The sequence below is a fragment of the Erigeron canadensis genome, chromosome 3 (assembly GCF_010389155.1).
Source record: "Erigeron canadensis isolate Cc75 chromosome 3, C_canadensis_v1, whole genome shotgun sequence".
Lineage (NCBI taxonomy): Eukaryota > Viridiplantae > Streptophyta > Magnoliopsida > Asterales > Asteraceae > Erigeron > Erigeron canadensis.
The window spans coordinates 37991556-38061665 of record NC_057763.1 but is presented as its reverse complement, the minus strand read 5'-3'; the positions used below and the strand labels follow the sequence as shown (position 1 = coordinate 38061665).

Here is a 70110-nt window from a genome sequence, read left to right as displayed (position 1 = left end):
CATTCATTATTATTGGGTTGCAATGATATGCAACATCCACAACGTCAAAATGTTCAAAATTTTTGTATTTTGGGTTTCGTATGAAATATTTGGTTGTTAGTCCTTTTTTAGTAAGAAAGATTCGCATGTATTAAGTATGCGGGATCATCCATAAGATTTTTTTTTTAGCCATACATCACTACTTTTTTTTTTGATTAATCACGAAAAGACCAACGTACTTTTCCATTTGTACACGGTTGTCCATCATACTTTTAATTGATGAGGTTTACCCACATATTTTTTTTTTGTACACGGTTGACCCAAAGTTGACCGATTTACCTGTGATAGTCGGTAATATTGGTCAACCGTGTACAAAAAAAAAGTATGTGGGTAAACCTCATCAATAAAAAAGTATAATGGGCAACCGTGTACAAATGGAAAAGTACGTTGGTCTTCCCGTGATTAATCCCTTTATAAAAATACAAGGCCAACATCTGAGCATTCCAGTAAGTGAACTTGAATTACCCGTATATACAGGGCTAGGCCGATAGGTCCAACTGAAAACCGTCCAGCAAGTCCGTATTGATAACACAAAAAAAAAAAAAGATTTAAACTTGTGACCTCTTACTATCTCAACCTTACATGGCGGCTACATATACATATAGAACTATTACATTACAATTTTTATTAGAATAAAAACTCTATCGGGTGCCTGTTTTACAAGAAAACCTAAACGGGTTACAAGGGCAGTCCGATGGATGGTTTGATCATGAAAACATGGTTAGTTTACCTCTCGGATGGTTGGGGAATATTCCATCAGAAAGGAATATTCCATCAGAAAAAAAAAAGTAAGTTCTCTAGTCCGTTACATACGCTAGCAGTTATCGTCTATAGTTTCCCTATCCTAACACCAATGCCCTGGTAACCGAAACAGAGAAATTATACATTCTTAAACATATCCCTAAAACATATATATGTGTGTGTATATATATATAACTGATTTTTTTAACAGCAATCAAATATACATACAATAAATACATATACATATAGTGAGATACATATAGTGAGAGAAAGAAAGAGAATTGGTAATGTGGGAGGAGGAGGAGTTACAGTGCGGCCTTCAATAGTGTGTCTGTCTTGAAGAACAGAATCAAGAACAGAAGGATCTGAGAAAACGACGAAACCGAAGCCACGTGGACGGCCGGTGGTTTTATCACGCATAATAACAGTTTGAGAAACGACGCCGTATTTGGAAAAGTAATCACTCAGGGTTTCTTCAGTCGTGTCCCATGCTATCCCTCCTATGAACAGCTTCCCTTCGTCTGATGAATCCATCCCCCCTTTTTACTTTATTCACCACAAAACCCTAATTATTATATTTAATATTTTTCTTATTATGTTTCAGCGATTATTATTATTATTATTTATGAAGAAGAAGAAGAAGAAAAAAGCAAAGAGGGGATTAGGGTTAGGGTTTTTGAGTGCCACTCCAAAAATCCCCCGGAGATTTGATTCGGTGCTAAAGCTTTGGAAAGTTTTATCTTTTATTATTAATCACCTCTTTCGAATCTCGGATACGATGTCGTTTTTGTAAACATTATCTTCTTTACCTCCCTTACAAATTACAATTTGGTAAATATACCCTTTCTTTAATTTTATTTAACGATATGGTAAACACATATACTTTCTTAATTTTTATTTTATTTTGTAAAATATATGAACTAGTTTTCATCCCACAAGTGATTTCAAAAGATATGTTTATCAATTTCGTTACAATATGTTATGTGTTTGCATGATAAAGTAACATTTATATAATTGTGTCCAGCTAATAAATTGATAACTTTGATAAATGGAATATAAAAAAAAAAAAAAAAAAACACATTTAATAACATATATTTTATCAAACACAATATATGCATAATTGTCAACTCGTAACTTTTGACACGACTCGAAAAGATGATTTTTTGACCCGTGACTCGAAACGTTATCCGACTTGTAGAAGTCTGGACATTTTTATATACTACATAATATTGTATAATTATATAAATATGACGTGTTTATACAAAACATATAAGTTGATTATCTTAATATGTTATCAAAATATTACATATTCGATGCTTTTGTGTCATAAACTTATGGTTTATCTTCAAATTCATACTAAATGGATCAAAATACATATATAACATACAAAATAATGTAACCATAAATATAATAGATAATCATATTATCGAACTACAACAATCATAAGTTTGCGACTCGTTCTAAATTCACACCGCGACTTATAAAAGTCAGGAGAAAAAATAATCATCCAGCAAGTCGTCTCGTTTTTATTGTAAATCGTGACTCGTAATAGTCTAACAACTATGCATATATGTATAAAAAAATTATTATAATAAAAAGTTTGATTCAAATACAATGGTGTCCGGTGGTTAGGGAGTTTTTCACTTTGTGATTTTTTTTCTAAGAGGTCATGGGTTTAAATTCTTTCACATGCAAATACGGAGACTTGATAGGGGTCTTAGCAATGTTATACCCATCTACACATGGGAGAGTAAACCCTTTAAGATGTTGCCAGGATTCGAAGTTGGCGTAGACACACCAAAGTTGAGGGGTGTTAAACTATTAATTATTTATCCGTACTGTCTTTAAAAAACATATATATGATATAAATTATTAAAATATCTATTATTTTATACAACATAAACAAATCAGATATACAAAAATATGTTATAATACAGGCTTCACTTTATACAATGCAAAAGATGCATGATGTTAGCACCACATATATTCCCCTTTCTTGATTTTAACTTCAAATAAACTCTAATCAATCTAACTATTGTATCTATTAAACAAACTTTTATCTCAACTAACAAATTTTTAATATGATTGTAGTTAATGTAACAAATTTTTAATTTTATGCAAGAACCTAAAAAACATCGGGACACTAATCAAACTTTTGTTGAATACTTCAAGTTCAAGTAAGTTTATAATTTAATTGTGTTTTAGCACACATGTACTTAACTGAACTTTACCAAAGCTTTGGTATATACTTTGGGGGCAGGGTTCTAATCAACATTATTATGTTGAACAAATTGTGATGTAAGTTTATTAGGTATTTAAGCTCCCAAACAATGTTTGTAATATACATTTATAATGAAATGAACATTTTCAAGTATCTGCCTTCTGCATTGTTACATAATAAATATAATAGGGTCAAAGTGTAATGTTTGTAAGAGCTTAGGGAGTCAAGTTGTAAGAGATGAAACTAGTTGGTTGAGTCCGTTACTAACCGCTATATAACTCTGTACCAGCTCATTTGAATGATAGATATGAATATTGATAATCTTTCTTCTCCTAAATTCTTTCTTCTCCTAAATTCTTTCTTCTGCAATTCCTCTCGTAACATGCATTAGGTATAAAGCTTAACCGGGTAGAACTTAAATTTAGATAAGAAAACCCGTGAAGTTTTAGATACAAGTTCAATTTTAAGTGCAAGCCTATTTGCTGATGGGATTGCACCTAGTCGTACGCTTTCAGATTGGCAGGTTTTCTCCCATACAGCATAACTGTATTTGGACAAATAAGTCTGCTAGTTTTTTGCTTCATGAAAAAAGATTCATTACAGTGAAAGACTAAACATCATATCATTGCCATAATGCCATGATAGGTGGCTATGTGCATAAAGGAAAACGAGCCAGGAACCCAGGCTTGCCCCCTACCAATAAAGTATCTACTTCCACTCATGACATTGCTGTTAACATAGTGAAAATTGTCTCGGGCATACACATTCTGTAATAGATTAGGAAGAAGAAACAAGTCAGACTCCGTATCTGCTTGGAGTGTTTTTAAAATCGTAGTCAACAAGTCGAGCAGTCAGTTTCACCTGATAATGGATCCTGAATCAGCTCACCATAATTGTTCATATCGAATGAGAACCATACCACACCTTACATACTTCTCAGACCATTAAACTTGGAACCCATTATAAAAAAATGTAAATGTTTATTGAAATACAGATGGAAGCTTACCAAGCGAATATTCCAAGGAATATTAAGAATGGATATTCGATACATGAAAAATGTAGAGGCACCAAATTCTCTCTGCAACTTCACCTACAAAAAGATTTAAAGAAGCAAAATTATAACCCTAGAAATACTTGATTCATTCATTCCAATAATTAGTGTCTAAAAGATTCAGATAGCTATTTAAAATTCCATACTTTAGAGAGTTGACAAATTAGCCAAAGACATTCCTATTTGTAGAGTCAAACTCTACAATTTCACTAAATGATATGAATGCATTGGGATGAAGAACTCACATTCTGTGTGTTCCTTGTTGTCACTACAATTGCAGCATCTGTAAAATAGAAATGATTGTTACTCCAAATCAAGAAAGGCGATTAACAATATAAAGAATATAATCTGACAAGAACAAGAATGAAGCTGAAGGAAACATAGATACCGAATCTTTGTAGTTTTCCCTTTAAATTGACTCAACAAATCACTTGCATATAGTTCAAATAATAGAGACCTGAAAGTATATATCAACATTTTTTAGTTTTCAGCGACAAGCAAAACAGCTTTTGGTGTACATAAAATCGAATTAAACCAGGAAAACCAACTCGAACTGGTTATTGTAAAACAATGCCAATGGAGTCAACTATGACTTGTAAAGGCGGAAAATGGGTAGGTGGTCTGGCCAGGTCAGGTTTTCCCAAACGCTATTTTCAGTAATTTAAATTTTTTTTAGATAACTAGCATCTCAAATAGGATTACCAACAACATATTATTTCAACTATAATCTAGTTTTTAAATAAAAAATTAGGAGGCGTTAAATGACTACTTTGTAAAACATTCGGCCCATTTGACCAATTTTCTTAAGCATAACCTAAAGCAACCCATTCAGTTGTAAATAAGATTGATCATGCCACCTTTACAATTTACTGTATGATGACTTAAAACATCAAAGAAGAAACAGTTTACCAGGGAGGAAGTGATGCTGCTACAAGTGCTGGCGAGAGTTCCCACAACCGATCAATTTGATTTCTTAACTTTACTTCGAGATACTCAACAATTTCTTGTTCCTTGTGAAACATGTTAATAGACATCACCATTTTATACAAAAGAAATAAGAATTCCATGTACCACAAAAATGTAATAAACAATTTAACTTGAATCATGTAGCTGAAAGACTACCTTTGAGTTCCTTGTTTCATGTATATTATTGAGATTTTGAATTCTTTGAAGGATCAACTTGTGCACTCCTTCATATAGAGTGGACATACTAAGAGGTTGTTCATGAGAATTCAACATGATATGTTGAGTCACATAATTCCATCGACTTGAAATACACCCTGCCAGTAAGAGCTCCTGTCATAATTTGATATTAGTAACGCATAAGCTGGAAAGGTAAATAGATTACTCCCTCCAGGACATGAAAATCAGTCTTTCGCTCATGTAAGGGAAGTGTTTGACTACATGTCATGTGTAAAAAAGATTGACTTGTTGATATATTGTACTTGATTTCTACTAAGCTCTTATAAAAAGTACAAATAGAACCACTAAACTTTAGAAGATGGGGAAATTTACTCATAAACTGCTAAATATGATACTTAACCTTAAAATAATATACCAGATAACTCACAATTGTCTCATGGAAGATCGCATTGGCTTCTACTGACATATCTAGCCGTCCAAAAACCTGTAGCCACTGAGCCTTCGGGGCATAAAAAATCATGCCCGCGCCTGAAATCAATCTAATAGTCCGCTTATCAAGTAGATATGAAAGGGCTCTTGTTCGCCACAGATTCCACCTGATTGAAATAATTAATTACTGTTTTATCATAGTTTAAGGAGAAGTTTAACGAGTTGATGACTGATGAATATGAGACGAGACATGAGCTCTCACCAATGATGAATATAAAACCAAATCAATACCCCATCACAAAACACATGTAGCGTTAAGATACACACATACAGTGATGAGAAAATAAAAGAATATTGTTTTGCCAAAAAACAATGTTGGCAAAGAGGTATTTCTGTTGAAATTGTTAACCTAGCATATCTCATGTTAATCTGGTATGATATCTTAGAATACAAATATCACTTACAAAGAAGCTGCTACGTGATTTTGTTGTTCTTGAAGGAAGTCATCGGGAACCTCATTTGAGTTTCCTTGTCCCATGGTCTTGGCAAGAACATTCACACTTGTCTCTATTGATGAAACACATGAGACCGCAAGTTGCCTTTTTGTAATTCCCCCAATAGCAAATGTTGACAGATCAACTTTCATGTCATCTTTAGCCTTCGGATTTAGAACATCATCAGGACAAGGAATAGGCAAAAAGTCCATTCCCTCTTCATTTTGCAGAGTCAACTTGTCAAGATATACATCCAAGTAGTTAGTTTCTGTCCTCTGGAGTTCATCAAGGTCCATTTCAATGGTTGCTTTTAAAACAGCTTTTAGATGTGTATCCCTCATTGGTAGAGTACTAATAAAATGTTCTATTGTAAAGCCTCTGGCTTTACTAAGTGTAGCAGATGACATATGTGTTAGCCCCTGCTTATGAAAGAGGTAGTCAAGTTATTCACAAAGGACTGAAACTCAAACTTTATAAAAGGTTAACAAAAGTTCTCACTTGCGGAAAATGAGGATCTGATGTCAGTTTAGATAAGGCTGTGTCAACATCATCTAAATAATCTTGATTGCCTTCTATGCTCTTGAACACCTAAAAAGAGAGACAATAAAGTACTTAATGTTATGGATAGGCACAAAAATTTACATCTATTTGAGCAATCAATTTTGTTACTGCAATTCCTTACTTGCTAACTTTTCCAAATCGGCACATTTTGACTCTATGTAATCGAAAACATAAATACCGTTCGTTTTCCGTATGTACTTACAAAAAACATCTGCTTTTAAGATTATGACCACTAATAGCTCATAATAATCATATGGGTCTCAAGTTGTTCTTTTCCCAACTACTTGAGAGTTTCGAGCAGTAAGAATCTATCAAAAGGCATAGATTGGCAGAAACATAATTCAAAAACATTTTTTAAAACTGAGACTGCTTACAAGTTTGCTGATCCAGAAAAATAAAAAAGAAAGTGCCTAATTAGTTTTAAATTCTCAACCAAACAGCCACTTAAATACTAATTTGCATCCATAAAAAACAAAATAAAAATAATAAAAACCTGTACATAAAAAGCACAAGCAAAAGTAACAATAAACCCTAAACAATCAATAATGAAATCAAACTTATAGATATGAAACAATAAAAAAAAAAGAGAGAGTAAATTTGGAAAGTGACTGACATTTTCAAAGAAAAGGGCCCATTGGAAGGCCTTTTTAATGTTGATGGGATCCCAAAGAGCAAAATGGCCAGAAGATTGATACCCAGAACCTAAAATTAATATATCCACAAACCCTTTTATATATCTTAACAAATCTTGTACTGAGATTGTAGATATCTCCTCTGCTGTATCCCCCATCTTCTTCCCCTCTGCTCTTTTCCCGCCCTTCTTTTTCTCTAGTTTCCCCCCCTTATTTCGTTTAAAAAAAGGAGATTATTTTGTTTTTTAAAAAAATGAGAATTTGTGGTTGTTAATTTCTTATAACTTAATTTTTTAACCTATATAAAAAATATGGGCTCAATCATTTATGCATTATACAACAAATATTAAAATTTTTGTATGTAAATGGTTCTATCTTTTTTTTTCTTCTGAAAAGCAAGTTAGTAGTTAGCATTTGAGACACCACCGTGACATTGAACCTCGCATTATACAATAGATATTAAAATTTTAGTATGTGGATGGTTTTATACCCAAGCTTCAGTATTTTTTTCTAAATAACGAGTTAGTAGTTAGCATTCGAGACACCAAAGTGACATCTAAATGTGCAGTATGCATAGCTCGAACCTCATATGTCTGTGATGAAACCCAAGACTCTCGAAAATCTCCTTAATAATCCACTCCTACAAATATAAAACAAATATAGAAAGTGAGATTTGAACCCGATGGATTTCCCTAAAGTCTAAGACTTTCCTTTGGAGAAATAGGTCAAAAGTTTCGTCCTTATGCTTTGTAAGAGGTTCTTTACATTTCATATAGAATTTGGAAACAACCATTCTACACCATCGTGGTAGGGATAAAATTGTCCGCATCTTAACTTAACGTCTTTCATACGAGGTATTGGGACCAAAACTCGTGGATAACGGCATTAGGTGTTTACTTATTTTTTGTTATTTTGTTAACAAACTCACAAGCTCGCTCAGCTATAATAAGTTTAAAAAATGTATGTTTATTTGTTAAGTCAAATGAGTAACACACTAACACTCAATCACTCAAATAAACCAATCTAAAGTTAAGTCAAATACTCCTTTACAATTGTTTGTTTGTTAAAAAGTGATTAAGTGAGTATATGTAATTACTTACAATAACACATTTTATATGGGTTTTTATCTAAATCTATACTCCTTATTAAAGATTATATATCCCCCTCAAAATGGAAAGTGTTACCAAAATGTCACATGCGAAATTACCAAAATGTCCTTAATAAACACCCCACCATGGAATGATTTTTATAAATTACCAAATTTGCCCTTAATGAATTAATTTACATTCTAAACTCTTATCTTGCTAATTTACATTCTAAGTCCTTATCTTATAAAATAGTTCTATTATCTTAACGTCAACTTACACCACTCGACACCAATTGTCGATGTCATCACCACGCGTCACCAACCCCACTATACCGTCGTCGCCGTTACCGCCGCCACATTGCGCGGGTACCTCTATAATGTATAAGATGATGTATTATCTAAATTTTATGAGTTATTTTTCTTGTTAAAAACTTTATGATACTAGACGTATGGTAATTTTAACAGCTACATAGTTCACTTGGCCGATATACATATATAATCTTTGTTGTTCATGACAATACTTTAAATTTCATATCATAAAATGTATCCATAAGTCGGGGCTTTAGATCCTGAATTTTTAAGCTATCCCTTTTGAGTCATATGTATAATGTATACAAGTATATAGAATTCCGTTTTTTAGACCAAAAAAAGAGTCACAATGTCGCTTTTCCATTTGAAACAAAACAAATGTAATCTTTAGTATAATCGATTTTTTGTGAACTTTATAATCGATAACAACTCATTTCATAAGTTCGCTTTATTAATCTCCAGTTGTTAGGGGAGCCTAGTAGGGTTTTCCCTTTGGCACCGTTGCCCCTCACGTAGTAATTGAATCCAGTTTAGATAAATTGTTAACTAGTGTATGCTTTAGTACTATTTTTTTATACTTTGAATGATTAAAATCATCAGTTTTATAAAGGCGATGGTTATAATATGATACTTATTTTTTTCACTCAGGTGCAAAAAAAAAGGACACTAAAAGTCTAAAATGTTTTCCTGGATACTAAAGAAAGGAGGCCAATCAAAAAAAAGAGATACGAGTATTAGCTAATCAAAGGTCTCATTGATCCCCACACCTGTATTGTAAATAGACAGTTACAAATAATCCAGCCAAAGTAATAGGAATTAGACCTAGTGACTTGTTTTGAACAATCTTTAGTTCCTTATTTCACAAGAGAACTACAAATAATAATTTTTGTTCAATCAATGGCATGAACATAACTTCTAAGCAGTTAATAGTTATTTCAGGAAAAATCATTCAGTAATACCGTCATTCCAAAACTTTTCATTCCTGCTTCTCATATTGATTACTTATTCTTGGTTATAAAGCAAGAATACGAGAATGATTTCTGAACCCAAATTTTTTTTTATTGAGATGGATATACTTTTTTCGATGAGTTTCCCATTTCTACCTAATAGGCCATACGATCTCATAAAATCTAGATACAGAATGTAAGAACATAGGACCAGCCGACCAGGTCAGAGACCAAGAATAAGCAAAAGGTACTAGATTTTTGGAATTCATAACTCCATGGTGCATAAAATGCTATCACCGGGAGTTTGATTTTGGTAGAATGTTAGTTAAATTATAGACATCAAGAACATAGGACGAGATCAGAGACAGAATAAGCAAAAGGTATAGATTTTGGCCATTATGGCACCTACATACAAAAGTTGCCTAGTAACTTAAAATAATCTGTGCTGTGCAAGAACCAAGTGAACTCATGGTGATTACTGGTTAGAGTCTTTGCAGCAATCCTTCCATGTAAGCTCATATTCTTTTACTAGATCCTGCAACAAAATAAAAGAAAAGGAGACGATAAGAAAAGAAAGAGATTGCCCCTCCATTTTCGAAGTTCCAAGTTACAAATACATATTGGTTTATTTTCATTGTTACAGAGAGATTGATTTTTGACTTGAGCCCAAAAAAGAAAGAGATTGCCCCTCCATTTTGAAAGTTCCAAGTTACAAACACATATTGGTTCATTTTCATTGTTACATAAAGATTGGTTTTTGACTTGAGCCCGAAACAATACTGTAGATTCACCAAAGAGGTATATTGAAGAGGAGTAAAGCCTTTTACCCGAAAAAGAGGTGACAAACCAAAAGTAATATTTTTTGGAATGGAAAGATGAAAATAAACGATAAAGTAAACAATGAAATAAAAATGTTGTCAACATGGTCTTTATCATTTTGATCCACCCCAAAAACAGACCAAACCTGCTTTGACCGGTAACCCAACCAACCAGACCGACACAATTTGCCACCCGTAGGATGCAACATAAGATTTTTCCAAGTTAACTGTAGAAGGAAATGGAAAAGAAGGGGAAACAGAAAAAGTACAAGAAACCCACTTACTACTGAAGCGTTTTATGTTTCTGCAGAACTGGCTACCGCATTCACATTGAAATGCCTTAACGGGATGATCATCATCAAAATCAATACCATAATCCTGCAAGAATGTCAAATATGTTCGCTTAAGAATATTAAATGTTATATTCAACATTTAAAGAGCGCTCATAAATATAGAAGAGTCAATATGTACTAACGAATGGGTTAACTGAAGTTATAAGTTATCTGAGTAAAATACTTGGGTCAAACAGGTCAATAGTCATCCAACGTATACGTCAAATAATTAGATTATTATTAAAGCAACATATCTTATGTAATCACTTTTCACTCTAATTATTAATAATAAACTACCTGGGGCAACCAGAAACACTAAAAAAAGCCTACTTGTATTGACATAATATCCACCCCACCCATTTTGCCATCTATGCTAAAATACCAACAACAAAAAACAAACTGTATGTGATATTCAAAATGGCAACAAACTTACCCAAGTTAGCTCCTCATAGGCTTTCACGTTTCTTGTAGTGAAGAAGGCCAGCTATCAATCAGAACCAAATATAAGATTTAGTTATACCAATCAACTCGTAGATATATTCAAAAACAAAAATATCACAATAAAGTGCATGCATAAATGACATACGTGATAGTAATGACAATCATGATTCTCCACTTCAACTGGGATCTCAACCAAGTTTGCATCAAAACACCTAGCAAAAAGAATGAAGGAAGCCATTTAAACCTCAAAAAACTAACCACATATCAGATATCCACAACATAGTTATGTATGTATCAACATACCTGTGATTGATGAATCTAGCCACATTTCCATAACAGCTGGAGTCAACACATAAAGCCTCGTCATCCAGTATTTCATTCTCTTCGCCCCAATCAGCATCAAGCAATACTGGATGTACATATTTATCTTTATTGGAACTTTGGGAAACTCGATTATAGAATTCTTTCGTGGTTAACACTTCTCCGACATACTCACAGATGAATGAACCTTTTGGCAGGTCCTCGAGGGTGCGTAGACCCCACCCTTTTCCCCCAGATGTCATGAAAACCTGCAAGTTATGTTTAATTCCACGTTGCACAACACGATTTCCGCACTTTTGGCTGCAGCCACATTTTAGCCAGCATTCTTTGATGAAACCTGTGGACAAGTGACCCTTGCAAGGTTCTAACGCGCCCTCATTTTTTGATCTTTCTAATGGGCACTCCTTGCAAAATGATAGACATTGCTTTTGAGGGTCACGCTTAGCTTTCATACACTCGTCCAAAAGGTCTTCCTTAACAAGGCCTTCAGTTGTATAGGCAAATTCACCATCGCCTTTCGGTGCACAGAGGCAAGGTGCGGGTGATGTTAGACAATTACCAAAACAAGCCGGACAACAATTGTCATCCGCAATACGAGCGAGAGAAAAGTTAACATAAGCACTTTGGAAAACGGCATTGTGTGGGATATAGAAGAAGGGTGGAAGACGCTCAGTGTTGACTTCGTTGACAAATGAAATCATCACATTTTCTTGTCCTTTAGTTATGTCATTCACATCATCAGAAGACCTCATATCCTCACGAGCTAAATGACTGTTATTCTCCAACTCATTTTGCTCTGTTTGCTTCTCACAATCCTTCTCAGTACTCTGTATATCAGGTTGAAGAGGATCACCAACTGCATCAGAAGGTGGGGGTAGTTGTGGTAATTGAGGCAGAGATCCATTGACTGAACCATCAGTATTGGATGGCTGATCAGTGGGTGGTATATCATCTTTACATACTGGTGGTTTACTGATGGAACCAGATCCAAGATCCAAAAAGCACTCACACATATCTTTCATTAGTGTCGTCACAGAAAAGTTTGGGTTAAGAAGTTTGTATGATTTCAGACATTTATCTTCGATTTTTTTCAAAATCATATCCAAATGTGTCACAGAAAATTTGGATTTTCCTTGAGCAGAATCACATCTTATGGAGATTTTGATCTCTCCGCCAGATGAGGAAGCAATATCTAATTCAGTAGTTGATTCATCGGCAGTGTTTATAGGCCCACGACCATTTGTATCATCTGATGTTCTTTGAACACAGTTGCTTAACTCCATGCACTTAGTTGATTCAAAGGTCAAGGCCAATGGGAGATCTGGCTCATTGCCCGTATTGTTTTCAGTTGAAGTACCTCCATTGGTCAATGATTCTGCATATCGTAAGAAATCTTTTCGTGAATACTAAAGCTTTTAAAATCCCATACTAATAGGTAACTAAAAAGTCCTGGAAACAAGATATACCTGGCATAATCACTGCATGAGGAACCTCAGACTGAGGCAGGTCATCTGTAAATGGCCCCTGTGGCTCCTCTCTTGGCTTGACCAAAGAATCTGTTGAAATAGGTTGTTTCGCCTTGTTCCTGTCTCGCTTTAGGGGGGAAACAGGTTGTGGGGTGGTCCTTGTGACTGGCACGGTTACTGCTGTTTTCACTGGTGAGCGAAGCTTAGGATGAGATTCAGGAAGTTCTTCAACCTCTAATTTTGGCTTCTTCAGTAAAGTTCCACCTGAACTTGTGCCCGGGCTGATACACGAGGGTGAAGCCTGATCATCTTGATGTCTTGACCGCACTCGTTTTAAAGGTCTTTCAGGCTCCTCTAGCATTTGTGTTTCTTCTTCAAGAGCTTTCAGTCGCTGGTGTCATAACAAGTAGCAGATATTACAAAAGCATGCTAAACGATAAAAGCAATAACGAAAAGAACTTACTTCAGCTTCCTCAAGTTTTTTCTTCTTTTCCGCCTGAAAGATGACCAACCATGAAAAAGAGTAAATAAAGAAACATTAGGTACATTCATGAGTCTTGATAATGCTAGTAGATAATAGGAATTAGAAGAAAAAAATGAATAAGAAACATATGGAATGACTTACTTCAGCTTGCTCAAGTTTCTTCTTCTTTTCCTCCTGAAAGATGGCAAACCATGAAAAAAAAGAAATTTAAAGAACATTAGGTACACTCATAATAAATAAGTATATGCATAAGTTATAGATATTACGTACTTCAGCATTATCAACATTTTTCGTCTGTTCCATTGCCTGGAAAAATAAACCATTTAGAAAATTTGAGACAATAGTAAATTTATAACAGAGCGATGAAGAAAACTTAACGCACGACATATTTAAAAAACAGAAAACCATGCCTCTGCCTCCTCACTATCAAAAATAGCATCAGCAAGAGCTCGATAATTTTCTTCTTCAATAAGCGCCCAGTTCTTATCATAAATTTGAAGAAGCTTTTTTAAGACCGGTTTTGTTTTCTCTTCAGGAATTCCAATGTCTTTCATAGCACGAAAGGCCTTAGCAACTTTCGGATTGGGAGCCATCACTAATTTATCCTAGTTTCCTACAAACTCAGACCATCCAACACACCTGCACATACATATAAACACGAAAAAAACATTAAGAAAAACACGATACAACTGTAACACAATCACATTGTGCATCAAGTGCCTTATAGACTTGCATAATACCAAGTATGCTACATTTAAAAACTTCCCTAACCCAATTGAGCTTAACTAATTAAAGTACCTTCATAACTCATAAGATTCCACTATATATGATTTTGACTTTTGAGAAATATTTCATTATGATAATCTTATCAAACAAAGCCATGGGAAGCAATAAACTTATAGACCCGAATCACCAAACCAACTAAAGCTCATGCTACGGGTGTTTGTTTGGCTCAGCTAATTTTTCACACTTACTGTAATTTTATAAAGCCGATAACAGTCTGCTCGAGCTCATAAAAGTTGTTGAAGACAAGTTTATTGATCTTCTGAAATTCCAATAAGCCCTAAAAACCAAAATCAGGTTGGTGACATATATTATTAACCTAAGGTCTAGGGGCTATAAAAAAATGAGAAAAAATAAAATAAAATTAGAAACCAAAAACCCCACCACATACATACATTGATATAAACAAAAAAGACTGCATGTTAACAAAGAATGTACCATAAAGCAAAGCAGATAATTACACAATAACATCAAAATCAAACAAGACAAATAGCATAAAAAGGGAATCAAAGAAGAAAGAAAGAAAAATAGAGTAAAATGAAGGTAGTTTTGGTTACCAGATATCAGCAACGATCAAACACCAAAACTTTGAAAATAGAAACAGACTGACAAACATTTAGGTGATTTTTTTTATTGGGAGTGAATTTGTGTGAGAGTGTGTGTTTTCCTGGGGGATTGTGGAACAAACGCGCGTGTTTATTACGCGCCTATTTTTTGATTCAGTACTGTCTTTTATGCTTAACTTTTGCGTTTGTGAAACTTGTTGGTTATTCCTAGTAGACTAGTATCGTGCTCTCTTTCGCTTACTTTCCAAAAATATTTGTTTTCGATACCATTTAACCCACCACGTTAAAACTTGATTTATTATTTAGTTTCACGTTAATAACACATTAATTCGTACACTGAAATATTATTATCATTAATTAATTTTTACATTGAAATTTGAGTTTATTGTTATCACATCATCATACTAAACTAACCATTTTAAGTCACAAAAAAATAGTTTAAATATCATTACATCTACGATTTCAAAGTGGTATCGGCTGCCTCGACGCAATGCGGCGATTTCCTTAACGCCTTACGTTCAAAGCTTGAGGTATTGAACTAAATACACCAAAAATATGTCATTGGTTAAAGTGGTAGCATTACTTTCTCATCATTGTTATTTACCTTTTATCTATTATTTTAAATCTTATAAAAGAAGTCTACATTAAAAAATTAATTAAGAGTTAAGACAAATACTGTAAAAAGAAAGGAAAAGAACATAATAGTATGAAAAAGACATAGATAAAAATAGGATAATATTTATGTGTTGCTTATAGTAATAGCTTAAATGATATTTATGTGTTTAAATAAATAGGTTAAATGGTATTTATTTATGTGTATAAAAATGGATAATGTGTGTATGTTTGTTTTAAGATGGTTGTGGTGTATTACATGATATTTTTGTGTTTGATAACTGGTCTAATTATCATGTATTCTAGTGGGGTTATCTTTTGGGAATTACTACTTCAATTACACTAGGGGGTTGAATTTATCAACTCTCCCAAAATCAACCAATAAAATCCTCTCAACCTTTCAACCCTTCCAACCAATCCTCTCAACCATTTTTACTTGCGCCCGATAAATTTTCAACCTTCCCAAATTATTTATTTTTCTTTTTTTTTCTTTTTCTTATTAAACTAAACAATTTTTAAAACTAAAATTACTACTACATTAAAATTAAAAACAAGTCTATCCTCAAACTAAACATGAATTAATTCAATTACATGACACAATTCATCAAACAGGAGCATAAATTCATCACAATTACAATTGACAGAAACAACAATACAATACAATACAATATAATCGAAATAGCAACACAATTACATATCAAAATCCATCACAATTACAAGACAGTCGAATTAGCAACAGAAGCAACAATACAATCGATGATTCGTTGGTTTTTTGTCAGGGGAATGAATGACGTTCGAGTTCCTCATCCTCGTCCCCGTGCACCACCACCAACATTTTTTTGCTTCTCTGGATCCATGGAAGAGAATGGGTGTTTTGTTTGAAGGAGTTTTCTATGAGTTAGGTAAATGAAACGAAAAGTAAGAAGAAAGGTGAATATAAAGAGAGGAAAATGTTTTTTTATATTTTATTTAAGGCTGCAACGTTTAGAATTTAGTAGGGCCCACCACCCAACGATCAAAACACCTCTTCTCTCCCCATTTATCAACAAAGGGTATATAACCCTCCCATCAATCCTCTCAGCCATAAATTCTAAGGTGGCGGTGGTGTAGCCTCTGGTATGGAGGCATAAATTCTACCCTCCCACCACTCCCCCCCCCCTTTAAAACACAAATTTGTAAAAGGACATTCTCAAATTTTTTGCTCCTTTTCATTCGTAAAAGTCTTTATCATTTAGTTGAGACTATCCGAGTCAATAAGTACTTACCAGGGACATGGAATAATATTGTAAAGTGTGTGGAAGCTCTAAAAGTTAAAGGAGTCGGCTTTGAAAATATGTTGAGAGGTGAAGTACGTTGGAAATGGAAGGGACATCAAATTTTGGCTTGATAATTGGGTATGTAGTGATCCTTTAAAGGTTCTGTTCCCGCTACTCTTTAAATCAGAAAAGGATAAGAAAGTATTGGTGGCATAACGATTTAGTATTGAAGAGGGTTAATTTGATGGGTTGTGGCAATGGTTAAGAAGTCTGTCCAGTTTGGAGGAACAATTGGAATTCAAAATTTTAAAAAGAACTATGGTTGGGGTCGCTATTAGCAATAGACAAGATAAATGGGCTTTAATGGGGGGCAAGGACAATGTAATGTCTGTCAGACATGTGAAAGAGTTCATGTTGGGAGGCTGGGACGTGGGTAACAGAATGAAGTTTGAATGGTGTAGTTGGATACCTAAGAAGTGCAATGTTTTTGTGTGGAGGGCTCCATTAGATCGAATCCCGACTATGATTGCTTTACAGGCTCGCAATTGCCATGTTGGTAATCAGACTTGTGTTTTTGTGGGGAGGTAGATGAAACGGTTAAGCATCTATTTTGTGAATGTTGGGTGGCAGCAAAAGTGTGGTATGCAATTAGTAATCCGTGCAGATCATCTCCATTCTTTGTTTCAATGTTAAAGACCTGCTGGAGTATCACAAGTACCGGGGACGAACCAAAGAAGTGGCACAAACTATTAGAGGGGTTATATTGATTAGTTGCTGGAGCATTTGGAAAGCAAGGAATGATATCAAGTTCGAAAAAGCCAAAAGAAACGTTGAAAAATTATTCAAAATATCAAAACGCCTGGATTTTTATGGTATAGTACGAGGTCAAAAAACAAAAGTATATCTTGGGATGATTGGTGTAAATTTACTTGTGTTTAAATTGTTGTAAATATTTACCGCTAATGTTTTAGCGGGATATGGATTAATAGAAACTTTACTTTAAAAAAATAAAAAATAAAATTAGTTGAGACTATCTGGAATGAGACGTTAATTGGAAGCCCCTACTAAGGGTTGCGTCTCGCGACACATGACAATCAATTCATCAAGGGGCGTTCCTTTTGATTTTGTTGGAGTGAGACTTCATCGAAAACATTCATTGGGACCCACTATTTATTTACTTTATACCTTTAATTAAATATATACATTAATATAATAATAAAATTAAAAAACAAAAAATAATAACTTTATACCTTAAACTCAAGCTCTTCAGTCGAAAAGTTGTTGAGGCCCCACAAAAATGAGACACGTTATAAAAGAGACTGAGTGTACAAATTTTCAAACAATAACGCCCCAAGAGCAGTGTAGAGAGCGTTCCACACGTTAAAAGTGCACAATAACGGCTCGTTCCGGATAGTATGAGTAATGGTTTGTGAAATAACATTGACTTTGACATACGAGTAGTGTTGAGTATATATTTAGGAAATTATGAGTTTTTGGTGCCTTAATCGTACCGTTAAGTATGAGGCTCATTATTAGAAGTATTTATTGTTTTTTGATGTCATATGGTTGGTCTTTAGCTCTGTTTTTGGTATATGTATTGATCATATGTTCATTTTAGGTAGTCGGGGACATTTTCAAGCACAATATTAAAAGAAAATTCATTAAATATCAAAATAATTTACTAAGGCTAAGAGGATTAATGATAACTCAATATGAGGACTTGAGGCATGTGACGTTTATTTACAAAAAAAAAAGCTTATTGAAAAAGTAAGGTGAGACTATCATAGGGGATTTTGGACATGTGACACTAGATAATGATTACTTTTATTATTTTACCTTTCCTTCAATATTAAAGAAAAAACATCACATTTCCATAAATACAATTCATTACATAAAAATAAAATCCAAAACATAAAAAATAAAATTCATTGCACACCATACTAAAAATAAAAAAATAATAAGACACACGAAAGTAGTATTCATCCCTAAAGTAGTCATCAACATCAGGCGACACGTATCCTTGCTCATTATTTTGTACTAGAAGAATACCCACGTAATGCGGCGGTGTAGGCAACGGTGGGTCAGTGGTGGCGGTGGCGACTTGTAGTGACAGACGGTGGCGAGTAAGGTAGACAATTAATGTAAAATAATTTATTTGATTTAAGAAGGAAGATAATTTAGTAGATAATAAATGAATGTTATAAATGTTTTACGTGATTAAGAGATTACAAAAATAAAATACATAGTTTGTATTATAAGAAGTATAGATATATAGGAATGGCAGAAGAGAAAAGGAAGAAAAAAAACGAATGGAGGAAATCACTGAGAGCGGTAGAATGACCAAGATGACCTAATAACAACGGTGTACCCGACAAACGACGAATCAGGGATACAATCGCCCCACTAGCTTTAGCGGAATACAAACAAATTAAGTAACTAGAGATACGCTTGTAATCATACATTTCAATAAACGAACACGAACTATTCATGTAAACTTTTAATTTATATATACAACTCTATATACACGAGCATTGTACCCACGCAATGTGACGGCAAGCCGGTGATGACGACGACGGACGGTGACATTAGTGGTGACATAAATTGGTGTAGGTAAAGTTATTTGATTTAAAGGGGATTAGTAGAGATATTTTATAATATAATGAACTAATGGTGCAATTTAATATTAAGGGTGTTTTGGTCAATTCGCATGTCCAAATTTTGTAAACTTTTAACATTAGGGTTATAATTTTTATATAGTAGTATAAAAGCATAGATAGATGGATAAAGATCTTGACCTTTGAATTGAAATCAAAAATCAATATTCAAAAATAATCTTTAAATCTTGACCTTTAATTTTAATTTAAAGATTATGATTAACAAATTTACCAATAAAGTTATACATAATTTAGAGGATCCAAAATCCCAATCCATTATAGCTAGTGTTTATTTATGGAAAAAAAATAGGTTAAAAAGTAAAAAAAAAAACACAGGGACAATAAATGGAAGGCATTGAACCCCTCACCAGTCACCATAAACCCACCACCTTTCCCCAGTAGAACCCCCTGCAAAAATGATTTCATTGGTTTGAATTCTCACACACACTTCTGACACACTCACCTTCCGACCTGCAAAAATGTTGTCACCGGAAAACCACTTCCTCCCCTTTCTCCTCCTTCTCCTCCTCCTCCACAACACCACTGCCACCACCGCCACTTCTTCCCTCACAACATTAATCTATAAAGGCTGTGCCAACCAAAACTTCCAAAACCCATTTTCATCAGAAGACCTCAAAACCCTTTTCGCAGCTCTCATTACCGAATCTTCTTTAGCCCATTTCTACAAAACCACTTATTCAACAGTCACCGGCCTATTTCAGTGCCGCGGCGACCTTTCACTTTCCGACTGCAACTCCTGTGTCAAAACACTCCCCGGAAGTATCCAAAAACTATGTAACCCGGACACCCAAGCTGCCCGGGCCCACCTTGTTGGTTGTTACATGAGGTACGAGGTTGTTGGGTTTCCACAGGTTCCGTCAACCGAGATGTTGTATAAGAAATGTGGGTCGAGTCGGGTCGTGGATGATGGGCCGGGTTTTGATGAGAAGCTTGATGGGGCTTTTGGGTTGATGGTTAAAGGGGTTAGTAACGGGAAAGGTTATTTTGCTGGTGGGTATGAGAATGTTTATATTTTGGGTCAGTGTGAAGGGGATTTAGGTGGTGGTGAGTGTGTGAATTGCGTGAAAAGTGCGACGGATATGGGCCGGAATGCTTGCCGGAGATCAGTTTCCGGTCATGTTTTTCTACAGCAGTGTTATGTTAGCTATACTTATTACCCGGATGGTGTCCCCGGATCCGGTAATTCTCTTTTTTATATAGGATAAGTATCTTGTAATATAACTTTGAATGAACGTTTATAGTAGGAAATAACTAAAGTTGTGTGAATTGCATGTAAACAACTCGAAAATAATGTTTATTGAATGTAAGAAAATGTATTCAACCAATTAAAATTAGACAAGTGACACCTCTATATGGTTGCCACGTATGTTTTCTTACATACAATAAACATTTTTTAAAGTTGTTTACATACAATACACAAAACTTTAGTTATTTCCTACTAAAAACATTTGTCCAAAGTTTATTACATTCCAGGATACTATCCCTTTTTATATTTATCTACACACATGAAGTACATAACATTTGAGTTGCTTATTTAGAAAAATGTTACTCCTACAAGTTTTGTAAATTTTGTTTAACTTTACCTTCATATAAATTACTTATCATTCAAATTTTTAATAACATATTTTTGGTTATAGATGTTTTATTTCTATAAATATTGAAAATTGATGAAAGTAGATATTCATTATTTTAGTGAATCTAGATTCTAGCAATAATCTTTTCTTTTTTATTTATTTTTTATTTTTTTTTAATTTGGTTATGTTTCTAGTAAATAATACGAGTACTAGACTTATGCCGCGCAATACGTGGGGTAGTGATGGTGGCGGTAATGTCGGCAGTGGTGACGGTGGTGGGGGCGGCGGCGGTAGTGAATGTAAAAATAATTGATGTTAAAAGTGATTGTGTGGTTATTTTAAAGGTTAACGGATCTAATTGTAAGTTATTTCATTAAGGTTATTGTAGGTAATTCAGTGGAGATGTTTAAGTTAGTGAATAAAGGAAAGGGACATATTTGGTTTTCCAAATGCTGAAAGTTTAAGAAAATAAATGAGTGATTTGTTTTATAAGATAGTATAGATATAGACTACTATTAAGATTTATGTTTTGTATTTATAAAAGATTTATGTTTTGTATTTATATATCATTAGCCATCAAAGAGCCTAAAGCGTCAAGTATTTTCAAAAACAACGAAAACGGTAAATGATTTGTCAAAAATTATTTGTTTTTGTGTGGGGATTATGCTAGTTAATAGTTATTGTATATACACATTGGAAATTATTTTAGTTTATATATCTATTAATTTAACAATAACCACCAGAGGAGGAATAAATAAATAAATATCAGCTAAAACGGGGTACAAGTTGTTATGGATAAGACAAATTAGGGTACACTTTATACTGTACATGGTCCAGTGATGGTTTTAATCTTGGTTTTGGTGTGTTTGTTGGTAGTTACAGGTGGCAATGTTGGTAGTGTGGAGCCTGGAGGGGGTGTTGGTGGTGTGGAGACTCAGACAGGGGAGGTGGATGGTGGTGGTGGACGGGGCAAGAATGATACACAAAAAACGGTGGCCATAGTTTTCGGTGGGTTAGCGGGTTTGGGCTTGGTGGTTGCTTTGTTATTGGTGGTTAAATCAAATTTTAGAAAGAAAAAAGAGCACTACAGTTATGGAGGTTAGTGTCTCTAGCCTTTCTCGAACTTTTGTTTGATTTACGGATGCGAAATGTTTGGATGTTTTTAATTTGATGGTTTAGAATGTAAAATATGAGCAAAATGGGTAACTTCTGTTTTAGGATTTTAGAAACTGAGCCAAAGGTTAGTATGCTCATGTGGACTTAATTGATTCAATCAAATCCACAATAGCAGAATGGTATGGCATGGCTTAACGGATTTGATGGTTTATGTCATAAATGGAAATGCGTATAATATGTGTCTAACTACTTATCGTTGGCATACAAAGTAGCTATCATGTATACGAAGGGAAAAAAAAAATACTAGAAGAGGGAAAATCCGGATGCATATAGGGGATAAGGTTAGAATGTGTAAATTTGGGGTATGGGTCAAGTTTGTTTGGTCTGCGACTCTAAATCCGCTCTCTCCATTTTAGAAGTTATTATATGTAAATTATATGAAAAGTGTAGAACTCTAGGTTGTATGCAATAACATTTTTGGGATGTTTGGCAAGTTTACTTTATTACTGTTATTTCTATTTGACCCATTTGAAACATGCAATATTGACCCGGTGAAAGTGGAGTCAAAATGTATCAATAATCATAAAAATTTGGCTGCCTTGTTGGTTTTTCATACAAGGTTGGTTTCGGCCTATATTGGTCAGTTTATTTTGACAAATCGAGTGTTGAGAACTGGCCAAAGCAGGCTAGTTTGCCTTGGCTCAACCAGTTTTCTCAGTTTCTTGGACCATATATGTACACACCATTTACATTGTTTTATTTTAAGCTCTTTTTTTTAGTCAATTCTAATGATTTCTTATTGATTTCGGTCAAATAGTGCAGGTCACTGAAGAATGTAAAGACAAAAAGCAAGGAAAGTAAAAGAGGGGAAATTTCTCTGCTTTCCTTTTGTTTTGGTCTGTGGGTCTAGCAACTCGAAGAATACTTCCTTCACCTCCAAGTTTAGTTGCTTTTTTAGGTTCTAATCAATCAACAATAGTGCTTATGTACATATAACATATATCTACATATAATTTGTCTAATGATCTAATTACATGAATGGAGATTCTAAGGTTAGTAACAATATTATGTCGACTTCCTAGCTCACTCTAAGCTGGTCTTTCTTCCGTGTTATGTTGCCTATGGATACTATTCCGACTATTCAAGAATAATTAAGTTTGACATCATAGCTTTAGATGCGCAAAAACATGAATTCTGGAGTAATGATTGCTGGCTTTAATATGTTGTTTTGGTGATTAACACGTTTTAGGGAATTGATATATGCAAAAGGTGAGTGAAACCCTCTTTTGCTTTTGAAGTATATGTGGGTCCATGGGTTCAAATTTATTGGCATCATACTGGGATTTAGTAAATCTAGTTTGCGTTTAGAAAGCCTTGTTGCTTTGACACTTTTATTTGGCTCTTTATATGTCCCCTTTTCATCGTGTTGTTACTTTATATTCGAACAGGCTTATTACCAAAACAGACACACAGACACATACTTTTAAAAAATTTATACCATTTACCTTTATTTTAGTCATAAGTGAAATTGTAAACTTGTGTCATGAAAGAAGTGATCGTATTTCACTACTATTTTGTTTAATTGGGTGAAGAGAGAAAGTTTTATTAGGGCAAGTCATTTAATCGGATGTACACGGTTTAACCGTGGTATCTTTGTAATTGTTTCCAAACCTTTTCCCTGAGCATCACGAAGATTTTAGTCTAGTGAGGTTTGAACCTAAGATCTTTTATGAGGACGTTTAACCGCGCCTTAGTGGTGGTTTGAGAGAAAACAAAACAATTGATTTGGATGAAATAGTATGGAAAACAATTTCAATCATGATTGAATATACCATTTTAGTAATCTAGGATTAACGCATGGAAAACGAAGTTCTGTTTCTTTATTTTCCATTAATCTCATAAAGAAAGTCTACCTTTTATCGTGCAAAAAAAAAAAGGTATAGAAAGAAAATAATGCATCTTTCCACCAAGATTATAATAAGAGTCACAATCTATAGGCTTATATCAATAAACTTTTCTATAAAGGTTATCTGCTCGGCTGCTCGAGATAGGAACCAGATCTTGAATGAGCACACAATGCCAATACAAGCTTCTCGTAATTAACTTTGACTAAATAAAAGACTAAGCAAAACAAACCAAGAGGGGCTGCCTTTTTTGTTCTTAAAAGTGCTAAAATATCGACAAAGATGCAGATATTGAAGTTTAATCAGAGTATTTATATGTACTTTTATCTGTATTTATGATACCTTATACTTTAGTTCGTTGTAAATTATAAGTAATGCTAGTTAACCAAATTAAATGATGATTCATCAGCCAAAGCCCATTTCTACATATAACTCAACAATTTTGTCTTTCTTAACTTTTCAAAAGGAAATTAAAGTCCTCTTTGTTTATAACGGACACTTGTCTTTTCAAGATTCATTTTGTAAAATAACTCAACATGTTTTGCATGACCGTGATAATCTTCAGTTGGTGAAACACGCTATATTTGACACTTATTGTATGTGTAGTACACATGGTATCTAATAAGTAATAACCCTCTGTTGCTGAAAATTTGTTAAAAGAAATGTATAAGTTATTTATAAATACCAAATTATGATTTTCGATTCAGAAACGTATCTAATGGTGTAATTCGTATGAAAACGGAGAAAAGCAAGTAAGGTAAAACAATATTTCTCACAAGGTTTAAAATTTTCTTAGGTTAAATACATTAATTTTGGTATTGCACTTTTTAGTGTAATCAACTTTAGGGAATCAGTTGCTAGTCGTCCTTTATTAGAACTAAGAACTGCCGAAGAAGTTGCTGCTACGGTCTAGGAAAAAGAGGAATCAAGAGACTGATGGGGAGGTTCAATCAGATACAGTGGAAGCTGACAAGTTGGAGAAGTATATTTGACATCAGAGAAGAGTCGTATAAGGGTGAAGGGTGTGGTCGGTTTCTTTTCTCCTGTCCCATCAGCTAAAGCCTGTGTGCGGTTCTTCCATTCCCTACTTGCTTGAATGCCGCCAAAAATTGGCACACGGCTTCGGTTATATATATCAGCCGCATGGGGCCAATCCTTGTTTAAGTTGGGAGCATGCTGTTGTGGTCGTTCTTTTGTGTAGTCCATTGCCGTTAATGTCGCAAACGTAACTTCTAAATTGGGTGAGGCTAATATTGTGGTTTTCTTCACTTTTTATTGCCGGAATCGAAGCCGCAAGCTTGCTCCCAACCCTCACCTTTATTTTGACGAGATTTGAAACCACTTGACTTTTCCGGCTAGTTTTGTTTTCTCCTATTGTGGTTTTTTTTCAAGGCCCTCATGTTTTGGGGTTCTCATGTCTTCTCTCTTGATGGAGGTTTGCATATGTCTCCTCCTTTTTTGGTTGTTTCTTTTCATTGCCGACCACTTTGTAACATTTCTCCGACGACCCCTATTATGGGGTTTCTGGTTAATGATCCAGCTTTATGGTACTGTTTATGCTAATGCTTACGGTTTATCTATATTTGTTGCTTATTTTGCTTAACATTGTCATTAATTACTTGATTGTGATTAGCTTGATAGTGTGAATTTAGTGGTAGCATTGTCAGAATTTTTATTCCGGTGTAGTGTTGTTGTTTTTGTTCCATCTAAAGCAATATTTGACAGAAAACTAAATAGGTTGCTAGTGGTTATCAATGAACAAGTTACTTTCAAAAGTTTTAGCAAATGGTTAGGAACAATAAAATTTTGACATGTGTAAAAGCCAAAACTTGCAAAAAATAGGGAGCGCTTGCCAAAACTTGCTAAAACATTTGTCAGAAAACAGTAACAAAGTGGCCGCAAAACTGTTTTGTAAAACATTTGTGCTAAAAATTTGGGGGTCAGGAATTCAGACTTCGTGGATGCCATGACTGCCAACCCGAAGGTTTACGCCGTCGATATACACCCCAGATCATCTTAGTACCATTTTACGAAATATTTTTCACCATCTCCCTTTCAACGTAAACCGGCAAGCTAACTTGTACAACGATACCATCACCGCCATCCTATTTAGTTTCGACCAAATATTGCTTTAAAATGGAACAAAAACAAAAACATTACAAAGTAATAAAGAATTCGGAAATGCCAATGCTAATCAATTAACACTACTAAGCTATTCACAAAGTAATTAGGAGCAATATTAAGTAAAGTAAGCAACAAATATACATAAACAATAAGCATATAAGTAGGAGCAGTAAGCAACAATCCGAAAAGGGGTTGCCGAAAAACATGAACAAAAGTAGCTGATGATGGTAAGAAACCCCGAAACCAGAAGATGACACATGCAAACCCCATAAAGGAAGAAACCTTGAAAACCACTGAACGTGACGGCCTTGAAAATTCCCAATCGGAGAAATCAAGATTGCCGGAAAAGTGAAGGGGTTCAAAATCCTGTCAGAATAAAGGTGAAAGTTGGGGAGCATCGATTTGCGGCTTCAATTCCGACAATAAAAAGCTAAGGAAAACATAATGCCTCAAAATCGAAAACCCCAATTTGGATGTTAGGTTTGCATCCATTAATGACGGTGGACCACACCCCAAAAAAAGGTCACAACAGCAAGCTCCCAACGTAAACAAGGATCGGCCTCATGGGGCCGATATAACCAAAACCGCATGCCAATATCTGCCGAAAAGTAGGGAATGGAAGAACCGCAAGTCGATTTCAGCCGATGGGAGGAAATGGAGAAAAGGAACTGACCACACCCTTCACCTTAAGAAAGCAAAGAAATTCGATTCAAAGATCATAAATTTTGGAGCCATTAGGAGGCCTTACTATCATTTTTAACCTCTTAATGTTGCCGACCTTGAAAATTTGCATAACTACATTGATCTTATTGAAGGATGTGAAAATTCATTCATCAATCAAAGGGTGGCTTAATAGCAACATACTTTGACAAAATCTTCCATTTTATGCAGCACTTCTTTTTCTGTACACCCTAAAGTGGCTGAGCTTGTAAAGTGTGTTTCACCTTCTCAAAATACAAGTTGAGATTATCAGAGCGGAACACTTATACCAGTTCAATGACTTGAGGTCATCTACGAATAAAATATGCTGCATAAACTGGTTCATTTGTAAAAGAATATTGCTAATACATGACATCATCTCCGAAGAAATTATTTTATGAGTCAGATATGCAATTATCATAGTGATCAACAAAACAGGTTGTAAATATATAAACAGGAAGATGTTTAAATTGCTTGTTCAAATAATTGTCATTATGTACAGAGGCAACCAGAAATCTACCTTTTTGCTGCTAGATTTAGAGAGCACTGTGGAGACACTGCATTATCAACTTGTCCACGCCGACATTTCTCCAGGCCTTAAGCAGTTATCAAGCATGCTAACATGGAATATCGTCTGGTAAAATTTATTGGAGTACCTAGTTAATTTCAGATTTCATGTTCCAATTGGATGTTTCTTCTAAATTCTAGTGATATCCAATAGATGCTTGATCTTTGTATGAGCAGACTATTGCAAGTGAGAAAGGAAAAGAGCAATCACAGATATTTACCTTTTTGTTTGCACAATATTCTCGATTAGTCGATTTCTGTACTTGGTTTGGGGTAGGTTAGACAAGGCAAAGACGGCTACATGAAGCCCTTGAAATTACTCAACTCTCAAAACTACTTTTAGAGGTCTCTCTCTGCATTTGTATATGTTGTGGTGCAGGTTTATTAATTTTATAATGTCACACTTCTGTTATCTTATATTATGGTGATGCAGGACTGCAGGCTTTAATGCATATAGAATTGATTCAATCGCTTCCCATACGAATTGATCACCTAGGGATTGACTGGTTGGCAAGTTCATAGCTCCTGGATCTGATAATATAAACGCTTCAAAGTCATATCAAGAGAGAAAAGCTATCTAGCATTTTTTTTAGAGGTGACTTGTTTGTAGCATACTCCAATTCTTAAATTGAATCATATATGGTTCTAGCAGGCTTTTCCAAAGTGTTACTGCTGCACTGCAACCTGCCGCCCCTGCATATCAAAGGTCGGATCTGTGGCAACTTTTGTTCCTTTTCTTTTTATCTTTTTAAAATACCGATGTTATCTATGCTATGCTGTGGGCTTGTTTATTTAGAGGTTCATTTGGACCATTATCATGAAGTCTAGCAGTATACTAAATAAGTAAATACAGACTAACAATTTGTTAAATGTGTTCCTTCTTAGAATACGATCACACTAAATCATTTTGAATTTAAATTATTTTTGTGTGCACTAATGTTTTTAACCCAATTAGTTAAGTCATACAGAGATTTTGAAGCAATATATACATAATTACATATGATTTTATCTAGTATTAGAACTAATAAAGTATCGGTTGTCAAGAGCTGATTTCGGTGTTTCCTACTAAACATTAGTCTTGCAAATGATTTTTGCATCTTGATGCATACTGAGAACTAACATTCCTTACTTCATTTAACTAGTTAGCAATCATGATAGCAAACTGATATGTTTTGACAAACTAGTCTTACTTATTTACCATCTCCTGATCATATTTGCTACAGAGTACATTATCAGAGTTTTGATAGAACAAATGTGTTAATCTAATTTGCATATTATTCCAGAGTTTATTCAGCTATAATGTGCAACATATATCTTTAACCACCTCTAGATTCCAAATTGCAATGCTGCCTTGATCATCAATTTCACCATTGTATGTAGTATCTAAAAGCTTAAGCAGTTGCAGCAGAAGCCATTGTTCCATTATTGAACATTAGCGGAATATTATTATAATACCCCACTTCTTCTTCCTCGTCTTCTCCCCCTTCGATTTCCCATAGGAAACTAGCATATGCTGCATGAACATGGCTGCAGGAATCTTGAGTTAGTATACGACTTTTCGGTTAAAAATTAGTAGCAAAAGAAACTAAAGTCCACACATCATTAAAAGCACTTACCTATCTTCAGAAGCTGCCTGAACTGCTCTTTCAAAGTAGTTTGTGGCTCTATCTTTATCATGATGAAGCTCCCATAATATCTTTGCATATTGCGAAAGAATTTCACCATCGTTAGGATCCACCAGAATAGCCCTGGAATAGTATTCTTCAGCTCCTTGAAGATCTTGTTTCGACTGCCAAATTTATTGAAAAAATTTGGTCAAAATTTCTGCTAAAATGAATATTAACATTGATCCCTAAATTTTACTCGGAAGATATATATGTATACCTGATATAGAAACTGGGCATAGTTCCTTAGAAACAGAGGATTTCCAGGATTCTCATTCACCATTTTCTTATACCGCTCCTCTGTGTCATGGTTGTTATCACCGCCGCCGTCCCCAATGTGAGAAAGATTCCGACCACCACCACCTGGACCAATATCTCCACCACCACAACCAAACCCTGTATCAACACCTATCCCTTTTGCAAGGTACATTGGTGATGAACCACTGTCTCCTCCTCCCAAATCATCATTTATCGCCAAATTCGCAAACCCCAGTTGCTTATTCAAGCTCAAAACTTTGTTTTCTATGTCGAACCCAGAAAACCCTTGATCGTCTTTATCGAATTCTTCGTGTTCATGGTCACTGGATTCGCCGTCTTCAGATTTAAATCTTGAATTTTGGTAAGAAAAAGATGGGATTGTCTCCAAAAAACAAGTGTGAATTCTGGTTGAATGTTTCTTGGGTACATTGAGAAAACTGAAATCATCATCATTGGCATTAGTATTGACAGAACAAGTTATCAAGCTGTCCAAGTTGCCTTCGGATTGGGCTCTTCGGATTCCATTAGTACGGAATGAAGGCGAAATAGGTGATGAATTGCAGGACAATGTGGTGAAATGTTGTTGAGATCCAGGAGATGGTGTTTGGTGGTGAAGTGAGAATTTGTGAATTGGTGAGGATTTGTTGTGTAAATGGTTGTTGTTGTTGTTGTTTGGGCTTTCTGATGATGAGATTAAAGATCCGAGAATTGGTGTTGATGAGCTTCTTAGCATCATCTTTTTTCTCTTGTTTTTATTTGTTGCTCTGTTTTTTTCTTTCTTTTCACCAGATTTGGGTTCTGTGGACAAGAAAAAAGAGGTGAGAATGATTAATACTTTGCACATGTGAATTTACATGGAAGCCCTTTTATAACAAGTAAAAGGTAAAAAAAAAACTATATTTTGTATATGAGAAGTAATAATTGTAACACATAATTTGATACATTTATCATATTGTACAAATTTTCAAAGTATAAAGTACAAATATATAATGTATAAGAATGATAAATTTGTCAAATCTATAGTACGAATATAAATTCCCTTTGTACATTTATACAATTACAAGGCATCTCCAATAATATTACACTGTCACACTAAATTGATTGTTAAAGAATCAAGCAATTTTTTTTTTAGGTTTTGCTAAATGAAGCTCTAAGGAATTTCGTTAAGGTGCATTAAATAGTTGTACAATTACCATAAAAAACAGGGGTGGACATTTGATATGAAAACGTACAATCTTTTTATGAACGTTAAGTGAAACCCTAAAAGCTTCATTTAGCATTTTCCTTTTTTTATATGTACTTTTTATTATGATCAAGTAAAATCAGTATTGTTTAGATTATTAAACATTTAAGTCAATAATACAACATTTGTTTTCTTTCCCCGACTACTTTAAATGTTGAAAGATTGAGCTCTTTGAAGTGGGGGGCTTTGCTCCCGATGCCTCCCATTTGCCGCCACTTTGTCGCGTGCTAAACCGTCCCGAGGGGCGGCAAATGTCCAAAAGGGGCTTGGCCGATGAATATTGATCGCCTGGTTTCCTTGTGTTTTTCAAGAAAAAAGAGCCGTTGGCTCTTTTATACATATATATATATATATATATATAGGGTAAATTACAAAAATCATACCTGAGGTTTGTTCAAAACTACACTGGTCATACCTACAATTTAAAAATTACGCGAGTCATACCCACTGTTGTCAAAAACTTACGCTAACCAAACCTATCGCTAACGGTCGTCTATTTGACCGTTAAGTCAAGTCACGTGTCATGCATGTGAGGTATCAAAACTGTAATTTCGTTGATACTTCAGGTATTATCCTTGTAATTTACCATAAAAATAATTATTAAAAATTTTAGAGTTTTATTTATACTTCATTTATTAAGTTGGGTAGATATGACATTTATTATGAAACTATAATTTTTATAATGAAAAATATATCGAGAAAAATAGTTGATACAAGAATACATTTATTATTAAACATGTCATTATTATTTTGTTATATGTGTATAGTAAATATAACAAGGATGAGAACCATCAAAACCACTAAAATTTTCACTTTTATATATTATTATTATTATTATTATTATTAGTAATTTATGATTTATTATTTTTAATAAAAACCTATTTAAAGAAATATATTTTTAAAAAGGAATATAATATTTTCGTATGGTTTGTTGACATCCCCCTCAGATTAGAGGGTAAAACAATATCGAATACTCGTTACGATTTTAGAATATATCTTAAAATTAGCAATTTGTAGTATTTTGTGTTTAAAGTTTCAAGGTTAATCGTTAGTCTATTCTTATAATTTTTAAGCCTAAACTTGTATCATATGATAACATCCTTTTATAATTTTTTTATTTTTTATTTTGAAATAGGTTTTTTTAAATATATATATATATGTGTGTGTGTGTGTGTGAATTTTAATATAGAATATCTACCACTTTAATAAATAAAATATAAATATCTTAATAATTTTTATTAGGGTGAATTACACAAATGATACCTGAAGTATACACAAAATTACGGTTTTGATACCTCACATGCACAACACGTGACTTGAATTAACGGCCAAATTAACGGCCGTCAGTGGTAGGTATGGTCAATGTAAGTTTTTGACAATGATGGGTATGGCTCGCGTAATTTTAAAATTGTAGGTATGACCAATGTAGTTTTGAACAAACCTCAGGTATGATTTTTGTAATTTACCCATATATATATATATATATTCTGCTGCTGCTATCGTATATATATATATATAATACATATATATAATTTATGGTGAGAGAGGGGGGAAGAAGATGAAATCTGGAAATGGGAAGAAGAAGAAGGAGCGGTGGTGGGTGGTCAGGGGTGAGGCGGTAGTGGGGGGTGAGGCGGTTGTTGGGGTTGTGGAGAGGAAGGAAGAAAAAGAAGAGGAGAGATAGATAGATAGATAGATCGAGATATATACATAGTATAGAGATATATATTGTGTGATAGATAGATAGATCGGCAGAGAGAGATACATGTAGACATGTGTGTGTGGTTTTTTTTTCTTTTTTTCTAAATATAATTATAATATTTATAAAAAAAAATAAAAATTAAAGGAAGATTTCTCCAAAGAGGAGTCTCACTTCAAGAAAAAGGAGAGTCTACTCTTTTGGGGAGCCTCCACCACGTGTTGGAAGTCACCCCCATGTGAGAAGCCCCATTTGCCCCCTCCCGTCAGTGATATCATTCAATCATATTCTATCATCAAGTCATAAATTAGCTTTTCAATACAAATATTTGTTTTGACCTAATAACATAATGGTTTTACAAGTTTGCCAGCAATAATTAGTCTGATGGGCATATTACTGGCAACTTTAAAAGCAGAATACTTTGACACATATTAGATGTTAACCAAGTAGTTTATAGTTGAATGGTCACATATTCACATGATCTTAAAGGTGAGACCAAACTTTTTTACTATTAACACTCAAACTCATTTTCAATTGTTCCTACTTCTTTCGATTCCTTATACTATAAATTTGTAAATATGACATGAACTCTGGCCATTATAAACTACTGGATTACAGTATTATTATATGACATAAAACTTTGAGTAATAAATAGAGGCGGTACCAGGAAAAAATTCCAAATGGGACAAACTTAGAAAAATTATGAAAAATAAATTTAAAAGGAGGCAAAATGTTAAAAATCTATAAAAAAATTTTAAAAATTGATGAAAAATTTAAAAAAATGATAAAATTTAAATTTGGAGGAGGGCATTGGACCCCCTTAACCCACCCCCCACCCCCCCTAGTACCGCCCACTACAACTCCAAACAAAGAACATAACCAAAACTAAAACACAAATTGCACAAAACATTGAAGCATTATAGAGAAGATTCTTATGGGAAGAAAAGAACCATACCTTTCTCTTGACAATGTATAAAGACAACTTTCTATCAAAGAAAAATTGTGTAAAGATTGTGAAGATTTTATTTTATTTATATATACAATAACACAACAATTCTTCTCTTTTTGAAGATATTCGACACCTTGAAATAAAATAACACAACTTGTAATTGTATCGCAAAGTTCTGTTTTGTTTTCTTTTTTGCCATTCTATGTCATATAAATACTTAAATACCGACAAAAGATCGGTGATGGTCATGGGTACAAGCACAACTCACATGTGATTTTCATTTTTGTATGGTGGAGATTTATTTGGGGAAGTAACCTACAATTTACATGTTTATGAAAGTCTCTCATAAAATATCTTTTTGGTTGGTGAAATGTCACATTTTTCTTGCTACAATTGTACGTTCCAAAACACGTATATACTCTGGACTTACTATACACTTGTCATGAACTTTCTTCATTAATACTCCGTAATGCACAGCTAGAAACCCCAAAAATATCAAGTTGAAATCATCCATTGCCAACCAATATATATTTTAGGTTGGTTTCTATTTTGGATTTTTCCACAACGTGTAGAATTGATTACTTGAGATCTGGGAGACTGGGATGAAATGTTTTTTTTCTCATCTAGAAACAATATGCAAATGTGGATTTGGAGAAAAACATAATTGGCTATTTGTTTAGAAAGTCACTCAACTTGTAACAAATATTTGTTTTGAGGTCCAAAGAAAAAAAATCTTCTATTGTGGGGATCAAAACCAGTTAAAACGTCTTTAATGGATATGTGAGAAGGTAGCCAATCATTTTTTATTTTGAATTTAATTTTGAATTTTTTTTTACTAACTAAATGGATGATTTGTATTTTCCACCTTATTTTTCTCTTTTTCTTTTTCATTTTTTTTACTGTATATATATATATACGCATATAATATATATGATTTTTGCTAGATAACAGCGTTAGCTAACCAACAACACCATCGTCAGAATTCATCCCTGGCCAACCTTACCGGACATCAACTCAAGACTTAGAATTCATCTCCGGTCATCTGCCATCTTCACCCTCGCAACCCATCTCTGGCCTTCACCTACGAATCCCGCCACACCTACATGTTGAACAAACCTTCCACCACCAAGATCTATATCTATATATCATCTCATTAAAATGAAAGGACCAAAAACTATAACACAAATCTGTATCAAACTATCAATATACCTGTTTCTATTTTTCTGAACCTAAAAATAAAACCAAATATAAAAAATTCAATTTAATCAAGATTATATGTGGGTAGCTGGGAAAAAAAAGATGGATATTTGTAGGTTTTGCTAGAAACTCAAAATAACCAACAAACAGTGGTGTGTGTGTGTGTGGGGGGGGGGGGGGCTGTCACAGTGGGGTGGATACCTTAAGTGCGGAGACGACGGCCCAACGTGGGGGTGGCGGTAGAGGTGACATTGGGTGATGTTGGAGGTTGGATGGTTGACCTTTGTTGCTTGAATGATGATGGAATTTATTTTTGTAGCGTGTTGAGGTGTATCCCCATTTTTTCGGCGAAGTGGGGGCGGCGGCCCAACGGTGAGGGTGGCCAGTATAAGAAAAGGGGGAGAAGAATAGAGATAAAAGTTATAGGATGGTAACACTAGATCTTTTGTCACTATAAAATTATCAATCAGAGAAGAATTGAAATACTGATATATTAGTTAGGGTTTGAAACTTTTTATATCTTCCAAATATTGATATATACAAAAGTTATAGGATGGTAACACTAGATCTGGTGTCTGCAACTCTCCAAATTGTTTTGTACTTTTGCATATCTTCCAGTAATTTATATCTAAATTCTATATTTATATTAATATTTAATATTTAATATAATACGATAGATAAATCGGGGCCAAGTAGGTACAGATTCATACACATGACTGTCATGTAGGAAGTAATCGGAAACACATCAGCTTCCAGCGGTTACAGGCCCAATAAAGACGTTTTAGTCGCTTCAAAAAAAATAATTTAATATTTAATATAATACAATAGATAAATAGGGGTCAAATAGGTACAGATTCATACACATGGCTGTCATGTAGGGAGTAACCAAAAACACGTCAGCTTCCAGCGGTTACAGGCCCATTAAAGACGTTTTAGCCGGTTTTGTTCCTCACAATAGGAAACATTTTGTTGTTTGGATTTCAAAACAAATATTTGTGATAAATTGAGTGACTTTTTAAGTAAATAGCCCAAACATAATTGATAAAAGAAGAAGCCAAGTATTGTTGGTAGTGAAGTATGATTAAAAAACAGGGCAAAGACGTTGTAACGTGCATATGACACTATAAAACAAAAAACAAAAGCTTTTTGGTTGAAGATTTAATTTCCAAATTTGTGAATTTCAATATTACTGTCTTAGTCAACTAGGATGCTTATGGTAAGGTAAGGAAAATGATAAATACTCATAACCAAATACAGTAAAACCTCTATAAATTAATAATGTTGGGACTGTGGTTTTTTATTAATTTGTCGATATATTATTATATCGATAAATTAATAAAAATTAATTTAAAGAGGTTCATGTATAACCTTAAAAATTTCCATGTACATTTTACATTCACACATTAAATAAACTTGTCAAAGTTTGTTGTTTTGAATTAAAGATAGTTCAATGTACATGATTCTAATTGATCAGTATAAAATGTCCAGTGACAAGTTTTAAAATCACATCAACTTTGGCTTCTAAACTAAAAGATGTAAAAAATTCAACTATGACCAATCAACAACGAAAAGTTATACGAGTATAAGAGAGATCACCAATGATGCACTCAACAAGATTTGGTGCATTAGGTTGACAAAACTTTCTATTGGAAAGTTATTCAAGGAACAATCAAACATTCTCAATATATCATCGGAGTTCCTATCAGCCAACTTTGACCACGATGGATGTTCCAAGCGTCACAAAGCAGTTGAGTACTCGAACATGGAGAAAGTTATTTATGAATGTTTTTTACTAGACAATGTTAGAAATTTGGAATATATAATGAATTATTAATTTATAATTTCACTGGGACGAATATATTTACACTAGGGGTTCAAAAACGTGATTATCTTATTATTTTATTGATTAGGATCCAATTTTATACAGGTCTCAAGTTAAGACCAGATAAATTATTAATTTTATCGAGGTTATTAATTTACCGAGTATTAACTTATAGAGGTTCTACTGTAGCCTAATAATTCTCTTAGAAGGATTAATTAGTAAACATTGATCTTTAATTTGTGCCTTGCTAGGAAAATTACCCATTAAGTTAAAAGTTAAGCCTGTCCCCCACTGATTCCACTTCTCAGATAAGACGAGACGTCATACACGGCTTCCTCATACTGTTCTCTTTTTTCTTTCAAAGAAAATTGGTTAGATCGAACTATTTTGGATTTTTTTTTTCCATTTAAATATATGAAGAAACTTCCATAATCAAATAAACCAACCGAATAATAAATATTTTCCCCGACCCTTAAAAAATATCTCATGGGATCACCTTTTTAAAAAGTGCAATTTAATAGATATTTAAATGATGAATTGATGATGATACCGACTTAGCAATCAATCAATAAGTGGTGCCCTCTTTTTGTATTATTCTTTACGTTATGAATCGAACAAATTAAAGAAGGCGAAACAAAACAAAACAAAACAAACATAACATATGCTTACATTTTTTCAATTAATTATTATAATTATAATAATAATAATAATAATTATTATTATTAATCTAAATGAAGAAAATAAAAACAGATATATAAGAAGTATACTAGATCAAATCAAATCATATTCATCAACATCTAAATTCTTCTTTCATTGTATCCGACAAAGGAAAGATATGTCGGGTTGTGGATGCTTGTATTGGAACAGAGTCTCCACAAACGACGTCGTTCCAGATATCCATTCTTTTTCCCTTCCTTCTCCAATTCCCCAATGGCCTCCTGGTATTTCATTTCATTTCTTTTCATTTAAAATCTATTATTATTATAATTGTAATTATTATTTTGTGCTTTTGTAACAAGTATGATTTAGTTTGTTGAGTGTGAGTGTGTGATCATGATTCATAGAACCATTTCATGTAATTATAGTTATGATTATAATAGGAGGGGCTAATGACACCAAAATGGAATCAACTTTTTACTTCAAAATACTTTTCTTATGCAACCTAATTTTCAAAATTCTTATATAACTTAATCAATCTTCAAAATGTTGTCATTTGATGTAAACGACCTCTTATAGCTGATAAACCGCCACGTCATAAACATATGTCAGCTATAGGTGGTCATAAGCTTCATTTGGCCACGTTTTGGACGTCCACTTGATCGGTTGATCCAACCTTGTTGGTTTTGATTTCTGAACATTTTGAAACTAGGTTGCATTTTTAAGTAAAAGTTGATTACAGTTCTTTTCCAATTAACCCTACACGGTATACAGCGTATACATACATGTGCCCCTTCTTCCTTCAAAATCAGAAGGCTCAATTTACTAGACAAATACCCGCACGATGCGGTGGTGACGGTTGGTGGCGACGCCGGTGGAGGTGTGGTTATTAATTTAAAAGTAATTGATGATGTAGAAGCGGTAGTGTAGTTATTTTCATAATTGAAGAATGTATGTTGTAAATAATTTTAAAGGTATCATAGGTATATTTGGTAGAGATATTTACTAAACAATTATTGTAATCATTGTGCTGATGAACTTGATATATTGGATGAAATGATGAATGCTGTTCAGGTCATTACAGTGGTGTTGAGACTTTGATTCACATTTATTTTCTAATATCACAAAGTGAATAATTGTTCTTATAATTTAGGTTTGCTTAACAGCAGTTTAATAATTATCTTGCTTAGTATATATTGTAATGCCCCTTTCTTGTCAAAAGGGGTAATTGATTCTATTTCTGTTCATATAGGGGGTATGTTCATTTTTTTCCAAATTAAGCCTACATGTCTGTACAAAGACTTTCATTAAAGACGTGACAATCCACGTGTATCAAAAAGATGATGTGCCAACTGGATACGTACATACACGAATGAATTCCTTAATGATTATATTTGACTAATTTCAATTGTATATGTATGTATTCTGTTGCTACATTATCTTTTTGATACATGTGGATTGTTTGTTACATGGTTAATGAAAGTTCATGTCTGCGAACCAGTAATTATAATTTAAATGAAAAATGAAAATACCTCTTTTGACAAAAATTGAATTAATTACTTCTTGTTAGACAAAGGAAAGTAATTTACCCCTTAATTGAGAATAGTTTTAGTAATTTCCCCTTGCTTGGAAATACACTCTCTATAAAACCGTGGTTGCATAGTTCAGAAAAAGTTCCATTGTAGATGTTTTCTAAGCTTACCGCAAGCTTAGAAGAGGGTTTTGCATGAACTATAACTAGGTGCTTTAATTCCAAACAGAAGTCAATTCATCGGGTACTAATATGGTTCATTTATCTTTTAGCAACTATTTGATTTGTATTTGATGTATCATTTATCGTGTAGATTAAGCTTGTATTTTTCGATTGCTAGGTTTGGTTGAAGATATATATGATTGGATGCATGCTCACCTGAGTATTTGTAAGATTTCAGGTCATGGATTCGCTACAGGAACAATCAATCTGGGTGAATTAGAAGTTTGTGAAGTCACAAAATTTGAGTTCATTTGGGGAAGCGATATGAAGAACAAAAGAAAAAGTGTCAACTTCTTCAAACCAGTGGACATACCAGATAGATATTTCTGCCTTGGTTACTATTGTCAATCTGACAATTCTCCATTGCGAGGATCTGTACTTGTGGCAAGGGAAGTTGCCCATACCAAATCACCTGCGCTTCTCAAGCCTATAGATTATTCATTGGTTTGGTGCCCAGATAACTGGACCGAGGAAACTGTTCATGGGCATGGTTACTTCTGGTTGCCTATTGCTCCCGAGGGTTATAAAGCTTTGGGCTTCATTGTCACAAATAAGCCTGCAAAGCCTGGTTTAGAAGAAATTAGATGTGTTCGTTATGATCTTACAGATTCAACAGAACCACACTATGTTCTACTCAACACTATTTCTAAAGTAGCAGAATCAATGTTTAGAGTATGGAAAATAAGACCTTGTCGTCGAGGAATGCATGAAAAAAGTGTCTCTGTGGGTACTTTTTTCTGCAGTTGCCTTTGGAGTCCTGGAGAAGACTTGAACGTTTCATGCTTGAAGAATCTAAATCCTAGCTTGCAATGGATGCCGAATCTTGATCAAATTCATGCGCTTATTAAACACTATGGGCCAACAATTTATTTTCATCCTGATGAGATATATTTACCATCTTCTGTATCTTGGTTCTTCGAAAATGGAGCGTTGTTGTATAAGAAAGGTGAGTCAAAAGGTGAACGGATTGATCCTTCAGGTTCAAATTTGCCTAAAGATGAGAGAAACGACGGTGAATATTGGATAGATTTGCCTAAAGATTCTACGAGGAAGAAAATCAAAAAAGGAAATTTGGAAAGTGCTAAAGTTTACGTTCATGTAAAGCCAGCTTTAGGTGGGACCTTCACCGATATTGTGATGTGGATCTTCTGCCCTTTTAATGGACCGGGCTGTTTGAAGATCGGCCTCTTGAATTTCCCACTTAGCAGAGTTGGGCAGCATGTGGGCGACTGGGAACATGTTGTTCTTCGGATAAGCAACTTCACGGGAGAACTGTGGAGTGTATATTTCTCACAGCATAGTGGTGGCTTGTGGGTGGACCTCACCCATTTGGAGTTCATAGAAGGTAATAAAACAGTCGTGTATGCATCAAGAAATGGCCACGCGAACTACCCTCATCCCGGTGAGTTCCTTCAAGGGTCGGTAAATCTTAGGATTGGAGTTAGTAATGTTGCTGCTCCTAGTAAATACGTGTTAGATGCAAGTAAAGCATATGAAATTATAGCAGCAGAGTATCTTGGAGAAGGAGTTGTAAATGAACCCTGTTGGTTACAGTACAAGAGAAAATGGGGTCCAACAACTGTACATGACTCACGGGCTGAAATTACTAGAATCTTGAACCGTTTGCCTGCAACTCTTCGATATACAGCAGAACACATATTCAGTAAACTACCCAATGAACTATATGGTGAAGACGGGCCTACTGGACCCAAGGAGAAATGCAGTTGGTATGGTGACGAGAAATGCTAGGTTTGTTTTCCTTAAATTTGTTACAAATATTTGAATTCACCAAAATATCTTCAAATGTCATTACACGAAATTAATACTCAATGTGCGCATGAGTAGTGTACAGAAATGATTTTATGTTAGTAAATATCCGATAGGGTTGTGCATAAAATATTTGATGTTCGGTATTGATGATTGATGTGTGCATATTTGTTCCATCTCTTGTGGAAAAACTTTGTTGCTCTTCTGTGCGTTGTGCTAGGCTCCCTGAAAGATGGCTGAAGTGACATTTTAATCTGCCACCAATATGCTATAAAGACTTCTAATTTAAGACCTGATATAGCTGTTTAATGTACATATAGATCTGGTGTCATGGCCATATTATGAACTTTGGGGAACATTGCAGGTGCTTGCCGACTCATTAGACAGAAGTGCTCAAGTGCACCACCAAGGTTTGAAACATGTTCAGTGTAGAGTCTTACAATTCAAACCCATTTATATGAAACTGAGTCAATGAGTTCTCCTTTTGTTGATAACAGTTAAAACCCGTTAAATTAGTGTAGTCATTTACTTAAAAAAGTTAAAGCTTCCTGAATCATTTACTTTAAAAAGTTCGATTAACATCGTGGCAATATACTTCCTGACCCGACCGATGCTTAAACGTTTGACACAGGTATATGTACAACCTAAATGCAGATACAAAAAGAACAGAGTGGAATCCGAAAATAATAACATTATGTAAATAACAAGAAGGAAACGGTTAGAATGACCGAGACCTGAAACAGATTGTAAAATAATGGCTGTACGTTTTTCACATGTATTTTAGAGTTTTTTCCTCTATTGAAACAAATCAACAATTTGCAAAAGGAAAATGATTGATCCTTCTAAACATTAGCCTAAAAATCCTCTTAAAATTTTATGAGTGTGACAAGTGGATTTCACTTAATCTCTTTCCTAATCCCCCTTGAATTTTCACATATTACCATTCAATAAATTAGGAGGATTTTTAGGCTAATGAATTAAGATGATTAATCACTTCTCCACTTTGCAAAGTTATGTGAATCTGAAAATTTTATTATCGGCATTCTTACATATAAAATGTACAACATAAATGTAAATGCAGAAAGTATTGTGTTGGAACATAAGACAACCATATATATAAACAAGAAAAACTGAACAATTTAAGAGCATGAGATCAGATAGAAGCCCGCGACTAGTGTTTAATATATGTGTACGTTTAAACCAAATCCGTTGCTTAATTGTTTACAAGGATAGAATGTATCAGACCATTTATACTGCCATACATGAATGGATTGTCTGAAATCTCATCCAATACTCGATAATATATAGTTCTTTTCTTATATGTAAGATGAATGTAGCAAATGCTTGAATCTTTTTTCCATATAACAAAATCGTTTTTTTTAGTTTAATTATATCCTATCTAACCAGTAAACAAAACAATCACCTTCGCTACTCATATAACCAAGTTAACAGTTCTTGCTTATGAAAATATTAGGGTTTAGAGTTTATAAACATAAAGGAGCTCCCGTGATGGTATTTTAACGGTGGGGGACATGTCTTATAAGTTATAGAGCAGAGATCATATGTTAAAATTTGTTCTCCATAAATGGTTTTTATGTTGCTAGAAAATTAAATTCATTGATTATCAGAAAACGTACAAAGGAAAATATAAATTAAAAGTAGGAGACAAAAATGTGTGTTGGCTACCCGACAAATAAATCTTTTTACGTGGGTCTTTCGCAACTTTGTTTCCTGCATCTTTATTATTTTTGAATTAAAACTAAAATAAAATACATTGTCTATTTATTACTGTAATTTATACGAGAATATTTTTTTCAACATGTAATTTAAGGTAAAAGGAGCAGTAAAAAAAAAAAAAACATATATGCGGTTAGAAGCTTGATGCTGCTAATTTTACCCCCTCATAATAATTTCAACACATGATTAATTATTAAAAACAAAAAATAAAAATCAGCAGCATGTTGCTAGAAACATGAATGTTAAGCCTATAAAAAAATGATGTTTTTATACGAAATGAAGATAAAAGAGTATGATGTGCTTTGGAAAACATGAAATATGTTACTCCGTATCAACAAATTGAGAGGGTGATATGTGTATTTATATATCTTTCTAAATAATTCTTTTAAGTATAAAATTAAACCACACATAAAATTAAAGAACACATAAAATTAAAGAAGGATGAAAAAAAAGATAATAATTGGTATTAAGGAATTTATTGAGTTAATATTTTATAGGGATCCATCATTTTCCTTTTACGATTGTATATCTCCAACATGATTCATATTATTATATGACAGTAATATTTAAACATGTCAATTTAATGATGTGCGATTAAAAATAATGGTACAACTTGATAATTACTTCTTAGGATTTTGGCGTGTTTTCCTTTAACAGAGATTAACTTCTTTTTTTTTTTTTTTCATATATAATACTTATTTTCAATTTGTCATTGGCTATAGCTACTAGATCTTAGTTGCATACTTTACAATACTTTAAAGTTAAAGTTTTATTGATACAAAATTCAGATTACTAAAAGGCCGCAAATATAAAACAAGACAAAGCAAGCAGTAAGTGGTTAAGAAATATCACATCACAACTACTATAACCGAAGACGTGAAAGTTTTTACTTCAAAATACATACTAATCACATCAAATTAAACCTACTCATTTAAGTGGATTAGTCACTAATATGTTTTAAGATGAATCAGAGAAAACTTTTACCTAAAGTCCAAGATTTTCAGTTCGGGTCTTAACAAGGGATTTTTCTCTATTCGAGGGACCTTTTAACACAGACATGGTTAAGACAACTTGAACTAAATCATTAACCTTTGTTTTGAATGTGATTTTCTTCGTATTGATATTAAATAAAATAAAAAACAAGTTGTCCACAATTAAAAAAATAAAATAAAATTTTTATACATTTTTTTGACAAATGAATTTTACCTCAGCCGCGTATGATGTGTGCTAATCGCACAACGAAAGGGTCCCGCATTAAGTGGATCTTAAATAGTCTTTCTCACCATACCACCTCCTTTATTGGAAAATACCGTCGATGAGAACCTACCAAGGCTCAAACTCGAGACCTTGGATTAAACTCTCCCGAGGCCCCGCATAGTAGGTTTTGAGAAATACCCCATGGCCACTGGGGTTTAACCCAGTGGTTAATAAAATTTTTATAGATAGTCGACACAAAAGTCTTTACATAATTAAATCTTGCGAACCGTCCTTAAACAAATTTGGTATTAAAAGAAGTGTATCAGGAAAATTAAATTGCTTAAAAGGGAATTAGTGAGCGAGTGGGGGTCGTATGTAGGAAAGAAAGAAGTAGTCATAGACAAAGAGCCGTGTGGTTGACTTTATTGGACCCCCACGTCTTGTCGATATGTCCCCACCAAACCTTTACTCCTCTTCATATCGTGATTTAAATCCAAAGATATTGCACCGGCCCTTACTTCTACTTGGATGTATCTTTCGCTATTATCAACTTTTACCTACGTTGTTTTTTTAGGGGGTAAATGTGCATATGTGATGGAGACCTTTAGTTTTATTAGTAATAATTTTTTGACAGCCTCTTTACAAATTGAAGAAAAATATACACATATAAAAACTTTACAAGTTGATAAAGAAAAACTGACCAATCTCAATGACACCATTGAAAGTTTGATGCGTAACCAAATGTAAAACGATATTTCACCCAGTAAAATCCATACACTTCACCAAACATTATATGTTGTACACTAACATGTTCTATATCAATCAACTATTCATAAATAGTTTTGTACCTTTTTTCACAAAATGTAACTTATCAAAACAACCAAAAACATGTCATTAAATTAAATAAACAAGGTACAATAAAAAAACAAGAAGAAAAAAAGGGGTGAAATCTAGAAATCCTGCTTTCATGGCGGGGACAGTATGTTTGGTTCAAATAGAAACATAATACTAGTTTGAGTTTGTATCATGAATTATGCCGCACGAACCCGACATTTATGGGCCCCCACCCCCAACTCCCTTAACACCCCTTTTTTTTTTTAACTATCTTTCTTTCTTTGCACTTCACCTTCCCAATTCCCCTGTTTTTTTCATTCATATATCATATCTTTCTTTATTTATATATCTAACAATTCATTCTTATATAAAGAAATAAATACATGGTTGGTAATATTGACTTGCTATCTTCCAGTGGGTCAATATTGACTATGTACAACAAGGGTGTAGAAAAGAATGTTAATGAACATGATGATATGTTAGTTGAGGTTTGTTCATCTTATGATGATCTTGAATTGGGGTTAGGATTGAGTATTGGCTGTGCTTTGAAGAAAAAACAAGAAGAAGATGATAATTTGATGTCTTCTTCTTGTTCATCCTCATCATCTTCTAATTCTGTTAATATCCCAAATTCATCAATTGTTGCTACTAAAATAAATGTTATGGATTATGCTTCTCCTATTTCTACCAGGTAATCCAATTTGCGAATTTTGTTTAATTCAGAATCTATTTATTTGTGTAAGATATTGAATTTGGTTCTTGACTTAATTGGTTCTACATTCTCTTATTTATGTTTAGTTCACTTATGACTTAAGTAATATAAATCTTTGTTCTGCCATTCATGTTGTCTTTCACTCCTTATATATATATATATATATATATATATATATGTTCCAAAAAGATTGTTCAGTTAAACAACGCACCATTTGAAAATAATATAGTTAACGAAACCTATTCGATTATAGCTAAGTTTTTTAACAAGTTGACTGTTGTTTTCGGATATCATTTATCCGTTGGATATGTTCTTGCTAGACTCTTGATGAATGTAGAATTATCATAAGGCGGCCTTCATATTAAATATTAGATTAGTCTTAGCTAGTGATCCCGGCTTAGTGAGTCCTTTCTTCCGTGATGAACTGTTGGCGCCAGTTCTACATTTTGTCTCTGTGTACCGAGGAAAAAGGGGTCCCCGGTGCATAGGGCATTAGTGGATGTTATATAGGCATTTTCTTTTCTTTTTGGCCATACACTCATGAGTTAAGGCATTCTTTTATGTCTTTAGGGACTACCTGTTAGTAAATCAATACACACATTTCTCAATTACATGAAAAAAGAGAAAGGAAGAAGAAGAAGAAAAGGAGTCTTCAATTCCATAATTCAATTATATTATTAGATGACTATTATTAGAATTCGGTATGAGATTGTTGAATTGTAATGATGCATAATTATAGAAAGAACAACTGCCTTTTAGAAAGAAAAAGTGAACCAAGATACGTATCATCAACAATCAACATCATTACAGAATTCTTGCTAAATTATAGCCACAAACTGTTGGTCCGGTTTAAAGATTCTTACTTGTTGAGGCTGAACTTTCTTTTGAAATTGTGTTATTGAAGTGTCGTTGGATGGCCTCCAATAGGAAGAGGACAACGGATGCCAATCTTGACTAACCGAATCAAGTCAGAACATCCCGTGTTTAGCAAGAACGTATCCAATGGTAGTCATCATCATTTATCCGTTAAGGTGAATATGGATGGAGCCCCAATTGGAAGAAAAATCGATCTTTTTGCTCACAACTCTTATGAAATGTTAGCTCAGACCTTGGAGGACATGTTTCATGAAAAACGTAAGTCGAGTTCATATTGATCAATTTTTGATCTTTTGAGGTTGGGTAAAAAGGATTACTGAATAACTAAGTAACCAATTTATCTCAAAATTTTAGAGGCTGAGTAATATAGTATTCCCAATGTTTTATCTTTTGGCTAACTATTATACTTGATGCAAGTCAGTAGTAAATTGGATGTCGATATGATCATCTACGCAACCACCAAGTACTCAAAGTAGAAACATTTTGGAAGTTGATTAGACTGACTACCTAAAAGCTTAAGGCTTAAATTAAACCAGAAAGCAATCAAAAGTTGGTTAATCAAATGAAAAGGATTTAGCGTTTGTTATCTTAAGTAAATGCTTTTCAAAAGTTTGTATCTTGTAAGGATATGAAATACTGTATAGTATTATCTAGATAAAACTTGGTTATTAGTCCTTTAGACATCATCTTTGCTTACATATACAAGTTGCCATTAAACAGTAGGATCTTCAAGATTGTTGGATGGAACATCTGAGTTTGTGCTTACTTATGAAGACAAAGATGGAGACTGTATGCTTGTTGGAGACGTACCTTGGCTGTAAGTTCTTTTATTCCAACTTCAACTTTTTTGGCAAATTTTAACGAATTCGTTTTGGTGTTTTGCCGTTACATCCGCACTAACTGTCTGAAGTTTATTGTAGGATGTTTCTTGGCTCTGTGAAAAGGTTGCGGATTCTCAGAAACCCCAAAATGCAGCATTGAGATTCCAAAAGAAAACAATCAAAACATGATGCAGATGACCCATGTTATAAATATTAACATATACTTTCTGTTAGTTTATTGATCAACGAGAGTAACGGGATGATTGATGATGTTTACTTTTTTGGGGCTGTTGTAGGCTCAGATCAATGTCGATTTATTTCTTGATTTTTTTTATACAGCTTCTTAGCACCACGACCGGCTTTAAACAAGCATATGAGTTGTTGGTGCGAGCATACACAAGGCACACTTCACTAATAGTTTGGTTTCTTCGAAATTTTGGTGTAATTTGGATTGGCCTTTGAATAAATATACAGAGATTTATTTGTACATGACTACATTTAGTACCGAATTTAGGAGTGAGCTGTTGCAATACACAATGCCATATGCATGCAAGTATTACAAAAACATAGATTCAGAAAGTCCTAAACTACAAAGGGAGAACTAATTTGCTATGATCTGACTCCAAGAACAATAAAATATGTTATAGTTTGAAATGATCATTTACGCAACAACCAAATACTAAAAGTAAACACATAGCTTATTAGCCATCTGATCCGATAGGTGAAATTTGTTATATGTACTTGACCCATATCAAATGTAATGCACAATGAACAGGTAGTTTAATTGTGGCTCAAGTCCAAGCCTGATCGCAGGCGTTTGTTGCATAATTGATTCATACATGAAATAGACCATTGTCACATTTGGACATTTCTATAACAATTTTCACAAATAAATGAAAGAGCTAAATGAAATGCAAGTATAGCTACATTAAAGCATAACTGCAAAAGCTAAAATGACAACAAAAATCATCAACATGAAAAATCCTAAAGCTAAACAACTAGCATTGCTACAAATTTTCTTCGAAAACCATCTCTCCAACTTGGTATCTTTCATACTCAGCCATACTCCAGGATCTCCCATATACAACCGGCTTCCAATCATTATAGAGTTATTCAAGCCTTGTATATTGTTATTCACATAAATATTAACACCACAACTATCATTTACATCACCAGAAGAGATGCCTGAGCCACGATAGATGAGCATTGTGGCGCCCATGTTCGTTCCATCCAGAGTTGGATTGCTGATATTGGCTGATGGGAAGGTGGTACCACCACGGTTGCTCTCTGACGACATGATTTGCGCTATGAGAGCAGAAAGGTTGATCGTGGTTGCAGGTTGGTCTTTGTGATGATGGTTCATGGTGGCAATTGGCAAATGGAGGTTATTAGTAAACCAACAAAGAACCATACTTTACTTATACAATTGGTATCTAGTAGTAGTATAGTTGATACCTTTCTCTAGTCACAAGGCATACTAATGTTTCCCAAGTATAACTTCATAAACATACACTTTTGTATTTTAAGTTGAGATTCTTGTAAAAGGTGTTGTATGAATTATATCGTGGTAAGATTTTTTCACTTAAGTTAAACGGAAGCCTTGGAGGCTTAATACACATCTTAACTCAAACCAAAACCTAAAAGAGCTTGAGGCTTTTTTTTTTTTACCGGAACCCGAGCCCCTTCCAAACCCATCCCAGCTTTGGACGAATCACCAAATTTAGCACTCCAAAACGCTCAAACCATAAACCTCCACAGAAAAACCTTTGGACTTAATAAGAAAATGCTTAATTAATTTGAAATGTGTGGATCATTTGTTTGCAACAGGGGATCTAGCTTACGTTGTGTTAACCGGGTCCGCGCTAGAGAGCCCTCTCACCCTCAATACCTAGTAGGAGGAGAAACCCCCAACTAAATCGCCCGAAGGCACGACATTTAATTGGGTAAAACTCTGCCCCCTCTGCATGATTCAAACCTATTTCACTGGAGGACTATATTTGTGAAAATCCTTTAAATGTCTTTCTCATGTCTCGAACTCGAGACCTCCAACATATAAAACTGGTGCTCAACCACTAAGCTATAATGGAAAAAAAAAAAATATATTATTCATTGAGTCAATCAAGTATGTTTGTTTTTAACTTAATAAATAAATTGAAAAACACATTTTATCCATTTAGTCATAGTTTAAAAAAACAAACCACCACTAGTATTGGCACCTAGAGGAAATTCTAAATTTGATCATACGTAATCTACGAGTCAACCTTTTGACTGTTATTTCTTTTAAGGTTCCGTTGACTGACTTTTGGTTCCACCATTTACATTTTTTCGTAATACATTCATGGGTCAAACCAAATTTAGTTAAAGGAAAAGAGTAAAAAGTTAGACGCAACGCAATCTTGAAAAGGAGGACCAAACTCGCAAAAGGTTTGATCCGAGAAAACATGTAAACAGCAAGGACGAAATATAGAAATTTCAAAATAGTTTAACTTTCATTAATTACATCATTAATTAAAATCAAAAATTATGTCAAGAGTGGGATTTGAACCCACGCCCTTTCGGACCAGTACCTGAAACTGGCGCCTTAGACCGCTCGGCCATCTTGACTTGTTGTTAATGATTCATTAATCTCAAAATAATAAATACAACTAAAACAAATTTTCATATTCAAATAATTATATTCCAGAGTTAACAAATTTCCATGTAAATGACTGGTCCGTCTTGGTCTACACTATAATTCAGTTATGTCATCGTGCACTATCCCAAAAGTCCAAATATGTCAATGTATAAACATATTCATATAAGAATATTATAAAATGTGATTTATTGTGGATTTTATGTAGAAAAGTAATCAACTTTTTGAGTGTTACACAAGTTGATGTGTTTAAGTAACGTCACGGATATGAATTAATTATAATTAATGTACATATCTTTACTTGTTGACAGATTTACCATCAATTTTGAGGTTTAGTTATCTAATGTACTAAAAAACTAATATAATCTAGTTGAATCTATATGGAAGGTGTTCCTACGACATATTCGCTTTAAAATCAGTTTGTGGTTGGAGTTATTGTTGTTGGATGATTTATGTTGTTGATGTATTGATGATGACTAGAAACCGGTGGAAAAGATATGAAATACAGTGACCATTCGTGTAACTGACTCAAATATGAAAAGATATAAGAATAGAAAACTAAATTTATCAAATACAAGTCAGGTGACCTTAATAGTCTAAACTAATAAACATTTGATTTTAAATTTTTTATGAAACCAAATGACAACCATAAAAATCATTGATGAATTTTTTCAATTAAAAGATGATTAATGAAATTCATATAAATCACAAGAACCAACGTGCAATTTACTTTTAATCGAATAAACTATAAAACACTCTGAAAGTCTGAACGGATGTCCTATATTTTATCTCTATCTTTATATCCTATATAATACATTATAAAACATTTATTTTCGTCAAATTTTTTTAACTTTAACTTTTCAGCTTTCTATTCAAATCTCAACCACTCAGATTTTTTTTCTCTCCTATATAAATCATTTTATTTCTAAAATTCATACAAATTATTTATTTCAAAAACCGTACGACGATAAATTGATAACATAAGTACATAACATGTTGATTTTTATTTTTTATGTTTATCAATAATGTTACTTCGGAAGCCCGTTGGTAACGTAAGTACACAACATATATAAGGTTTAGGTTGGTATTTTTATCCGGCAAAATTGTACGTATATTTTGTTTTAGTACATCACTTGGTCAGTTGGCTTGGCGCAAAGCCAAAAGGTCTAAACACATGACTATACAATTATACATATATATACTGTACATACAACCATAACCGTAGATATTACTCTAGCACACAGTAATAGTATATAGTGTGTGTGTGTAACTGTGCATATAATAGAGAAAATGAATCCCCAATTTCTACCGTAATTTCACTTCTCAAACAACCGACTACTAGGGTTTTTCCTCCATTATTAATTCCAACATTTTATCAATTTTCTTCATTTCAATCAACCCTTTTCATCTAATGAAACATGCCCCACAAAAACTCCAATAAAAATCCTTCCTTTTTCAATACCCAAATCTTGAAATCAACTATCTGATGCAAAAAATTTGGGAATGGATCCAAACCATGTAGTGTTAGAAATCAGTTCAGATGAAGAGGGTGGTTGGAATGATGCTAAAAACAGGGGAATTACTGATGATGATCATAATTGGATTGCAGACATTCTTAATGAGGTTAATCAAAATGATTGTGGTTTCGATGATAATGATAATGATTCCGATGAAGTTGTTGTTGTGAGTGAGGTTTTGCCTTCAAAAAAGAAGAAAAATTTGAGTGTGAAGTCTTCATCTTTGGTTGACTTTGATGATGATTGTATGGTTCTTGATCATGACCCTGATAAGCCTTTGGAGAGTCGAAATGATAGTACGAAGAATCGCGATAAGGAGAGTGAGAAGGTTGTTGATGAGAATGATGATGATGAGGATGATCTGGTTGTTGTTAGTGAAAAAGGGCAGGTTTGAATTATATCTTTATAAATTTTTGTCATATATAATTTATATCGATATAGATATGCTATTTGTGTTGTTGACTTGCTAATTTTTGTGACTTGTGAATTGTGATTGTGGTACTAGTTAGTAATGTTAGTTTTGGTGAGTTTTGGTATTAGTATTGAGGGGTGTTTCAGATTGCTTATATTGAAGTGTTCATCTGTTGTTTGCTTGTGAAACAAGCAGATGGTTATTTTCGGAAGAGTGTTTGTGATTTCTTATATCGTTTATAACTAAGAAATAATCATATAAGTACTCACTACTGCAATCCCAAACTCTTATTAACTATGGTATCGAAAGATGGAGTTATAATTATAGTGTTGGAAATGTATATCTCTGAGCAAATTGGTACATGTAAGTCTACATATTTTGTTTTGGACTGTTGAATATTTAGTTTACTTTTATCACATATTGTTTGATAGCCTGATTGGCTGCTAGTACTGAGAATAAGGATTTTGGTTTCTGAATTGCAGGGCATTATCTACATGTACTTGACTATCAGGTTCATGTAATATGTCTTTGGTAAGAGTATCACTTGTTTATGACTTTTACTCCATTTCTAGGTGACTCGAGTGTTTAGAGTGCCTTTTGCTACTTAATGTGAGAATCATTTTTTTATGCAGTTAATATTTTTATGTTTAATTTGGGGGTGTTTTGCGAGGAGTTTGTTTTCGTAAGTGAAAAGCTAGGTTTTTTTTATAATAAAAAACTACAAAGCGGTAAACTGGTGTAACATCTGATATTTGATTTAAAGATGTAGTTATGTTTCTTTTCCAGTTTTTTGTGATATCAAAGGAGAAGAGAGTCTACATACTTGGTGCATAGACTTGGGTAAAAACGTTCCTTTATAACCTAAGTAAGGGTTGTTTAGTTGTGTGCTTAAACAGATTTACAGTAATCAGTTTTTATAGTACTTGGAATAAACCGAATATGATTTTGATCTTTTAATTAGAACTAATCAGATCTGGAAGAAAGTAAGTTGCTGGAAGTTGCTCATTGTTGAGGACTTGATAATAAGCATCATGGAAATGCATATTCAAATACTATTAAAGAAATTAGTATATGATGTTAGGCTCCTGTTTACTTGATTTTAGGAGAACTAATGATGAAACCTATGACATGTAGAATTGTAGATCGGAGTATTGGACAACGGAGGGAAATAGTATACACAAACGGAACCTAAATCTATAGGATTGTGAATTTGTGATGCTAGAAATGCAATGTGATTAAAATTTGCTATTTTTATTGCAGGTTGCATGTCGAGATTATCCTCATTCAAGACACCTTTGTATCAAATTCCCTTTCTCGTCTACTCCAAACCAAAGTCATTGTGATCAGGTAAATTCATGGTCGGGTTTTGTTATATGAAGAATGCCTTCCACAATCAGTATAATTCTCTTTTAATCTACATTTTTTTTTCTCTTGCATTGCAGTGCTACTGTTATGTTTGTGACTCACTTGCTCCATGTGTCTATTGGGGTGATGGCAGTACCTGTCTCGACCATTGTCAAGCCACCGATAAATACGACTTCTGGAAACTTGAGAGGCAAAATTCCAAGGATGCAAGTAAAATTCTTCCTATCCAACCTGCTTCAAAAGTTACGGAGGCATCTATCTCAATCCGGCTCCCCCCTATAAACCTGGTCCCACCTGCAGTCCACAATCATGTCCCTATCCCAAGTCCGGCCCATGCTTACCCCATATCTTCCAATTTTGGAGTCCCGAACATGATTAACCAAACCGGAACCTCGTTTTTGTCATCTAGAAACAAGTATCAGCCAAGTTTAGTCTCCCAACAGTTAATGAGAACAAGTAGTTGTATCATTCCAAGAGAGAGGGAACACCATAATTATAACCTTGGGGCTCCTTTACAAAGACCCATCTTTAAAAGAACAGGTTCAGGTGGACCTCTAACGACAAACCGGTATTCTTATAGCTCGTACCGTGACGATTACGGAAACCCATATTCTCAGCCAAGTGTCGTCAGCACTTCCCTTCCATTCTCTCCTCCAAATCATACATTTGAGGAACCGCTACCTAGGTTAAACCCTACATTTGACTTCTCGCCAAGTTTTCAACCTTCATTAAATCCAATATCCTACATGGAAAGCCCGTCTCTGTTTCAACCTCAAGAGCAATCTTCTTTGCCAGATTATTCCATTCCTTCTGAAGCTTCCCAGCTAGTAAATCAAGGTCAAAGATCAACAGCTGAGACAAAACAAGCTCAAGACATAGGCTGGTCTCAGAGTCAGACAACCCACCAACCTCCCGCCCAAAGCTCGATACTTAAAGGTACTAGCCCAATAAGTGAGCCCTCACTTGCAACTGATTCTGGAGGGTTGGTTGATTGTTATATTAATAATGATAATTGGTGGCTCAACAACCCACCTTGTGAACCAGGATTTGTGGAGGTTCCTGACTCACTTGGGTTTAACGAGTTCTCTCCTGAACCTGCTTTTATCGATGCAGGTAACATCTTTGACTTTTAAGCCTTTTGGCTTTTGTATATATAGGAGAATATCTTTCCAACATCGCCCTTTTGCCTTCTGCTTAACAGAGAATGAAAGGCAACATTGGTGCTGAAATCTTATAGAGGCGCAACGTAATTGTGCTTTATTTGAATCCGGTTTGTTATGTTTTGTTGTTTTAGATGCATAAAACTTTAAATTATGAGAATGCATGTGTATAGTCTTCATTCTAGACTTTAGAGATGTGGTATCAAAATTAGTAGGTTCTGGATATGATTTTTATTCAGAATCTGTCATTATCAGAGCATATGGAATGCCAAAATTTCAAAGGCTTTGAGGTGAAGCTGCTATTTCCGTCCTTTTTCTTATAGTTTCATTTGGTACCTAATGAACCACACCCTTGAAACATTGGGATAAGTATCTTGTAATGTAACAAACTTTGAACGAATGTTAGGAAATAACTAAAGTTGTGTGTATTGTATGTAAACAACTCGAAAATAATGTTTATTGTATGTAAGAAAATGTATTCAACCAATTAAAATCAGACAAGTGGCACCTCTATATGGTTGCCACGTATGTTTTCTTACATACAATTAACATTTTTTAAAGTTGTTTACATACAATACACAAAACTTTAGTTATTTCCTACTATAGACATTCGTCCATAGTTTGTTACATTCCATGATACTTATCCCTTGAAACATTTGATACCTTCCCGCTGAACTTATAATATGTTAGGTTACGGGTGTGTGGGTGTGGATTCTCTTTTGAGACTAATGCGCTCCCTTTTTGGAGATAAATAATAAAACGGTTGTATCAAAGTATCGTTTTTGTAGCATCTGGAATGCGCAGAACATGATTACTGTTATATGTTGGAATGAGGTATAAGTAACGGGACAAGTCATTATTTTGTAAATATGTTGGTTGTGACACACACCCTCTGTATGCATTTTGTTTATTGCCATTGTTTTGTTTCTATACTAACCTGAATTCGAGGGGGTTCTTTGGCAGAAAAAAAAAGAGTAAATTTTGGAAGAGGATTTCCCAGTAAAAAAAAAACGGGAATTAAATGGCCTTCTCTGATGATGGATGCTGGGATAAATTTAATAGTTTAAACTTTAAACAATATTAGTCTCGGTTTCAACATTATGAAGTTATTGAATGTCAAATTTTTTGAAAAGTGTAGTTTAGTTTAAACTTTCAAACATGAAGTATTTGACCGGTTCATTGATACTTGAATGGTTGGTTATTAAGTGGCACTTCTGAGTTCTGACCTTACAACTAAGGTGGCTTTGTGGTTTGGTGTACTAATATCTGCACAAATGCATTGAGGTTCAAACCAAGGGTCTAGAAATAGTTATAAGAATACCCTGAGTTAAACTATGTACAAGTTCAAGACTTGCATCCTAATATAACATGAAACTAGATTAAACACTGAATCGATGACCAATTTACACAAAGTCGTACAGGTTTCAAATATAATTTTTGTGAAAAAGATTTGTTAGTTACAATGAGGGACAAAAATCTAAGTAGAAACTAGAAGAAAACCTCATTTTTTGAAAAATTTGGGTGGTTGCAGTTTGTAAATGTGACGGGAACAATACAAATGTGCATCATATTTGGCTAGTCAGTATTGCTATTGGTCTTTCCAGTTATATCAAAACAGAAGACTTGAAATTTTTATAGGTAATTCCAAAAATAATTACCACGCGTTTCAAATAATACCTTGAAAAGGTAAAATGGAATAAAAGAACCAGTGCAGCCGGTAACTTACTAATCTCGTTTTAGAAGGCATTATGGCAATTGTAGCATCATCAAACACGATGTGTGATCTGCATATCTGAGATTTTAGGGGAATGATTGTCTAATAGATGCTAATAAGTAACAAGCAGAAAACCAAATCCATTACTAAAAAACATCATCATTTCACAGAGCCACCACAAGATACAGAAAAATAAAGGTGACATTAATAGATAAACAGCACTTTATTCTAGACTTTAAAGTCTCTTTTAACACTTCACTTAACCAATGTCTGATGGGGCATGTTTTAAACCTTGAGCACGCAACGCAGACAGTCCCCTCCATGCAACAAATCAAAAGCCTTGTTGATCTCCTCCAGAGTCAAACTGTGTGTTATGTACTCGTCGATCTTGATTTCCTGTTGGCAAACAATAAAACAAATCGCAAAGTTTAACTCAAAACTAAAAATTACAAGTGCAACGGCAATTAATTGGAATTGGAGTGGGGTTTGGCTTACCTTATTCATATATTTATCAACAAGCTGAGGAACTTGTGTGCGGCTCTTAAAGCCACCAAAGGCTGTGCCTTTCCAAACGCGACCAGTAACCAGCTGAAATGGACGGGTGGCTATCTCTTGACCCGAGGCTGCAACACCCACAATAACTGATGTCCCCCATCCCTGCGTTAAAATAACTTGTGTCTTATATTTTAAATAATTAAGAGGAACCATTTGACAATACAAACTTTTATGAATCTTGAACAGTGTACCTTATGACAGCACTCCAAAGCAGCCCTCATTATGGAAACATTGCCAATACACTCGAAGCTGTAATCAACTCCTCCATCAGTCATATCAACAAGAACCTGCTGTATCGGCTTCTCATGGTCTTTTGGGTTCACAAACTCAGTCACACCAAAGTTTTTTGCTGCAACACATCATTAAGTTAAGTATCGCTGTACTTAATTCCTCATCCTCTTTCCAAAAAAGCATCTTTTCTACAAAAAGAAGAATAAAAAGAAGAATAATACATGCCTCGATCAAACTTTCTGGTGTCAATGTCTATCCCAATTATTCGAGCAGCACCAGCTGCTTTTGCCCCCTCTGCCACCTATCACATGGTAGTCACACTTGTAATGTTTCCAGTAACAGATAATGTTGAACATTTTATGGTGATGATGGATAAATCATCTTATGTTGCTAACTTACCGCAAGACCAACAGTTCCTAGACCAAAAATAGCAACATTCGAACCCGCTTCAACTTTTGCGGTGTTCCAAACTGCACCAAGACCTAAAGGCACAAAATTGTGCAAAAATCAGAAGTGTAAGACCTGCTCTGTGATGGCTTGAAAATATATGCAAAACAGAAACACTAACATCTGGGAACTTGACAAAGTTTACAGGGATTACTATGTCGAAATCATATGGGTAAAGATCAAATGAATTTGCTGAGGTAAAGGAAAAACATACCGGTGGGAACACCACAACCAAGAAGGCACACTTTCTCCAAAGGAGCCTTAGGATCAATCTTTGCAACACTTACATCATGTACAACAGTGTATTGACTAAAAGTAGAGGTTCCCATGAAATGATATATCGGAGTTCCTCTAACTGAAAAACGACTCTTACGATCATTCATCATGACCCCAACTCCAGTAGCTCCCCTAATTTTGCCACAAAGGTTGGTCTTCCCTGATTTGCAGAACTTGCATTCCTTGCATTCTGCTTGATAACACGGTATAACATGGTCCCCAGGTTGAACTTCAGTCACTCCTTCGCCAACACTTTCAACAATCCTGCCATTTTAATGTTCAAGGTCGTTCAAACATGTTAGTAGAAAACAAACTCTTAGTTGGATAAGTGCAGTTATGCAGATACATACCCAGCAGCTTCATGACCCAGGATGCATGGAAAGAGACCCTCGGGATCCTGCAGGGAATAGAATCAATTGATTACGTCAAAGCGAAACATATGAATCGCACGTTTATGTAAGCAGACAAGTCCACTAGCTCGTATCTATTTCGCAAAAGCCAAGGCTATGTTCAAGTAAAGCATATATTCAGTGTCAGTAAGACAGAGAAAAGAGTTGAAAAAAGGAACGACCTAAACAAAGCGCAACAAAAAATGGTCGTTGTATGAAGAACCCTACATTAAAACGATCATTTGTTTGTGAAGAGCGAATTTTGTGACGATTACACCTTATAACAGTTACCAGAACCATGTCCTAACAATGCTAGAAACCTGATAACAAACGTGTTACCATATCATAAAAACAGCTAGAAAATAGTTTCAAAAAGGCATTCGTAAAATGAGCATTAAGATTTCAGCCGATGGAAAACTCCGACTGTTCAAGAGCGTGCACACACATCTTTAACTAAAATACTCAATTCAGTTTTCTACTACAAACACTAACATCTGAGATCCAATCCAATCCAATCATAATTTTTATTTCAAACTTATTCAATAATCAATTAATAAAATACATACATATATATAATAATAATAATAATATATAATATTAAAAAAAATAAAAGAAAGGAATGTGTAGTAGACCTTGCCACTCCAAGTGTAAGCATCAGTGTGACAGAGGGCGGTGTAGAGAATCTGAACACGAACTTCTCCGGCTTGCGGCGGCGCAACCTCAACGTCTTCAATAACTAGCGGCTTATTAGCCTCATATGCAACCGCAGCTACAGTTTCATATATAATACTAATCAGATCAAAACTTATGATATAAACAATTCAAGTCAGACTGAAAAAAATAATAATAATAAGTAAAAGAATGTTAACCTTTGCAGGTGATGACCTTTCCTTGAGTAGAAGAAGAAGACATGATAGAATAGAATAGAGGAAGGATTTGATATGGGGAGAAAGGGAAGGGGGGTGTCAAATATACTACAGTGTACAAGAAGAATGTGAGGCGCAAATGCGGTACCAAATAACCCCCTCAATTATTTATTTGTTTTTCCTATTATTAGCTTTTTCGGTGAATCCTAAGATATACTCGTACTACTATTTTTTTTGAGAATTTTAGATCAGTTGTTAGCGATGTGGTAAATATCTTAGACTTTTGACACAGAGGCAATATCATCAACACTTTGCATTAGGTAAAATTAGTTACTACTAATATCTTTGTAAAATTACCCTTTTTAGGTGATGACCTTTCCTTTTGAGTATTAGAAGATGACAAAATTATTGATGATACTGCCAACATGTTAAGCGGTGAATTTGATAGAAAGAAAGAGATAAACATAGAAGATTCCATGGACCAAGATCAGCTTTTATTTATCAAGGTAACGTAGTAAAGTTAGAGGCGCAACTACAAAGAGTTGCCCTATTTCTATTTTTTTATCAAACGTGATGTGGCAAATGAGATACCAAATAAGCCCCCTCATTTATTACTCCTATTATTAGCCATCTCACTCGATACTTCTAAGATATATTTAGAGGGTATTTGGAATTGCGTTATAAAATGGTTATCTGATTATTGCATTTATAAAACGTAAATAATCTAAAAAAATGTTTGTATGAAAAAGTGATTATCGGCTATGAAAACGCATAATCTATTTTAAAAACGCATATTTTGTTTTGTAATCGCAATACCAAACACCCCCTTAGAGATAACAGCATGTCCAAACAGAACATAGTGTGTGAGTGGTAAAATATTGTAAAAGTTAAAATTATTAACCATTCATATAACTGATTGCATTATGAAATATATTCATCGTAAATAATTTTTAGCTAAATATATGCTTGCATAAAACTTTTGTAATTATATTATCACAAATGCATAAAACTTTGCATATGTGGTATGATGCAACAGGTGTTTTGACTTCGCTCATAGGAGGTCATGTTTTTCCTGTTGCGTTGGGATCTCCTTTCTTATCACAATAGATGTCACTATTTTATGTGATTGTTTAGTAACTTTAGAATTTTTGTTTATGTGATTGTTTAGTAACTTTAGAATTTTTGTTTCTCTTACTTTATTCTGTTTGTTGGATTGATATACGTATTTTTTGTATTTGTAAGTTTCTTACTAGTATTTTTTTAATAAATTTTTAATGTTGTTAAAAAAGAAAAAAACAATATTCGCTTACCTCAAGAGTCAAAACGTATATGTGCTAATGGGCTGTTAAATTCTTTTTGGCAAATACACAGTAGTGCAATACCAAACCCGTAAGATGGCCCATTTAGTTTGAAAGGAATCAAAATACTCCTTGGGTTTACAAACCTCTTGGACTACAAGTCCGGTCCATGTCTATTTTCTTGCTTCTGTTCGGCCCATGCTTGTACAAGATATTATTTTTTCAAATCTCAGTCGTCCTAAAAAACTAAAAAAGTAAAATGTGTTAGATTAGTAGATTGGGGCGATTAATTTTCTATACGTATTGAATGGTTGATACGTGACATCTATCTATCTATCTATCTATAAATATCTATTTATAACTCTTATTAAACAATAGTTAACCAAGCATTTTAAAGCTCTCTTGCAATCTAAAACTAATTTGAAAAATTGCCACATAAGATTTTATTCTATGTGTCAACTCCATATTTTTCTTTAAATAAACTATATATTTAGAAAACAAATGAACCTATATATGTTAAAATAAATAAATATATATATTGTAAGAATCTAAGATCTTCTCATTAGATAAAATGATAACTTCTCTTTAGTTTAAAAAATCACGTCTATACCTAATGATATTTCATTATATTTTTTATTTAACATTTATATGAGGTTCCTTTCGTTTTTTTTATGGTAATTATATAAAAGTTTACTCAGGACGTTGGTTAGTTGGAACTCTCATTGCATTAATCATTAATGGCAATATTTAAAGTTTATAAGCTTTTTTATCACCACTAAATTATATTCATCTTATATGAGTTATGAGCTTTGTATAATATCATAACTTTCTGAAAGAGTTATGTTAATTCTTTCGTTCATATCACCATGGAAATTATGTACAGTTTTTGGTTTAATTCTTTTATCTTTTTTTGAATTTTATTATAATGGTTAATATAATATCTTTTTTCTTTTGTTTTTTAACAATACAATTTTTCATTGTGATGATGAGAAAAATATTATGATGGTAGACAAAAAGTTAGTTCAAAACAAGTGTGTATAACAATTAGTTTAATGATTGGATAATGAATACGTTATTGCTAATTTAATTAAGTGAAACTAAATAGATTGTTCGTCCATATGTTTTTTTTTACGATCATTATTGATCCATTCCATTAACTCATTTGTTCACATATTAAGTGTTTCATTAAATATTTTTTTAAGCAAGTTTCACTCAAATCTCACTTTATTGAGCACCTTTTTAAAGCAGCCGCACATCGTGCGGGTAAAAAAATCCTAGTATCTATTAAAAGAGTAGTTATCATAATATTTTAAAACCTCTTTCAATTTAAAACTATTTTTAAAAATTGACACATAAGCTTTTATCCCATGTGTCATTTTTATAAAATTTTATAATAATTATCTTATTTAAACATATTTAATGAATTCCAAAAATTCTATATATAGCAAAGATATTTTAATAAATTCTCATCAAATATAAATATCTTAATATATACTATGAGACAGTTGAACTAATGACTAATTAACCAATCACATCGTTCGATTTCATCAAATTGACTTTTGATGATATCATCATTTAGATAAACTACAAATTAAAATCCTAATAATCATTATCCAAATATATTATTATATTAATTTGTAGAAAAAGTCTCATTAATTTACACTTTTTTATTTTCCATCAATAATGTACATTTTAAGCCCTGAATACTAAAGTCATATTTATTTTAAGTCATCAACTTGAGAAGAATATTTTAAAATTTACCATTATTTAATTAATTAAAATAATTTTAACATATGAATTATTGTCTACAAAAAATTATTTCAAAACCTAATGAATTATTAACTAATAAAATCGCTTCGCTCAATTTCAAAATAGGAGTCAATTTCAACATGGGGTGATCACAGAATAAAACACGATTTACAACAGAGGGTTATTTAAATAGTAAATCTAAATCGATATGAACTTAATTCAATATTCATTCTATCTCTCAATAAAAAAAGGTACATGGTTTTCTCCTTTTTTATGTATTAGTTTTGCGTATTAATGTTTAAAGTTACAATTGTCAATCAAATAAAGAGTCCTAATTGTTGTAAAAAAATATGAAAAACAATCCTAATTGTTATCAAATTATCATAGGACAGGTGATTGAAAATAAACCTATTCGTGTTATGCGTATGTTTCATGATCAAATACCTATACTTGAATGTCAAGTACACGATCACAAGTATGTTTATATTTTTATTCTTAATTATCTTTCATAATAGTATCACATTATGAGTAAAATTGGTTTCAAAAAGTTCTATAATAGAGAAATTAATACAGCATGTGTCTCAGTTAATAATCACAGTGACGAACCTGTGAATGTCGTACTACAACTTGCAAAATTTTAACACTTAAAACTATATATCTTCAAATTTGTTAGCTTTTATGACTTAAATGTATAAGGATCTAATATTGATAATATCGTAAACCCCGTGTCCAGTGTTGGACACGGGTCTACAATCTAGTTAATAAACTATTTTGGGTTTTATGGAATTTTTTATGGTCATCGTTTGATTTTGACAAAAAAATAAAATAAAAAATTATGTGTTTCCTCTAGAATTGTAGTTAGGTATATGAAGAGACGTGTCATTGAGTCGAAATTTCATGTTAAAAGAAAAAAAAAGCAAAAAGCGTATTATATGGAAGAAAATAACCTTGTATATATCTATCTATATAAATATAAATATAAAATCTAACATGTGTTTAAGAGTTAATTTTGTCTAGAAAAGCCAACGGCAAGTTAGGATATTTGTTACACAATATTTCGATTGGCTAAATAATAAAATGTACCCACATTAGACGTTCTGTGAATTCTCTTAATTAGAAGACAAATATCATGGGTGTGTTCTGTGTTACAGTTCTTTACCTAATGTTATAGTAGTCTTGTGTTTTTAAGGTGTGATGTGATGTAGGAACTGTTATAGAAATTGGTTTTAAAAGAGTACCTTTAACCATAAAAAATTTCTAGTACAAATTATTAGAAAGAAAAAAATTGTTTCGGTAAAAGGATTTCTTATTCCCTTGCCGAACGTAGGGGCTTCCAGCAGTGATGACCAGATGGACCGCCCAAAACCTGCACTGCTGGCTTTTAATCACGTTACCTCTTGTTGTCGAATCGTGACACCAATTTTTCAGCAAAATTCACCTTTTAAAAAAAATTAAACCTAAATTACCTAGCTAGCTATTCGACCTAAGGTAGGTTCGAGAAAATGCCATCGTATTTATTTCCCACATTAGGCATTTCTCATTAATTATTGGGGATTAATGGGGAACAATGTATGTCATAAAATTAAGGTCTAAAATCCTTCACTTTTCATGTGTTGGCATTGTCGTCCGTTCACTTTGACATCCTCCCTGGATCGCTATCTTAACACACATATTGAATATTAAGCAATGTTCTTTATGGGCCGGGTTTGGTAGCTCAAAGATATTTCTAAATTGCAGGGGTCTTACGGTATTTTTTAAGTTAGTTATGCACTTACGGTTATTATATACGGTTTGCACAATTAAGTCAATCAAATTGGGCCGTATTATATTGTTGAATTCCATAATACTTGTGTGTTTTAAATTATGCGCAATATATATGAATTTTGTGATTGTGATATTAGCATGAAGTAGTTATGCTTATCGTTATGTAGTGTACAATCACCAAACGGTTGTACGTTTTCTTATTTTGGTATAGTGACACTTCACCTATTTTGGTATATACACTTGTATCATATTAGCTAACATGAATACGAATGTCAGAAAAAATGGATTCTTAATAAGTGTCACCAAACTTTATTTTCAGTTTGTCACCAACCAATATATAAACCTTCAATGTTAGACCTTTGAGCAAAATTAGTTTTGCTATTCAGTATTTATTATTTCTTTTTAAATTGTAAATGTAACTTTTTGTTATAACTCTATGCTATTTTTATTATTAACGAGTTTATCAACTAATACAGTATAAAGCTAAGGGTGTTTGCAATAGGATAATAATTAAATTATTTGATTATTGTATTTGTAAAACACAAATAATCAAAAAAATATTTGTAAAAATGACTATTTACGTTTACTTAGTAAACGTAGCTTGAAAAAACAGGTACCATATGTTATTTTGAAACTTAATATTGAATATATAAAAACCATTTCTTAAAAACTCGTCCACATTATATTAGGGGCAAAGATGTAGTCGACTTGTTTTATCGGCCAAAAGCATCGGCAACCATCGACAAGCTTATAGCACTTGCATCGGCAAGTTTTGGCAAGCAACATCGACAAGTTTTGGCAACCAATATCGACATGTTTTGGCCGATGGTAGTGAATGTTGGGGCCTGACATTTGAACGTTGGAAGCGTATTTTTTTTTATAAAAAAAGGCAAAAGTGACCTTTTTTAAAAAAAATTTACAAAACTTACCCATATCCTTATTTACTATATATACAACATAATCTCACTTTCATTTTCACTTACAAAAATTATACTTACTCTCTATATACCTCATCTCTTTCACATATATTCTTAAACATGATTCCTACTAAAAAATCAACCAAAAATTACCGAGCACCAAGAAATCAACCCCCATTTTAACTTCCTAGGACCGTCGATTTTGGTAGTTCTTCAAATCAATATCAAACTCAAAACCAAACCACGATTAGTGAAGATTTTTCTCAATTGTTAACCGATGAGTTTCCCGTCCAAGTCGACATAGGCCGCTTTCAACTTCCTAATTCCCAACCCACGGTCACTTTTCTTGATGATGATGATAATGAACAAGTGCAACCCGACGAGGCATATGACGATGTGTGAGACACCTCTAGCGAGGACGAGGTGGAGACGCCACCTCCACTCGGTCTTGGAAGGCGAAAAAATTCGCCTCAAGCACAAGAACACCCCCGATCCCTTGCTGTGGCGACGATGAAGAATTGTTGGCTCAAGCATATTTTCATATCTTTACCGATCCCGCCACCGCCGATCATCAATGATATGAATCCTTTTGGAATGGAATTCATGAATACTACAATAATGAACAAAAAAATCATTCACGACAATACCATCAAGTCAACACAAAGTGGAAGAAAATGCAACCGGTATTGAACGAGTTTACCGGCATCTTCAATATGATGGTTAATTATCTTTCCTTTATACATAGTTTACGTTTATATATATATATATATATATGTTGTTTTACGTTTTGTATTTATGTGCTCATAGGAACATAAATGGGCTAGCGGTGCCGATGAGGGTTATATCTTGACACAAAGCTCGAAAGAGTTGGCGAAACCACACAAGAAGTCAAGAACAAAGGATTCAAACATATCAAAGCTTGGAACGTTGCAATGAAACATGAATAGTTATCGTATGTTCCACCGGCGGGTGGTTTTGGTACTACTCCTTCTTCGACCGAGCCTACTACTCCTACGGCCGGAACTTCTCGCACCGAAGATACTAGCGGGGGTGACAAAACGGATCGAACCGATGAGTCTTCGAGCCACTACACTTGAGTTCCGATTTGAATGAGGAATCGATGCCCTCATTTGCTCGAAAATCAGGTAGTAAGGCCACGACTTTGGCCAAAAGCAAAGAAGGCTTGCTTGGTTCGGTTGAAGAGTATAGGGAGGTGGGTATTGCACACAAAGAAGAAAAGAGGCTCGAACGCCAAAGGAGGAGGGAAGCTACCGTCGAACGTGAGAACCTTGCGCGGGAGTTGCTACAATCCCAACTCGAATTTCAGTGCCAAAAGACGATGGAACTAGACCTCCAAATCTTTGACGCACCTCACGATCACTTGGTTGAGCCCATGCGTAGCATACAAGTGCAACGCAAACGTAACATCGCAAAAAAATACAGGTGGTCAACTAATAACTTGTTTTAGTTGTATTGTTTTTTTATTTAATTCCTAGTTGTAATGTTTTAAGTTTGTATTTATATTGTGTTTTTAATTTTAATGAAACTTTAGGGTTTATTTTGAAACTTTTGAAACTAATTTAATTGCCAAAAACTGGCAAAATGTGGAACTATACCATCAAATTTGGCTATATTTCGGCTAGTATTGGCAAGTTTTTGGCACCTCCACATGTCTTCTCCCTAATGGCTACAATTTAGCCAAAACTTGTCAATAATTACCACAACCTTGATATTACACCTTTGCCTCTTAGACGATGTACAATACATTATTGTGAATGGATAAATTGAAACTCACTTGGAGATCATCACGTCCCATATAAAATGGGTTCGATTTTATAATTATGTTTTCAATGTGATAGTTACAACCATTGGGGATGGTTTTATGGTTAGTAAAATTCTTTATTTGCCTTTTTATATAATTAAGATTAAAAAAGTCTTGATTGATTCGTTCTAGATAATAGTTGGCAAGTATGAGGCATGTTTGATATCATCAACGTTTGAATATGCTCATTCATTCATGATTTTTCCAATATATATTTGTTTTTTCTTTTCGAGCTATAATTTAATTCACAATAGCGACTTCACATTAGGAGGGCCAAAAACATACAAGCATAGCAATCTACATGACGTTAAAATTACACAAATACTTCCACTTAATATTTCTATATATTGTTTTATTTTGATATCATCATAAGAAACTTGAACTTCTAATATTGTGTAAAATGTCTTCGATCATACATTTTTCTCCCGAAAATCTTGACTCATTCCTAGCCAACTAAATACACTAACAAACCATTATAATTAAGCCTTCAAAAATTTCCTTTTTCCTTCCTCGATCTACTCCAAATACTTATTTAACCAACTCCATTTAAGTGTGTTGGTCATGGTTATCTTCTAAATCCATTATATGGGCCCCAGAGGTGAGTTTTTTCCAAAGTCTCGGGTTCGAATCTTGGGTTTCTCATCTCAAAGTATTTTCCATAAAGAAGACGTTGGAGGTCCAACAAATCGCTGGTTAAAATTGTCTCCAGCACGTTTGAATCAAAAGTAACTTTACAAAAAAACTCCCAATACTTATTTGTTGAAATACTTTTCACTAAAAAAATGGAAAACTATAAAAGACTTGATCTATTATTTGTGGTATATATTTTAGGAATATTCATAAATAAATAAATAAGAAAATCGAATATACAATTGATTGTAAAATTTTTATATGCAATCAAACGCAAATATCACATAAACTATCTTAATTTTTATATTTGATGCATATATTAGTCGTGCATATTATTAGAGTTAAATGGATCCAAGGCCCAAAATAAATACTCGTACAACAAAACAAATATTCGAATGTGAAAACATTGATGTTGGTGGATGCAAGGTGGACTTGGTCAAAGGGATTGCACATGCCACCTAATCAATCTCTTCCACGTGTCGGATGTCAGCCTGGGTTTCGTTAATGCTTTGACCACAACAAACCCACTCTTATCCATTCAGGCTTGTTATTACTGGATCCATTACACAAACATTTACACCAGATGTTCCTATTTCTTTCCTTTTGACATATTTTTTTTCCTTAACAAGATACAAAGGTCGGAGTTTATTTACTTTTAATTGTGACAATCATGTAAGCCCATTAGCATCAAAACAATAATATGATACAAGTTAAATTTGATATAAACCTTAATCAACCTAAATATGTACAAATTTTGATACAACATTATTTTTTAAAACTTTTTTAAGTATTTTACATCAACTAACCATAGGTCTTGCCTTCCAAAAAAAAACTAACCATAGGTCTTGAGTTAAAACAAGGCTCTTTTCAACGTGGCTCTACGTACCCATGTTGAGTAAACCAAACAGCACCACGCCAGGTTCGTATTGGTGTACGTTAGTGGTGATCGTGGTGTTTGGGACTTTGGTCGACCACGAGTTTAATCACAGATTCTATCCAAAAACTTAAATTGCTACCATGATTTCAATTCAGTTTGTAATTGTTCTTAAGTGGTCATAATGCATTTGTTAGGTTCAATTAGATGCTGTTAATTGGGATTTTATATTAGATTGTTAGAGTTTTACGTTCTCACTAATCGATATGATGTTTGGATCGATGAAGTTATTAGTTAATATAATGCAATATCTTACGAGTAATTGCATTTTACACGATACAAAAATTGGTATCAACAAAAACACATGGTCTAAAAAAAGAAAAGAAAAAAAACAAAAAAGAGAAATATTAAAAAAACCACACACAAATAAAAGACATGGGTTAACAGCGACAATGACAAAGAAAGGAACCATAAAGATGGGATAGGTCAAAGATAACAAAACATTACAAGTCCAAAAGTGCCCCATTATTACCCTACACTTTTCCCTTTCTGCCCCTTTACTTATCTTTCGTTCATGCAAAATTGGTTATATTTGACCAAATCAAGCGGTAGTTAACATCTACAACTCTACTTACTACCGCCTGATTTTATTAATTCAGATTGTATTAAGTGAATGATTATATAAAAGGGTTTGCTAAAATACAATCCTAAGGGCTGTGTGTAAGGTGCATAAATTGTTTATATATTTAATATGAAAATCAGGGTGGACTTTTAATATGAAAGGTATAAGTTTTTTTATGCACGTTAAATACTACCAATTTAGCATTTCCCATATATATAAATAATGTATGTATTAATAAAAATTAGATAATTTATAGTTATTTTTATTTATTGGATAAAAAAAACATAAATTGACTGAATATATTTATTTAGTTTTTGAACAACTAATTAAATTTATTAATTAGTAGAAAAGAAATGGTCTAAATTGTGTTTCCATAAACACTCTAGTGAGTGAAATCATTCAAATTTGTAAGAAAATTAAATAAATAAACACTCTAAAGTTTAATTTCGTGTTTTTGTCGAAAATAAAGGTGTAAATAAACTATCGGTGTTTTTCATAAATAAATAATTAATAGTTGTGATGTGATTGTAATCGTTAATTAGTTTATCTAAACAACCTAGCTTGCATTGCTAAACAATGTTTTAATAAATCATTTTATAAATTAAGTAAGCATTTTTTTCATAAAATTACAAATTACCAACAAAGTTACACCACTGTCTAGAAAATGACATCAACCCAATTTATGCTAAATTTTATATGGATCTCTCTATTTCTTTCTCTCTCTATATATAGACACATATATATATGACTACTACTTATGTGTATACATACACTGGTAGTGAGCAAACTCAAAGAATTGAAGAACCTAGCTAGCTATATATGCCTTTTGGTTGTGTACATGTGATCGATCGACGGAGCGTGTGTTAGATATTGAGATTCTTGAAATTTGAAGATAAATGGCAGGAGAATCCTCATCATCATCAAATCTAAACATAATTGTTCACAAAAACCCTTCTGAATCCTATCTGTCTGAACTTGGTATCAAATCTTGGCCCAAGTAATAGTCTCTCCCTCTATTTTAATTTATTTTTGTCTTTTTTTTTTTTTTTTTAACTTTAATTTTATTGAAATGGTCAAACTATTGTACCCATATATATAAACTGATGTACTTACTAGTCAGCTCAAGTGGTTGAGCACTTGCCTTACAAGCAAGAGGTTTTGGGTTGAAGACTTGGGAAGTACATAGGAAGTCTTCCTATGAAGGCTTGGTTTGGGTATACCCAGGTTCAAGCCTGAGGGGGAGGGTTTACCCCTATTGATCGTCGTGCCTTCGGGCGGATTAGTAGAGGGTTTTCCCCCATCGGGTATTTAAAATAGCCATTTCTACTTCGAGGAGCTCTCTAGCGCGGACCCGGTTAAGACAACTTATGCTAGACGCCTAGACCTCCCACTGTCAAATCGCGACACGAAGTTCTCAAGCGAAATTCACCTTTCAAAAAAAAATATATAAACTGATAATAATATCCACGACGTGAGTCCGTGACCAATATATATATTGGAAATTAAGGCACTCGTGATACCAGCTGCTGTACTTAATTTGTGCATGTATACTTAATTACACTGATCGATCAACAGTAGTAGTTAGGGTTTCATAAATGGATCATTCATATATATATATATATATATAATAGTATTAAATTAATATATATGTTTATTTTTGAAGGTGGGGATGTTCACCAGGAAAGTATCAGTTGAAGTTCGATGCCCAAGAAACATGTTATTTACTAAGAGGGAAAGTAAAAGTCTACCAGAAAAACTCGTCGGAGATCATGTCGGAGTTTGGTGCCGGCGATCTTGTCATCTTACCGGAAGGTTTAAGTTGCACTTGGGATGTCTCCGTTGCAGTTGATAAACACTACAAGTTTGAATCATCTTCTTCTTCATAATAATAGTAATTAATTTTTAATATTTAATTAACAATAATATAGGAGTAATATAAATTAAATATTATTTATATTTAGTTAACATTTCTAATTATGTTTATAATTAATACTTTAATTGTTAGATCGATGTAATTATTCCAAATTCCAAATTACGGGTCTCTCCTTTTAATTTCTCTCTTTAATTCGTCTTTAGATACTACTCTTATTTGATATTTAATAGCATGATACCCGCACAATGTTGCGGCGATAACGGTTATGGCGGTTTAGTGGTGTTGGTGACGGGTGGTGATGACATCGACAATTGGTGTCGAGTGGTTTAACCGTGTAAGTTGATGTAATAGTGATAGTGGAAATATTTTAGAAGATAATGACTTATAGTGTAAATTAGCAAGATAAGGGTTTAAAATAT

The 70110-nt window shown here is 33.6% G+C and overlaps 10 protein-coding genes, 1 long non-coding RNA gene and 1 other non-coding gene across 16 annotated transcripts in view; 5 read left to right on the top strand and 7 right to left on the bottom strand.

Annotated features, from left to right (window-relative positions):
• LOC122592737 (heterogeneous nuclear ribonucleoprotein 1-like) overlaps positions 1-1496 on the bottom strand; it is a 3902-nt gene extending 2406 nt beyond the window's left edge. Inside the window, exon 1 of the mRNA XM_043765032.1 lies at positions 1090-1496. Coding sequence (XP_043620967.1) covers positions 1090-1314 — 225 coding nt within the window. The 5' untranslated portion in view covers positions 1315-1496. The remainder of the gene's footprint in view (positions 1-1089) is intronic.
• A 1912-nt stretch (positions 1497-3408) lies between these two features.
• Positions 3409-4006, bottom strand: LOC122594600. The gene is made up of 2 exons (XR_006323043.1): positions 3863-4006; positions 3409-3768 (listed from the first exon to the last, which is right to left on the bottom strand). It is a non-coding gene; the product is annotated as an uncharacterized LOC122594600 (long non-coding RNA).
• Position 4007: 1 nt separating this feature from the next.
• Positions 4008-7469, bottom strand: LOC122592076. The gene is made up of 9 exons (XM_043764284.1): positions 7293-7469; positions 6617-6706; positions 6089-6537; positions 5623-5791; positions 5175-5348; positions 4962-5062; positions 4441-4509; positions 4298-4335; positions 4008-4091 (listed from the first exon to the last, which is right to left on the bottom strand). The coding sequence occupies exons 1-9, from the start codon at positions 7467-7469 to the stop codon at positions 4030-4032; spliced, it is 1329 nt and encodes a 442-aa protein (XP_043620219.1). The 3' UTR covers positions 4008-4029.
• A 2422-nt stretch (positions 7470-9891) lies between these two features.
• LOC122592075 (histone-lysine N-methyltransferase SUVR4-like) lies at positions 9892-15020 on the bottom strand. Its single transcript, XM_043764282.1, has 11 exons — positions 14857-15020; positions 13927-14155; positions 13787-13822; positions 13658-13690; positions 13496-13528; positions 13033-13423; positions 11549-12941; positions 11391-11457; positions 11238-11288; positions 10757-10850; positions 9892-10189 (listed from the first exon to the last, which is right to left on the bottom strand). Exons 2-11 carry the CDS (start codon positions 14107-14109, stop codon positions 10170-10172), a joined length of 2301 nt encoding a protein of 766 aa, XP_043620217.1. The 5' UTR covers positions 14110-14155; positions 14857-15020; the 3' UTR covers positions 9892-10169.
• A 4762-nt stretch (positions 15021-19782) lies between these two features.
• On the top strand, positions 19783-23161 carry LOC122594198 (plasmodesmata-located protein 2). Of its 3 annotated transcripts, none has more exons than XM_043766667.1 (3): positions 19783-20587; positions 21865-22080; positions 22916-23161. In XM_043766667.1, the coding sequence occupies exons 1-3, from the start codon at positions 19867-19869 to the stop codon at positions 22957-22959; spliced, it is 981 nt and encodes a 326-aa protein (XP_043622602.1). In that variant the 5' UTR covers positions 19783-19866; the 3' UTR covers positions 22960-23161. The 3 variants fall into 3 exon arrangements, with proteins under 3 accessions (XP_043622602.1, XP_043622603.1, XP_043622601.1); XM_043766668.1 differs by having other exon boundaries at positions 21859-22080; positions 22921-23161; XM_043766666.1 differs by having other exon boundaries at positions 21859-22080.
• A 5340-nt stretch (positions 23162-28501) lies between these two features.
• LOC122594244 lies at positions 28502-33375 on the bottom strand. The gene is made up of 4 exons (XM_043766716.1): positions 33212-33375; positions 29277-30112; positions 29009-29181; positions 28502-28919 (listed from the first exon to the last, which is right to left on the bottom strand). The coding sequence occupies exons 2-4, from the start codon at positions 30048-30050 to the stop codon at positions 28784-28786; spliced, it is 1083 nt and encodes a 360-aa protein (XP_043622651.1). The 5' UTR covers positions 30051-30112; positions 33212-33375; the 3' UTR covers positions 28502-28783.
• A 3616-nt stretch (positions 33376-36991) lies between these two features.
• LOC122592816 lies at positions 36992-40566 on the top strand. The gene is made up of 2 exons (XM_043765130.1): positions 36992-37165; positions 38813-40566. The coding sequence occupies exons 1-2, from the start codon at positions 37060-37062 to the stop codon at positions 40381-40383; spliced, it is 1677 nt and encodes a 558-aa protein (XP_043621065.1). The 5' UTR covers positions 36992-37059; the 3' UTR covers positions 40384-40566.
• A 3900-nt stretch (positions 40567-44466) lies between these two features.
• On the top strand, positions 44467-47065 carry LOC122593413 (auxin-responsive protein IAA11-like). Its single transcript, XM_043765822.1, has 4 exons — positions 44467-44860; positions 45786-46015; positions 46478-46574; positions 46678-47065. Exons 1-4 carry the CDS (start codon positions 44553-44555, stop codon positions 46736-46738), a joined length of 696 nt encoding a protein of 231 aa, XP_043621757.1. The 5' UTR covers positions 44467-44552; the 3' UTR covers positions 46739-47065.
• A 2037-nt stretch (positions 47066-49102) lies between these two features.
• TRNAL-CAG lies at positions 49103-49182 on the bottom strand. Its single transcript has one exon. It is a non-coding gene; the product is annotated as a tRNA-Leu (tRNA).
• A 1271-nt stretch (positions 49183-50453) lies between these two features.
• On the top strand, positions 50454-53824 carry LOC122593659. Of its 3 annotated transcripts, XM_043766092.1 has the most exons (5): positions 50454-51115; positions 52400-52486; positions 52582-53440; positions 53549-53617; positions 53706-53824. In XM_043766092.1, exons 1-5 carry the CDS (start codon positions 50714-50716, stop codon positions 53729-53731), a joined length of 1443 nt encoding a protein of 480 aa, XP_043622027.1. In that variant the 5' UTR covers positions 50454-50713; the 3' UTR covers positions 53732-53824. The 3 variants fall into 3 exon arrangements, with proteins under 3 accessions (XP_043622027.1, XP_043622028.1, XP_043622026.1); XM_043766093.1 differs by lacking the exon at positions 53549-53617 and having other exon boundaries at positions 53618-53824; XM_043766091.1 differs by having other exon boundaries at positions 50457-51115; positions 52582-53617.
• Positions 53825-55498: 1674 nt separating this feature from the next.
• Positions 55499-58278, bottom strand: LOC122591303 (alcohol dehydrogenase class-3). Its single transcript, XM_043763545.1, has 9 exons — positions 58146-58278; positions 57909-58045; positions 57238-57284; positions 56826-57151; positions 56564-56646; positions 56390-56465; positions 56125-56282; positions 55874-56035; positions 55499-55774 (listed from the first exon to the last, which is right to left on the bottom strand). The coding sequence occupies exons 1-9, from the start codon at positions 58186-58188 to the stop codon at positions 55664-55666; spliced, it is 1143 nt and encodes a 380-aa protein (XP_043619480.1). The 5' UTR covers positions 58189-58278; the 3' UTR covers positions 55499-55663.
• Positions 58279-68562: 10284 nt separating this feature from the next.
• Positions 68563-69883, top strand: LOC122593822. The gene is made up of 2 exons (XM_043766274.1): positions 68563-68815; positions 69482-69883. The coding sequence occupies exons 1-2, from the start codon at positions 68715-68717 to the stop codon at positions 69702-69704; spliced, it is 324 nt and encodes a 107-aa protein (XP_043622209.1). The 5' UTR covers positions 68563-68714; the 3' UTR covers positions 69705-69883.
• The last annotated feature ends 227 nt before the right edge of the window (positions 69884-70110 follow it).

Excerpts from the sequence above, each read along its gene's own strand:
- LOC122592075 (XM_043764282.1), bottom strand. The coding sequence starts at position 14,109 with ATGGCTCCCAATCCGAAAGTTGCTAAGGCCTTTCGTGCTATGAAAGAC. Across the intron at positions 13,691-13,786 it reads AAAATGTTGATAATGCTGAA|GAGGAAAAGAAGAAGAAACT; the intron begins GTACGTAATATC and ends GCCATCTTTCAG. Across the intron at positions 11,458-11,548 it reads GCTAGATTCATCAATCACAG|GTGTTTTGATGCAAACTTGG; the intron begins GTATGTTGATAC and ends TCTTTTTGCTAG.
- LOC122593413 (XM_043765822.1), top strand. The coding sequence starts at position 44,553 with ATGGTTGGTAATATTGACTTGCTATCTTCCAGTGGGTCAATATTGACT. Across the intron at positions 44,861-45,785 it reads GCTTCTCCTATTTCTACCAG|TGTCGTTGGATGGCCTCCAA; the intron begins GTAATCCAATTT and ends GTGTTATTGAAG. Across the intron at positions 46,575-46,677 it reads GTTGGAGACGTACCTTGGCT|GATGTTTCTTGGCTCTGTGA; the intron begins GTAAGTTCTTTT and ends AGTTTATTGTAG.
- LOC122594244 (XM_043766716.1), bottom strand. The coding sequence starts at position 30,050 with ATGATGCTAAGAAGCTCATCAACACCAATTCTCGGATCTTTAATCTCA. Across the intron at positions 29,182-29,276 it reads ATGCCCAGTTTCTATATCAG|TCGAAACAAGATCTTCAAGG; the intron begins GTATACATATAT and ends TAAATTTGGCAG. Across the intron at positions 28,920-29,008 it reads CAGGCAGCTTCTGAAGATAG|CCATGTTCATGCAGCATATG; the intron begins GTAAGTGCTTTT and ends AGATTCCTGCAG.
- LOC122592076 (XM_043764284.1), bottom strand. The coding sequence starts at position 7,469 with ATGGGGGATACAGCAGAGGAGATATCTACAATCTCAGTACAAGATTTG. Across the intron at positions 5,063-5,174 it reads ATGAAACAAGGAACTCAAAG|GAACAAGAAATTGTTGAGTA; the intron begins GTAGTCTTTCAG and ends ATGTTTCACAAG. Across the intron at positions 4,510-4,961 it reads GCAGCATCACTTCCTCCCTG|GTCTCTATTATTTGAACTAT; the intron begins GTAAACTGTTTC and ends ATATACTTTCAG.
- LOC122594198 (XM_043766666.1), top strand. The coding sequence starts at position 19,867 with ATGTTGTCACCGGAAAACCACTTCCTCCCCTTTCTCCTCCTTCTCCTC. Across the intron at positions 20,588-21,858 it reads GGATGGTGTCCCCGGATCCG|TTACAGGTGGCAATGTTGGT; the intron begins GTAATTCTCTTT and ends GTTTGTTGGTAG. Across the intron at positions 22,081-22,915 it reads AGAGCACTACAGTTATGGAG|TGCAGGTCACTGAAGAATGT; the intron begins GTTAGTGTCTCT and ends TCGGTCAAATAG.
- LOC122593822 (XM_043766274.1), top strand. The coding sequence starts at position 68,715 with ATGGCAGGAGAATCCTCATCATCATCAAATCTAAACATAATTGTTCAC. Across the intron at positions 68,816-69,481 it reads GGTATCAAATCTTGGCCCAA|GTGGGGATGTTCACCAGGAA; the intron begins GTAATAGTCTCT and ends TTATTTTTGAAG.
- LOC122593659 (XM_043766091.1), top strand. The coding sequence starts at position 50,714 with ATGGATCCAAACCATGTAGTGTTAGAAATCAGTTCAGATGAAGAGGGT. Across the intron at positions 51,116-52,399 it reads TTGTTAGTGAAAAAGGGCAG|GTTGCATGTCGAGATTATCC; the intron begins GTTTGAATTATA and ends TTTTTATTGCAG. Across the intron at positions 53,618-53,705 it reads ACCTGCTTTTATCGATGCAG|AGAATGAAAGGCAACATTGG; the intron begins GTAACATCTTTG and ends TCTGCTTAACAG.
- LOC122592816 (XM_043765130.1), top strand. The coding sequence starts at position 37,060 with ATGTCGGGTTGTGGATGCTTGTATTGGAACAGAGTCTCCACAAACGAC. Across the intron at positions 37,166-38,812 it reads AATTCCCCAATGGCCTCCTG|GTCATGGATTCGCTACAGGA; the intron begins GTATTTCATTTC and ends GTAAGATTTCAG.
- LOC122591303 (XM_043763545.1), bottom strand. The coding sequence starts at position 58,188 with ATGTCTTCTTCTTCTACTCAAGGAAAGGTCATCACCTGCAAAG. Across the intron at positions 56,283-56,389 it reads CACCAGAAAGTTTGATCGAG|CAAAAAACTTTGGTGTGACT; the intron begins GCATGTATTATT and ends GATGTGTTGCAG. Across the intron at positions 56,036-56,124 it reads CTTTGGAGTGCTGTCATAAG|GGATGGGGGACATCAGTTAT; the intron begins GTACACTGTTCA and ends ATTTTAACGCAG.